The 72,089-nt window shown below is 40.9% G+C and overlaps 1 protein-coding gene across 1 annotated transcript; it reads right to left on the reverse strand.

Moving 5' to 3' along the window:
* Positions 1-743: 743 nt before the first annotated feature.
* Positions 744-52,779, reverse strand: SLC30A8 (solute carrier family 30 member 8). Its single transcript, XM_062189467.1, is given in 9 exon segments — positions 744-889; positions 2,186-2,320; positions 13,708-13,813; positions 15,860-15,888; positions 15,891-16,009; positions 20,492-20,645; positions 24,329-24,475; positions 34,749-34,948; positions 52,709-52,779. Coding segments are annotated over 9 exon segments (1,107 nt in total).
* Between the last annotated feature and the right edge of the window lie 19,310 nt (positions 52,780-72,089).

The raw sequence follows: 72,089 nt of genomic DNA on the forward strand, positions 1-72,089 counted from the left end.
CTTTTGTCCACAACTTTTTTTCCAGAGAAGTAAAATTCAACAATTTCAAACATTACAACATAATTTGCATGCAAGGCTGAGAGAAGGAATCCCCCCCCCCCCCATTTTGTGAATAGCGATGTTGATAGGAATCCAATAGATATTGCCCCAGGTCACACAATACAAGTGATGAGAGAGTCAAGTTCTATGGGGAGTTAGACCCCGAGTTCTTTTTTTCCTATCTTGGCTGCTGTTCCAATTTTTGCTTCACATGTTTCAGAGGAATCTTGTGACTATGCAGGGATCTCTAAGTCCATGGATACATGGAATTAAAAAATAATGCACATTTTCCGTAAACTTTCTGTGGCCCCTTTCTTTTTGTCCCTGACATTGATTCCTGATAAGACTTTTCTGAGTTCAACTTTAACCACACCTTCCCAGGATGCATTATTCATGGCACATGAACCATTTATTGCCTGTGGTTACAAACAGCTGCTCTTTCAGCCCCAGTTAACAAATAATCTATTCGCACATTCCTCTAATTAAACACAGCCACTGATGAGTATATAATCCAATTGATTGATGGATCTGAATGCATCTTCATTCAAAGTGGATGGAGCTAAATAAAGAGTAAAGGGGTACACTGCACAGTGTCATGTTTCTCTCAAATTTCTTTCTTTGAATTCTTATTTCGTATGTTACAGAAATTGCAAAGCAGCAAGTACAAAGCGTATCTAATGAGGGAAGCTGACAGAGTGCCTGAGCTAGTCCTGGGGGGCTTCACAGAAAATGCAGTCAGGGTCCTGGTCGGTGGGAGATTCCATCTGAATGGTGAGGGAGTGCACAGCAAAGCTTTTGCTGAGAGCTTTAGCAATCTCTCTCCGAACAACCTGGCCGTCCAAGCTGGCTGCTGTTGATAAAGAACCACAGTAAGATTAGCACTGATTGCACAAACAGGAATGACTACTGAGCCTCCAGCTTCAAGTGCTCTGCCTCTGACATGGAGGGGTGGGGCCCAGGCACAGCAATCGCCACATTGACTGTGACCAACAACTATGTTCTCACACGAAAGGCAGGCGCAAATTCTCGTGCAGCAAAGGAGCCCATCACCACCAGAATTCTCCTGCCCAGTTACCTCTGGCGTCTGGCACTCCAAGGAGATGAATATGGAAGGGAAGAAAATCCCTGGAAAGGGCCAAGAGAGACCTATTGTTTCTTACAGTCTTGTTCACCACTGCCCAGGGGTCTCTGGGTGGCTGTCTTTTATTCAATTAGAATTTATATCCAGGCCAGTCGCAGGAACCAGAGCATTTAGAGCTCTCTACAGACCTTTCCTAGAGCAGCAGTCCTCACAGCCATTCTTTTCTTCCCACCACAAGTGGTAACAGGAAGCTGTAAATCTCCCCCCCCCCCCATAGTAACCTCATTGTTTATATGTTCTTCCATTTGTTGTGAAATATTTGTGCCATGAAAGCTATGAATTCACTGAAGCCAGATTGGAGCCCTTGGAGAAGATGAGGATGTCTGAGAAAGCACAGTCCTGAAACGACTGCTGGTGTCCCTATCCCCTGCCTCTACAAACTGCCTCCAGTCATTTTTTAGCAGCCTAACCAGTCCTCCTTGACCTGAGCACTTTCCTGAGGCAGGGAAAGACTGCCCACTTCCTGTGTTCCCAGCCCCAGAATTTGTCTTGAACAAATTACCTTCTACTTGGAAAAGTAGTTTCCAGTATAAAACCAATATCTAAAGCCTTGTCTCACATGGCTACAGAATTTCTAACCACCCTCTAAGGAACCCAGCTTGCTGGAACTTTGATCATGAGGCCTGTCAGGCAAAGCATCCTATACACAGGAGATACTCGGTTACAATTTTATGCTGAGTTTCTTTCTACTATTTGATAGGTCATCAAGCTGAATAGAGAAAGGCAAATTTGCAGAGTCCAAGGTGTTGACCATGGGGAGGCATTGTAGTCCTTTGTTCTGAATCTTCTTTGCCTTCTGCAGTCAGCTACAGGGTTGTCATTGGTATTGTTATGACAATATCAACAAGTGAGTTGTTTTTTTAAAGCCACTTGGCAGCACAAAACATTTTACAGTTGTTTGTCAGGCAGTAGACATTGAGGGCAGCTCTACAAAAAGGAGGAAGTTGCTGACTTTACAGGACAACAACTATATTTTGTCCAGGATAACTTACAAAACTCACTCACCTGTAGCAACGTGAGCCGAGAGAATCACTTGGTTCATTGTTAGAGACCAGATGTGCAGGCTGTGCACAGATACAACCCCATCAACGGCCATGATGAGCTCTTTTACACCATTGTAATTCAGGCCCTTCGGTACACCTGACACAAAGAAAGAGTGGGAGGCTATTGTTATTCAACTAAATACAGCTCTTTGAAATGGCTAGAGAGGCTGCAAAGACCTAAGATAGCCACTTGCCCTCTGCTGGTTTCTTCCTTCAAATGTTTACAAACCAGAATCGCCCATTTCAAAGGATTTACCATCAATCAAATTTCATAGACAGAATGTTTGCAGAATTTAATATGCAATAGCCAACAAGTAATCAACTTCAGCTTTCAGGGTGTATTAAATTTTTCCTAATTCTCTTTGCATACACTCTGGAAAGCAAAATGAAATAACATGAGGTTTGATATCAAATAATCCTGAATTAGTATTCCAACCTCAACTATACTAAATTTAGTCATATAGCGGAAGGTCCCTGATCCCGGATGCGTTTGTAGTAAAACAAGTATGATAAGAATGATGTAGATCAGAGCTCTTTGTGGAGCAAATTGGAGAATATCTGCTTTATGAATTGCAGAGTTTTACAAATGTTGGTTATCCAACAGGTCACTTAATGAACTGTGTTAATAGAGGATCCTAACATTATAATACCATCTTATTACTCGGCTTATAAATTTCCCATTATTTTAGCTACATTAGTCAGTATTCAATGTCTGGGTCACAGAATGTAATACTTTAACTGCCATTCTTGTTTCTAGAGAAACTACAGGGCCCACAGGAAGAGGGGGAAGCCTGACAGGCAATCGGCTATTTTTTTGTGCCAAAGAAATTGGGTGTCTATAGCCCTGAGAAGAGAAGGCTAAGGGAGGTGTTGTCATTCTTCTCAAATATTGCAAAGTTTGCCATCTAGATGATGAGAGACCATTTGCTCTGGCTAGTTCCAGAAAGACAAACAGAGCTAATGTTTAGCTGGAATAGTAAAACACCCATCAGTTCAAAACAAGAATTTAAAAAAATAATTCAACCAATGCAACAGTGGTAAAGCTTTTTGTTCAAATAAGATATAGATAATAAATATAGATCCTCTTTCAACAAAAGAGGATCTATAAGATGTTTCTAAGTCCAACTCCTTCTTAGCCTCTACTAAACACACAAACACCTGGGGCATCTAGTCATAATAAATATACTTTAGCCTCATTTCAGACTTCCCAACAGATTGCAGGCTTTCAGGATTGTATTCAACAGTGAATGCACATCAGTATTAGCAGACATTTATAGAAGTTCTGAGGACCAGGTATACCCAAGATTAATTGGATCAGAAGTTCTGGGGATAAGACCCAGCATGGGTAATTCTAACATGCAGCCAATATTGAGAGTCATTGCTCTAACATTTATGAGCCATCAAGAAGCTCTCTGTTACTGTGGCTCTCAAGGCTGACTCCATGGTGTAAAAAAAAAAAAAAAATCAAAGCCAACCCCAACAGCAGACAATGAACTCAAAATCCCTGGGTATGGGGCTGGGAGGAGGGCTAAGAACAAATTTGTATACTTAACAAATTTTCTGAAATTGGCACATAATTGTATGATTGTACATTTATGTGGCACAGTGTGATGGTGTATAGAATTGTCATTTCTTTGGACTTTGAACTCCTCTCTTCTAGTTATGTTGAGCTATGTAGTCAATCATGTTAAACTACAGTCAGCCTACTGTGCTATGGAACACTAGAACTTATTCCTCCTCTTGGCTGTATTTTGGTGCCTGTTTTCCAGCCCCTCACTAGCCTCCCTCTCTCCTCTCTCCAGCCCCCAGTCACCATGACGTTATTCTCTACTATGAGATCAGCTGTTTTTAGCTTCCACATGAGTAGAAACATGCAGAATCTGTCTGTGCCTAGTTCATTTTACTTAATGTTCTTCAGTTCCCTCCATGTTGCTACTGGATGCCATTCTTTTTTATGGCTGAATAATATTCCATTGTGTATATCTGAACTATTTATAAATACTTCCCAGATGATTGTAATGAGAAGCTGACGCTGGGAACCAGTTACTTTAAGAAATAGGGAGGTTTAAGCTTCATTTTCAGGATTTAAGAAATTTGCCTGTAGAGGATTTCACCTCTGGGGCTAATTCTACAGATTCTATGTAGTTTCAGGTTAGTTTAATCCCATTTCCTGTTTCATGAAAATAACAAAGTTGGTAGATATTTTATTTTATTCTATGATAAGTGAAAACTCCAGGGTACTAGAAGCAGATTCAAAGAATTTTTGTCTCAGATTAATCTTAGAATGTGTGTTACATTATTTGAAATTATATTCTAATAATAAACCATTGAGAACCTACTATGGCTAAGATCTATGCTTGGCACATCATTTTTTAGATTTATTTATTTCAAAGGCAGAGTTGCAGAGAGAGATCCTTGAACTGTTTGTTCACTCTCCATATGACCACAACAGGAGGGGCTGAGCCAGCCCAAGTCAGGAGCCAGGAACTCCATCCAGGTTTCCCACATGGGTGGCAGGGGCCTGAGAACTGGCACATATTCTGCTTTGCCAGGCAGGGAGCTGGATCAGAAATGGAGCAGCTGGGACTTGAATCAGTGCTGATATGGAATGCTGGTGTTACAGGTGGCATCTTTAACCCGCTGTGGCAGAACACCAGCGCCATAAGCATTTTATTTATAGAAAGTGTCTCATTAGCAGACCTAAGAACTTTACTAGATATCAAAGTTACAGTTCCTATTTAACTGAAGGAAGAGAAAATTGGGGCAAGAGAGGAGTTAAGAAATACTGCTAAGGTGGAAAATACAAGCATCAGAGTATTGTAAAGTATTATGTAAATGATATTCCAGGTATAGTGGTAAAAAATTTGACTATTGGAACCAGCGTTTAACCTGTGGTTTATATACCTGTGACCCACATCACAGTGTCTAGGCTCAATTACTCACTTCAGTTCATGAAGGCCCTGGGAGGCGGTGATGATGGCTCAAGTAATTGGGTTCCTGCCATTCCTGTAGGAGATTTGGATTGTGCTCCCAGCTCTCAGCTTCTTGGCCCAGCCTCAACAATTTTGACATTTGGGGAGTGAACCTGTGGATGGGAGATTGTTTGTTTGTTCTCGTGTGCACTCTATCTGGTTATCAACTTTTTAAAAAGTTGCAATTACTCCACCATATGGATATATTCACATTCAGTGGACATTACAAAAGATATAATTACCACTCTTGAATGTATGTATGTATGTATTTTTTTTTTTTTTATTTTTTGACAGGCAGAGTGAACAGTGAGAGAAACAGAGAAAGGTCTTCCTTTGCCGTTGGTTCACCCTCCAATGGCCGCCGCAGCTGGCGCGCTGCGGCCTGCGCACCACGCTGATCCGATGGCAGGAGCCAGATGCTTCTCCTGGTCTCCCATGGGGTGCAGGGCCCAAGCACTTGGGCCATCCTCCACTGCACTCCCTGGCCATAGCAGAGAGCTGGCCTGGAAGAGGGGCAACCGGGACAGAATCCGGCGCCCCGATCGGGTCTAGAACCTGGTGTGCCGGTGCCGCAAGGCGGAGGATTAGCCTGTTAATCCACGGCGCCGGCCTATATATGTATTTTTAACACTTGTATGTCCATGCAATCTCCACAAGTCACATTGCTGCTTCAAAAGCTACGTGCATTTTAAAATTTGATGTATTGCCATTTCCAAAGATCACACCCATTTCTTTCCCACCAACAGTATACAAGAATGCCCATTGTCTGATATCCTGATCAGCATTGCATATTATCAAACTGATTTTTTTCTAATCTGTTAAAACTTTATATATTACTGATTTCAAATGTAATTCTTTAATTGTGAGCAACATTGAGTGTTTTTTCATGTTATTAGTCTGAGAAGTTATTTTTTTCTTAAACACTAATTTGGCTATTTTACTGGATGTTTTACTACTCCTGCAGACTTCTCGGCAGGAGAGATTCCTGAGATGTGATACAGTGTTGAAATCAGTGGAGGCATGCCTCTTGGTCATGCTATTTCCTACAGGAGATTAGTTAAGATGGGCTTGTGTTCTGCATGTGGGCAAAGAGATGAATGAGATGAGAGGAAAGGGGTGGTGGGTCATGACTTCAAGGATCCTGGGTAAGTAATAGTAGGCACTCAAGGGGTCAGCTGAAATACCCCCAAGATGACACACATTAGACATAATAGAAAAAGAATGAGGAGTATCTATGGATGTGCTAATGCAAAAGATCTTCAGAGGAAAAAAGTTCAAGATACAGAATAATATCTCTCTTTTTGTTTTTAATAAAAGGAGACATACCAACACACAAACATTGGTACATGTATCATTGTGGCTATTTGGGAATTGTATTGCTCTGCCTTTGGATAGATAAATCTTTTTTTTTTTTTTAACTTTTTTTTGACAGGCAGAGTGGATAGTGAGAGAGAGAGAGAGACAGAGAGAAAGGTCTTCCTTTTTGCCGTTGGTTCACCCTCCAATGGCTGCTGCGGCCGGCGCATCTTGCTGATCTGAAGCCAGAAGCCAGGTGCTTATCCTAGTCTCCCATGCGGGTGCAGGGCCCAAGCACTTGGGCCATCCTCCACTGCCTTCCCGGGCCATAGCAGAGAGCTGGCCTGGAAGAGGGGCAACTGGGATAGAATCCGGCGCCCCAACCGGGACTAGAACCCAGTGTGCCGGCGCCGCAAGGCAGAGGATTAGCTTGTTAAGCCACGGCGCCGGCCGGATAGATAAATCTTAAAAGAAATCTCTCCCTGTGGCAGGTATTTGGCACAACAGTTCAGATGCCACTTGTGCTAAGTCCCTGGGTTTGAGTCCTGGCTCAGCTTCTAATTCTAGCTTCTGGCTAATGTGCACCTGGGGAGGCAGCAGGTGATGATTCAAATACTTGGATCCTTGCTACCTATGTAGGGAGAACTAGATTGAGTTCCCAGTTCCTGACTTCTGTTTGGCCTGGCACTGGCTGTTGTGGGCTGTGAGGAGTGAACCAGCAGATAGATCTTTCTCAGTCTGTTTATCTCTCTCTTTGCCTTTCAAACAATAAGAAATATTTTTGGAAATATATTAAGTTATTCTGAAAAATAGTATGGAGAATTCAAAGAAAAGTAAGTAGAAACTTATTTTATACTTCTCTGCATTTAAAAATTCTGAGTACAAGTATTATTTCTTAATAACCTCATTTAAAAAGCTAATTTGAAAATTAAATGTCTCCCAGAAAGGAGTTACCTGTCTGTTTCAATAATTAGCTGAGATAGCTCAGTATCTGCACTTTTCCTTAAATAAATTAAAAAAGATAATCACCAGGGAAGAGCTGTATTAAGTCAGAAGAAGTGGAATAGAGACATTTCACACTGTATACCAGTGTCTTTTATCTGCCTTTGAGTCAACAATTTCCATATTAACAGTAACAGCTGCATCCCCAGCACTCTGCCCTCAGGACAGACTTGACAAACTACAGATTCTCACATTCAGAGCCCAGTAGTTGCTGGTTAGTGATATCTAACTCTGTTGTCCATTTCACTATCATCTGCAACAATTAGGGCACTGGCCAATAGCGAAAGCCTTGAAGGTATCAGCAGTGAACGCTGATGAACTGTGAGCTGTCACCGAGGGTGACCAGGGTGACCGACTGCACTTGGAGAATGCCCATCTTCTGTCAAAGTGCTTAAAGCCAAAAGAAAAATCGAAGCAATATCTGGAGATTCTCAATTATCCGTATGCTCACTATGCAAACCCCTAGTGTATCTTGTAGGAATCCCTTAATTGGTGTGAATAGTGGTGTAAATGGACCACAGAACAATACATCACGGAGGAAATAGAATCCAGTGCTTTATGTCTAACATACCTTAACACAGGCTGAGCATTCCTAATCCTAAATTCTTAAAGCTCAAACTAAAGTGTCAACATGAGTGTTGCAGTGGAAAATTCCACATCTCACATCGAGTGACAGGTTACAGCCCAAATGCAGATAGGTATAAAATTACCTTCAGGCTATGTGTATGAGGTGACAATGCAACATAAATATATTTTGTGTTTAGACTTGTATCCCATCCCCAACATACTTTATGTATGTATACACAAATATTCCAAAATTCAAAAACTTCTGAAGTCCAAAACACTTGTAGTCTCAAGCATCTAAGATAACCTGGACACCAAGAAAATTTTAAAGCAAGTCAGTAGTTCTCCAACTTGGAGTACCATTTTCCTGGCAATGATGACAATGGATTTGTTCCAGTTAAGACTATCTTATCTGATCCCTCTGAGGCCATCAGTATTCCAGCCTCGCCAGGGCTATGCCCTCAGCCTGTGGTTAAGAATCTGGACTTTGGGGCAGGCATTGTGGCTTAGCAGGTAAACATGCCAGCTGCGATGCCAGCACTCTGTATGGGCACCAGTTCATGACCCAGCTGCTTCACTTCTAATCCAGCTCCTTGCTAATGGCCTAAGAAAAGCAGCAGAACATGGCCCAACTGTTGGGCCCCTATACCACCTGACTGAAGCTCCTGGCTTCAGCCTGGCCCAGCCCTGGTCTTTGCTGCCATCTGGGGCAGGGAAGAGTGGGTGGAAGACCCCGTGTCTGTGTTTCATTCTCTCTGTAACTTCAACTTTAAAATCTTTGGAAAAAAAATTGGGACGTGCACGGTGTGGAGATAACTTTGCAGTAGAGGGTCATCTCCATGAGGGAGTTTCATGTACACAGTATCCTAGTGAACCCAATGAGCTAGAGGAGAGCTCATACTTACTGAGGTGCTACTCTGATCCAGACACTTTCATATCTGTCTCACTAATACTCCCAACAACACTGCGGTGTAGATTGTGGACTCCTACTTTTGAGCTGAGAAAACAAATTCTGAGGAGTGAGTATATTATCTAAAGTCCCACAGCCCGAAACTTGCATGACTAGAATTTGAATTGAGGTTGGCCTGATACATGGGCCTTTGATAAGGCCTGATACAAGTGGCTGTTTCAACTACACAATATGTGCTGCTTTTGTCAATGCGAGTGTAGCCTGAAAAGGGCAGAAACCAGCGGTTTCTCCTTGAAAATGGAGAATGGGGAGAGGCCAGGTGGGCCGTGAACTTGAGGCATAAGAAAGAACATCTTGATGTTGACAGTTTGTCATCTGTTCCTGAGTAACTGGAAGATTGGAACCCCTGCATGGTCCCTTCATAAACCCCAGAGGATCACCCAGGCTAGACCCCAACTGTGGTAATGAGGTTAGTTAGCCTGGGATCCTCCCCCATCTCGGTTAAGGGAGAGCCAGCTGATATCACTTGCTCGGCAAAGTCTGTCCACCAGTCCTTACCCTGGCCAGGTTCAAATCCCCAATAGAGGGTCCACATTTCTTTATAACACTCCCCAGCACTCTGTTTCTGTGTCTCATTTAAATAATCTCCCCTCACTCACATTAGCCCCATGAGGACAGAGCTAATCTTTATTTTGCTCAACTGTGGGGAACCGCAGGCTGGCCACTTGTGAGAACCTCCTTATCTGCATAGTTTGCAGCAATCGGTCGACCACAAGGCCTACGAAAACAGCCAGGTGAAACAGATGAAACAGAATGGACTCTGCATAAACAACTAGGAAGAACCAGGTGAAACAAATGACCTGAGGCTATACGCGCCCTTTCATCTGATTGGACGATATCAGCATAAAGGGACACTGGGAGCTGGGCGGGGCGCGGCCGCCATTGCCAGCGGCCGCTTTTGCAGCCCCTCTTTTCTCCTCTCCCCACTTTCCTTTTACTCCCACAAGTAAAAGTTCCTTGAGAACCGATGAACAGTGACCGTGTCGTGACTATGTTGGACCTTCGCTGTCGAGGGTCCCACAAATGGTGCCGTGACTCAGATAGTCGGGCCGGTCACTGGAAACAGGAAAGAAAAAATTAGAATGCGTGGAAAACACGGGAGTCTAGGCAGTAAAGTCTAGGGTTGGTACGCGGAAAAAAAGGAATTCCTCGACAACCAAGTTTTTCTAAAAAAAAAAAAAAAAAAGCGGGGACGCCCGTGAAAGCGGCCGCTGTAAAAGGGTGAGGTAGAACAGGAACCATGGCCTGGGGTCGGGAGACAACTGAGGGCAGCAGAGAAATCGCCTGAAGTCCTTAGGTTATGGCAACTGATCGACCAAGCTCTCCATAAAGACTCGGAGGAAATAGCAGCCCTCTTAGATGAAGGGGCTGACTTACTAGAGGAAACAATCTCAATCTGGGAGCCTAGACGGAGACAAAGAGGACGGAGACAGAGGACCAACTTGGGTCGGGACAGAGAGATAGGGAGGATGAGAGACCCCTTCCTTCTGCACCCCCTTATTTGGCACATTTGCCCATAAGGGGAGTTCCCCCCGTGTTGCTGCAAACTGGCTCCAAGGCCGTGCTTGGTGGGGGAGACTTCCTCCTCTAGTCCGCGGCTTAGAGAGCTCGCGAGGGCGCAGGCCCATGCTAACGCTAGGAACGGTCAGCCAGCCTGGAACAAGGATTAGGAGCTTTTAACGACAAACAGGCTCAGGCTAGTTGCCCTAATGAGGTTCTGAAGCAAGTGAGTAAGCTAGCCCGGAGGGCATGGAAGGTCATTCCAAGGAACGGGCTAGGACGAAAATGTTTTAAGTGTGGAGAAGGTCACATGAAAAGGGAATGTACTAGAACAGACAATCGGGACGCCAACCAGGACTGTGTCCTGATGCGGTAAAGGCAACCATTGGGCAAATGAGTGCTATTCCAAGCAAGATAAGGCAGGCAATTCGCTCCTATTGCCCACCAGATTAAGTGGCCAGAATAGTTAAGAGTGGTGGGTCCCCACACCCAGGGGCCCGAAAACTCAATGGGTGAGAGGACAAACTATGGGAGGAGTAGAAACAGTCTCAAAAGGACTGGCAAGTGTTTACTGCAGAGCTTCGAGCCACCAACTACTCAGTACTAACACCTCAAATGGGAATCCAGGCAATAGATGTGGAACCTCGGGAGCCCATGGATGATATCCACGGTCTAGGCCTTACTATAGGAAGGGCTACAAACTCATTAAAGGGGTTAGTGGTTATAACGGGGCTCATTCAGGTGCCTAGCTCACAGCTCGAAGTAATGTTCCAATCTACTAAGGGGGTAGTGCAGCTGTTGCCATTGCAGCCCATTGCTCAGCTGCTAATAAGCCCTATAAAGGATACTAGAGGTAATCAAGGAAAGCATTTTGCAGCCCTCACTATGACTCTTGGCGAGCGCCCACTATGGACTCTTATTATCAAAAAGAAAGGCAATCAAGGAGCTGTTAGATAGAGGCACAGATGTTCGTATTATCTCCAAGACTGGCCTCCTTCATGGCCCCTCCAGGAAGGAGATAACACCTTGGTAGGATTAGGCACCGCTGTTGCCCAATCCCAAAGCGCGCCAAGTGCTAGATTGCCTGTGGTGCCCTCTTGAACTTTCCAAAGTACAACCTTACATGTGTGCTATCCTTGTAACTTTATGGGGGAAGGATGTCTTAGAGCAACTTCATTTGCAGACCTGTTGTTGGCAGCTGCGAGAGAAGACACCCTAGAAAGAGCGTTTACCATGCTAACCTCATGCTTGCAGACGGTGGGGTTACAGTTTGCACCAGAAAAGATTCAAAAGGGCACCGTGGTCCAGTACCTAGGACTAAGGTTAACACCAACTACTGTGGCCCCTTTAGATTTTGTTATATCCACTGCAGGACTTAGGACGTTAAATGACTTCCAAAAACTATGTGGTAACTTAAACTGGATACGGCCTTATTGTAAACTAACCACTGATGAAATGCGCCCATTGTTTAACATTTTGGAAGGCGATTCACAGCTCGCCTCACCTCGTACGCTGACCCCAGAGGCAGCTGCAATCTTACAGAAGGTTGAATGCCTTAAAATCGCACAGATGCAAGACGCCAGAGCTGTTTGCATGTGTTGGTGGACACATTCTCTGGAATTGTGTCAGCCATAGCTCTAAACAAAGAAGGAACTCAACAGGTTATTCAACATGGTCTACAGTCCTTTGCCGCTTGGGGGTGCCCAAAATTATCAAGACAAATATTCTTAAGAGAACTGGGCATAAAGCACGTTACAGGTGTGCCCTACAATCCCCAAGGGCAGGCAACAATTGAACAGACTCACCTGTACTTAAAGACCTTAATAAAGGGGGAATAGAATGTGGTAGCTAATTGCGATGTATTGGCTATAGCTCTATATACTATAAGTTTTGAATAGGAAAAAGTGTGGCAAAACTGAGTTCATGGTGTCTAGTGATGTACTTGCAGTATTGTTTGATGAATTGTTTTGTCTTAAGGAAAGACATTGCATGCGATTTGTACTGCAGCAAAGCAGCAAAGTGACCTGAGGTGGATATATTTGAAGGTATTTTAAAAGTTAAGCTCAAGGCTAAAACCTAAGCTTTGTGTAATGTAAATAAGAATGTTTTTCCTTTGTAAATGGCATTAACACTGTTACTTGAGGTCTTGCTTAATCACTTTTGTTGTCCTGAGGACTTGAACTTGAAATTTCCTTACACTTCTCATACAAAAATCATATCTGTAGTGGTCCGACAGGCTATGCTTGCTATGTATCGCTCTGACCCTCGGCAACAGATATGGCTTGGCATGATGAAGCGGTAGCCAAAGACGGGTAATCACTGGCGAGTGCCCCTAGCAACCTAAGAAGCAGGTGGCGCGTCGCTGGGAACCTAAGAGGGGCACAACTCTGTGCCATAAATAACAAAGGGAGCTGTGGGGAACTGCAGGCTGGCCACCTGTGAGAACTTCCTCATCTGCATAGCTTGCAGCAATCGGTCGACCACAAGGCCTACGAAAACAGCCAGGTGAAACAGATGAAACAGAATGGACTCTGCATAAACAACTAGGAAGAACCAGGTGAAACAAATGACCTGAGGCTATACGCGCCCTTTCATCTGATTGGACGATATCAGCCTAAAGGGACACTGGGATCTGGGCGGGGCGCGGCCTCTCCTCTCCTCACTTTCATTTTACCCCCACAAATAAAAGCTCCTTGAGAACCGATGAACAGTGACTGTCGTGACTGTCGGACCTTCGCTGGTGAGGGTCCGACACTCAGCTCTATCTCTGGCTTCCAGAACACTACCCAGCCCAGAGATGGAGCTCAATAAGCACGTGCGGAAAAAGTAAAGGGTCACCCTGGTGGTCTTGGGCTGTGAGACCCTACTGAAGTAAAATATTCAGTTATGCTGCCTGCAGGGTAGTCCTCCGGATATATTTTGAATCAATATTTTTACAACTTATCCTCCCATGTCTCTTCGTGTTTGTACTTAATGTTTACATGCTCTGGAGTATTATTGACCAGTTGCTAGGGGTAGAAATGGAAGCTAGTTCATTTTTATTCCCAAATGAATAAAATCAAATACTTCAAAGTTCTGCATGAGTTTTCCCTATAACACAAACGGCATGTCTTGCAGCCACCCCTTCTTGTGACCACATGGGAAAGAAAATGTTGATCCTGGAGATAACGTATCTCCTACCTTCCATGAGTAAGATGGAGAAGTCCTTTAGGATCGTGATGGTGCTAGCCAAAACCAGGATGGAAAAGATAAATGTGCAGATTGGGTCAGCTATTTTGTAGTCTGGCTGGAAAATACAGGGACTTTGGTTAACTGAATTCATATTGCCCATCTAGAAAGTCTGCTTAAAACACACACAAAAAGCACAAAAACCTCCCATTTCCTTCTGTCGCCCATCCACCCTGCTGCCATCTGACTCAAGAGGCAAGATTTTAAGATTCACTCCCTTTCACCTCTAAATTACCAGCAACTGGAGAAAGGAAGAAGGGATGCTATAGGATACATTGTCCTCCTAATTTCACAACGCAGGGGAAAATGTAATTCTTAAGTGTGCCCTCAAGGGGCTTGACTTCTCTGAAACGAATAAATAAATGGTATGTGATGAAAACATGCACAAATAGACCCATTGTGTCCCAAGACTTTTGGACATAATTGAGGAGAAGCGGTGTACAAGGTTAAATGCGGCCAATGATCAGCTGGACCATGGTCTTGACTGCCTGGGGTTAGATCATTTCTTTCCCTCTCAAGTGTGGCACATACTCAGGCAGGTATCTTTGATCTATCCACGATGTCGTTCTTGCTCTTTCCCAACCCCAGCTCCTGTCCTCACCTGGTATTCTGCCTGTGAAGTTCTATGCTGGATTATCTCTAAGAATCTCAGCATCAACTTCACCTTCGTAAGGGGACTCTCAAATTCCACTAATGATTTTTAACTGTTAGACTTGAAGCATTCAGTAACCACTTTCCTCACCTGTACTCGGGTCTCTTATTCATATATTTTCATTTTCTAGAAAAAACAGTGGGGGGAGCAAGGCCAGTGCTATGGCATAGCGGGTAGGGCCACTGCCTGCAGTGCCAGAATCTCATATGGGTGCCGGTTCAAGTCCCAGTTTCTCTTCCTATCCAGCTCTCTGCTTTGGCCCGGAAAAGCCATAGAAGATAGCCCAAGTCCTCGGGCCCCTGTATCCATGTGAGACCTGGAAGAAGCTCCTGGCTTCGGATCGAGGAAGCTCTGGCTGTTGTGGCATTTGGAGTAAATCAGCGGATAAAAGACTTCTCTGCCTCTGCCTCTCTGTAACTGACTTTCAAATAAAGTAAGATCTTTAAAAACAAAACGGGAGCCCCTGAAAATTGGACAATTAAGATGCAAAGGCAGCCTAATGTCTCTTCATTATCCCTCACCACCACCCTCACCCAACACTGTCATTTCTTGGTATTGCCAGATGAGAGCCATGGTGAATCTTTGTTTGGGGTCAGAGCCCACATGGGACCCGGTTGCACTTTGCATTACAGCCTGGCTTTTTGAGGGAGAAGTTAGCTTTCCTGCATTGTGAGCAATATCAGAGGGACAGTGAATCAAGGTCTCTACCCTATCCTAGACTATCAACCAGTACAAGGCCCCAGCAAGATAAATTAGACTCACCTTCCCAGGTATTTGAATATTCAGCAAGTACAAGAACAGGGAAAAATACTTCAACATAGCACCTGGGACAGAAGTTGGATAGTTTCTGACACCTAGATAACTTGCCTCTTTCTGCCTTGATTTCTGTCTTTTGGGAGAACACCCCATATCATTTAAATTGGTTCCAGACTCTTGTGTAGACAAGGTCAAGTCCAGCACTACCTGTGAACAATGCTACCTGTTCAGTGATGGACAGGATACATCAAGGAAGAACTACTTATTCATCTCAAGCTTTTGAAGAATGCACACTCATCATTTGCTAGCCTTTCTGAAATACTGACAGACTACTTGGTCAGAAAAAGATTTAAAGAGCGTCGGTGAGCTTTTGGATAAAGAATGTACCCCAGATCTCTATCTAATAAGTCTACTTTTTTACTTGTGTAAGTCAGATCTTTTCTGTTCCTAACAATCCAAGAACACTAAGGCCTTTAGCTTCATTGCTGTCCATCTTAATACCATGACAAAATTTGAATTTCTTTCTTGAAAGACTGGCAGCCCAATTCTTAGGAAACTAGCAAAGTCTAAAGTTTTAGGCTTTGGGTGTTTATTGGTTTTAATCTTGTAAAGTGGTTTGTATAGGCAAACATAACTTGTTAATACAGATAAGCTTCTGAACTTACGAAGACAATGGGTAATCTTAAACATGCTCACCTTAAAGTAGATAATAAGTGCACTGATAGCACACTGATGCTCTGAAATAGATCTCCAAGGGCATGCACAAAAGCTGCTCTGACGCTGGCATTGGTTTGCACTTCCTTGTGATTGTGGCCAAGGCGCCTCTGATGCAAAACCATAGTTAAACTGAAAGAGAACAATGTTCTTGGGACATGAGATTAACCCTTAAAAACCTATGCAGCATGACCGAGTGGCAGGAGCAAGCATTATCCAAAACAATGAAGAGTTGAGCTGTGTTTCCTTTAAAAATGTACTGGCTTGGACATGAGCACAAGTATAAAATAGAATTTTAAAATTGTCACACGACAGACTAAAGACTTACCCCAGGTTTCTTCTTCATCCGCCTAACGCTACTGTTTCATATTAAACTGAAAAGCATCGCTCCTCAAATGAAAGTCGAGCATTTTTACAAGACAGAGTCAGTCTCCTTTATTGAGAGTCTTCAGCTAGGCCTGAAGTTGAGCTTGAGTGGAAACTTAATTACCTACTGGTTTCAAATGCAAAAAGCAGCAGAAATGGCTCCAGAAAAATAAGAGGCACGGATTTCATCAAGGTTGACTTTTTTTATCCATTTTACTTTTAAACTTTGTTCACTTCCTTGAAAACCTGAAATTTGAATAGCTTCCTAATGGGCAGTGACAGTATTGAACCTATGTAAATTCTTTTCAGAGACAAAAATACGTTAAAGTGTTATAAATAGACCAGTATATATACATATACAACTACTGCAAAGTTTAGCATCTGTTCAAGCCAAAGTGATAAGTAGTAGGTATTATAAATTAAGTGCCTGATTTTATCTATCTACAAATGTAAGACCTATTAGACCAAAGATAATGTAAAAACATTTTCACTGACTACCAACAAGGAACATTTCTCCTATGATACTTCCTGAACATTTTGGAGGAAAAGGTGAAAAAAATAAACTTCACTGTTCAATGCTATGTATCCAAATCTATTTGCAGGTAAAGTGTGTATCAAATCTCAGACTATCATAAAGTGGAAGCAGTACTATCCACCAAATTTTATCATTGCATAATAATTCTCAGATGATCAGTACTTGGGTAGAAATTCACCCTCAAGTAGGAGTTACCATTTAAGGTTCTTTAGATAGCCCAATATGGCTCGCATTTAGCAGACTCTTCTGTATCTGCTACATGTGCTCATCATATTCTCATTTCTTTTTAAAAAAAATGTACTTAGGGATTCATGCCACACACTGTTAAAAGCTCTGCTGTAAAGGTGGGTGAAAACAGATGTGGTCCCTCCACAACGTAGCTTTAAGTGTAATGAAGACAACAGACTAAACACAGACAACATAAGTGGAAAATTATTATAAAAAGTTTGCATAGAACTGGTACTAAGGGAGAAAAACAGAAGATTGTGATTGCAACAGACACAGTAGCTGAGTTGAATTCAAATGATTATGCTGGAGTCAAATAGGCTAATAGTGGAGGGAATGTTTCAAGTACAGAAAATTTTACATGCAATAGTCACAAGGCTCTGACTATAACATGCATGGCAGAATCCATTTATAGCTTCTATTGGAACTTTCCTGATTTTGGTCCCCAAGGAATGGCTTTATTTCCAGATTACAGTTCTTACATGTCTATATTAAACATAGACTCTAGCAGTGCTTGAAATCGGTAATCCAGTTCTTGGAGAAAATATTAGTCATTTGGCATCTTCATAAATACTTGCACAGAGAAAGATTTTCAACTCCCTTGTCTGAGCATGAAAAGAACCTGTGATGTTAAGGTCAATGTTCAAAAGCAGTTGAGTAAACAGTTTGGAAGGTATCTATTTTGAAAGTCAAACTCCATCACTAAGATCCCAGATTGTTGCAGAACTTGACTAGCTGTATTCTTTGTGTAGCATCAACACAATCTCTGTGATATGACTCTTTGGAAATTATTAATACTCTAATTTTTCCTCCTCCTTGAGGACATATTCTCCTTGGGCAAAGATACTGTTATTGAGCCACAGTGGGCAGGACATGCAATCTGAAGTATTTGTTTCCTGGAGTTGATAGATTTGCATTGATCTGCCCACATTTTTTCTTCCAGTGCCAATGTGAAACACATTTTCCAAGTTAACTGGTTGAAGATGGGGATCTAGTCGGTGCCAGAAGTTCAAACACCATTCTTCCAATAGATCAGCTCAGATTGTGAGCAATGATTCACAAACTGAGAGATGGGGAACTGAAACATCAAAAGGAAAGACTATTATAATGACCTGAGATCATCTTTTCCAAGTGTTTATGGTCGGCTTTTACTGCAAATCCAGAGCCTCCCTAATGTCCTCTTACCAACTACTGTTTAAAACACCATGCTCCAATAGTCTTTATTTTCATATAAAAATCTACCTTCTAGTACGGATCAAGTTACATTGCAAAACACGTATATAGGGGCCAGATATGTTAAGACACCACCTGCATCCCATGTGAGCACTGTTTCAAGTGCTGGCTGCTCCATTTCTAATCCAGCTCCCTGCTAATGTGCCTAGGAGAACAGCAAAAGATGGCCCAAGTTCAGATGGCGTTCTAGGCTCCTGGCTTCAGGCAGTCCCTGCCCCGACCATTGCAGCCATTTGGGGAATGAACCAGCAAATAGAGCGCGAGCGAGAGTGCTCTTCTAACTCTGCCTTTTGAATAAATACATAAACTACATTTAAATGACACAGAATATAGATGAGACTGGTCCCTCATCTGAAATGCCAGGACCAGAAGCATTTCAGGTTTGAGCATTTTTCAGATTTTGGAATATTTGCAGGTTATTATGTTGGTAGTCAAAAATTTTGGAGTCTGAGATGCTTGGGATTTTCCAAGTAGGGATGCTCAACCCACATGTGAGATGGTTGCTCTAACATTCTCAAAGCCTTAGTGGCTTAAAAGAACACACATTAAACTTCTGACCTATAGAACTAAGATAAAAGTGGGTTTACAGGACTAAGTTCTTCCTGAAAATTCTACGGGATTAATTTTCTTGCCTTTTCCAGCTTTGAGAGAACACTTATACTCCTTGGTTCCAGGCCCCATCTTCCATCTTTAGTACCTGCAGTACAGGACCTTCTCTCTGACACCCTGCCTTCCTCTTTTCTGGATCCTTTCCATTACATGAAACCACTTCAATAGTCGAGGAAAATCTCCCCATCTTAACATTACATCCTCTTACCATGTAAGTTAGCATATTTAAACACTCCAGTAATAAGAATGAGGGAATTTTTATAGGATAATTCTGATTGCCAACAATAATAGGTAGTTGAGTGGTTGGATGGATAGTTTGCCTGGAATCAATATCAAATGAGAAAGAAAATTAACCCAAAAGTATCAAAGTCCTGGCTTAAAAAGAAAATACTGTCATGAGCAGTTAAATTTTGGGAAGGGCAGAGCTAATATGGCAAATGACATGCAATCTCCTCCTATAAAAACAACTTAAGAATAGTTGGAAAAGAGAACTGGACCATCAGGAGGCAACTAAAGGGGAATTCAGCTAACATAGCTTAAGGAAGAATATTCATGCAATCACAACTATTCAAACAGAAAATAGACCCTTTAAGAAAATTCCCTACCACTAGTTCTGCTAAAATATACAAAGGTTAGAGAACACATAAAATTTTAAGTCAATGGATATGCTAGTTTTCCTGATATGGTCATTACCCCATGTTTACATGAATCAAAACATCACACTGAATCTCATAAAATATACAAATGCTATGTGTTAGTAAAAAACATGAAATAAAATATCAAATTGACCACTTCATGGGAATGCTGCAAAAAACAACCCTGAAGTAGAAGGCAGACTGAAGTAAACTTTAAGATTCTTTCTAAACCAGCTCTCCAGGAGCTTATCATACTCTGCCCACCCAACAGAAATTGAGCAGGTATAAGTCACAACTCGCAGAAGAGAGCAGGATGGCTAGGAGTTCAATTCTGTTTCTGTGGACCTGGATTCAAATTCTGATTCTACACTACCTGATTGACCAAGTATTTAACCTTTGCAAGCTTCAGTTCCCTTGTCTGTAAACTAGGGGCATTGCAAGCATTAAACTGGATCATGTATAGCAAAAGATTCTAGTCCAGTTCCTAGTATTCTTGGAATCTTTCAAAAATGGTATCTAATAGAACCTATTTTTTAAAATCTTATTAACTTGAAAGTCAGAGTTACAGAGAGGAGAGGCAGAGACAGGGAGAGAGGTCTTCCATCTGATGGTTCACTCTCAATTGGCTGCAACAGCCAGAGCTGTGCCGATCTGAAGCCAGGAGCTTCTTCCAGGTCTCCCACGTGGGTACAGGGGACCAAGGTCTTGGGCCATCCTCCACTGCTTTCCCCAGGCCAGAGAAGAGAGCTGGATCAGAAGTGGAGCAGCCAGGTCTCGAACTGGAGCCCATATGGGATGGTAGCGCTTCAGGCCAGGGAATTAACCTGCTGAGCCACAGGGCCAGCCCCTAGAATCTAATACTAAAACACCCTTTAACTTAAACCAGAGTGATCAGCTTTTAAGTTGCAGAGACATTTATACATTATCAAATCTCTACCATGTAAAGAAAGGTGTCTTCGTCCAGATACAGTTAAGGATAAGCCTCACGGACACTGTGTGGGGGCGACTTACACAACATTGGCCACCACTGCACAGCCAGAAACGATGATCATCACAGTCCCCTGAATCTGGTAATCGGGGTGGAGCAGGCGTCCACACGCCAGGTACACCAGCACGCCAGTCACCAGCCAGATGCACAGGATGGACAGCAGGGCACCAAGGATCTCTGGGGATTCAAACACACAGACACACCACACAGTAACTGACAGGCTGCCTACTCCTCCCACAAGAGTCATAAGATCTATGCCTTACTCCCCTAAAAGAAAGACTTCAAGCAAATTCACTCAGTGAATCATGAAGCAAAAGTGTGGCTGGATATAAAAACTGATACTCTAATGCTGCATTCATAAAATGCCAGCATCTGCACTCATTATGATCCATATTAAGTAATTCCAGCAAATCTTCAGAAATATTAACTGCTGCCTGCCCTCACTGTTTTCTATGGGGATTTTAATTTAAATAGGTGCTAAAATGATTGAAACGTATTAGGAAGTGAAATAATGAGGTGCAACAAGGAGAATGTGCTCAGAAACTCTTCATTTTGCCATAAACTGTTTGACTTGCCAGTACCAGCACCTTTGGAATGAAACAGTGGAAAGGGCAGGCTTCAGAGGGTACTTGATAAATCATTTTCATTTGCCAACCCAGCATATTATAAACATGGTCATGACCTCAGAAGCTTATCAATGCTGCATTGTAAGCGCAAGAGTAAGGAAGAGTGGAGACATTTACATTCTTTAAAGACAAGATAGTGCTTAATGTGCCCACTACGGGAAGTACAGCTTGCTCACTTGGAAGTTCTTTAGCACCCATCCTAATCTTTCATGCAACCTTGCAAGTAGGTTCTATGGACCCACCAGAGTCTAGAAACCTGCTGTGAGTAAGTTGTCAGGCACAGCCTGTAATTTTGTCCTCCCCTGCTTTAAACATATCTCAGATGTCAATTCCTTTTAAAGCAGAGAAATACATTGCTAACTACTGTGGTAACTACTGTTTCCCATTGTTTGGTTGTTTGCATATACATTCCTGATTTCTGTTATAACTTCCTGCCAACTCTTTTCACTGGCCACTTAATGTTTCCTTCAAATAAATTTGTGTCTTACACTTAGCTTCTAGCTAAACAAATTATCCGTGAGATTACATATTAAATCTGTATATATTTTCTAATACTTATGAGTATGTATAATTATTGTCTATGTGCCTCTTAACATCATCGGAGTAACCATCTGTGGAACATTTCTCACACCATGCCAAATGCTGTTGCAAATGTTTAGGACATGAGTTCGTGTGACGGAGCATGAATGATCTGCCGTGACCAGTGAGATGTCTTGAGACAAGTAACAATCTATTGGAGCCTAGGTTTCCTTACCTATACTGTATCTATAACAAGGACGTAATTTAAATAGGTGCTAAAATGATTGAAATGTATTAGGACATTGGCATGTGTCATGGATTAAATTTTCTTCCCCAAATTCATGTTCGAGTACTAAGTATCAGTGCCTCAGATTATGATTTATTTGGAATAGGTCATTACAGCTGTAATTAAGATGAGACACTGGACTAGGACAAATCTATAATATAACATGGCTGGTATATTTAAAGGGCAATCTAGAGAATAGGCATGCTCACAAGGGGCATGCCATGTGGAGACTAAAGCAGAGATCTGTAAGCCAATGGCAAACAAAGGTTTCTGGCAAACAACCAGAAGTGAGGAGGAAGGCAGGAGACAGACTTTCCACTCTCAGACCTCAGAAGGAAGTGACTTTGCTACTTTGATCACTCCTATTTTCCAGAATGGTGAGATAATATACTTCTGCTGTTTCAGCCTCCCAGGTTGAAGTACTTTGCTGAGGCAGGTCTAGGAAACTAATACAACAAATAGAAAATACTCAATAAATTGTTATTAGAATATTTAAAACATCCCTTTTACAAGAACTTAAGGGGGCCAGGCCCAAGAATTTCTAGCTAGCCAAAAACAGATTGGACTTATAGGTGGCAAGTAGCGGGCATCCCACCTACAAGACTCCAAATCAGGATACATGAGTATATCTAACATATAAACCTGTGGTTAGAGATATGGTGATATGAGACCAGTATGGCGAGTATAAAGCTCAGACACCAAGAGTAGATCTAAATCTAGAATAACACAGAATCAGTAATCCAAAAGTAGTTAGCAAAGGAAACGTGAGGAACCACCGAAAAGTGTTGCCATGATTTCTAGGAAAACACTGAAGCTATCAAGGCCATCAGGTTGGCTAGACAAATCTGTGATGCATTGGGTTACTCTTTGTCTAGAGAGGTGCTGTTTAATATGGTAGTGACCTATTTAAATGAAATTAAAAATCTGGTTCTTCAGTAGCAATAGCCACGTTTAGAATATTCAATGGCCACATTATAAAACATCTCCCCTGTGGCACAGAGTTCTATTACACAGACCTGGTCTTCTGGAATATCCATGCACAGGAACTTCCATTGCCGAAATGACCAAGGACGAGCCATGTCTAAATTCTCAATCCACCCTGCACTTACGAACAGCCTTGCCCACTGGCATCAGAAAGGGTAATGTTATACAGATAAACGATGTGTGGTCAGTCAAAGGAACTTGTTTTGCGAGCATAGCTCTATTCAGGAACTTGTAACAGCATTCTCGGATCATGTTGTCACAAGCTCTTCATTGCTGTTTATTGCCTCACCTCTGTGGTTAAGCCACTGCCTGCAACTCTGAATAGTAAAGGAAAGGCAATTCAAAACACTCATGATAAATTGGCCAGTGTGAAATTAGAGCACCCTATCATTCTAAACTTGAGAGCCCACGGTCTATGGTTGTCAGTCTTATGAGCTGTGGTCATGACTAGCAACCCTATTCCAGTGAAGGCTGGCCACATGGGCTGCCCTCATCCTGCCCTCAGATCTCTTGTACATTGATTTTCTCAGCCAGTGGGAAAACACGGAATATTCACACGATTCCCACAGGAAATGTTTCATTTAATTAGATGACTTCCAACTTCCCTTTGTAACAGTTCAAGAGTGAGATCCTGAATGCTCCAAATATTTCTGGTTATCCAGAGACAGATTGAGTTTATAGATGTCAGGTAGGTGGGCTTCCTACCTACGAGACTCCAAAGTATACAAGTAGAGCAGGTCCAACTGTACAGCTGTGGTTAGAGAGGTATGGTGAGACAAGAGCTGATAAGAGAAATGGAAGTGCAGAAGAAATGAAGCTACAGAACATGGAGATAGGATGAATTGTAAACAAACTTTTTAAATGAGCCAAAGTTAGGATTTCCCAAGGACTAAATACTTAAGTTACTTCCCAGACAAGGGCAAGCAATTACTCAGTGAAAAAATCAGCTCCAAGAAAAGAGAAAGCAAAATTTCTTTCTCCTCCCTCTCTGCTCTTCCTCATGACTGAACAGACTATTAAACTGATCCATTCCATGAATGGCTAAATGCTGCTTGTGAACAGGAAAGCCCAGATTCTACTCCTGACACCCCTGAGAAGTTAATCTCTGCAACTTAGCCCTCTGTGCCTTATGTTGCAATATGGCAAAAGCTTTACTCCATCTCTTCAAAGGATACAGAGTGATTTAACAAATAATGCCATGGCTCTGGCACACACTGGGACTGTGCAGCTGCTAGAGTGATACACACGTTCCTACTGTCCCATGGGAGATGAGGGAGCAACATTAATCTGGTTGTATGCTGAAACAATATTGAACACACATTCCCACATTTTATCCTGTGCATTGGAAATGTGCCTCTAAGGGGGTTTTAGGCAAAGCTTGGTTTGCACTCTCCATTTCCCTATGATTCTGTAGCACTACTTCTGGCTCCATCAGTGAACTATACCTGCTCGATGCCATCCAAATGTCAGCCGCTTGGAGGGGGGCTTTGTTGACAACCACAAGGAGAAGAGACTGAGCAGGAAACTGGTTAGGTCAATTAAGAGATGGGCAGCATCTGTGATGACGGCAAGACTTCCAGCAATGTGCCCACCTAGGAGTTGCACAATATTGCACTGAGTTAATATTCAAGAATACATCTAGGCTCATATGCATACTAACCAAAAGTAGTGAAAAAGCTACAGATTCACAAAACTTCAGAAGAGATTCAGAAGAAAGTATCTTTTAAAAGACTTATTTATTTTGTTTGAAAGGCAGAGTAACAGAGCGTGGTGGGTGGGGGGAGAGGAGATCTTCCATCCACTAGCTCACTCCCCAAATGGCCACAATGGCTAGGGCTGGGCCAGAACAAAGCCAGGAGCCAGAAGCTTCATCTGGGTTTCCCATATGGATATAGGGGATCAAGCACTTTAGCCATTCTCTGCTGCCTTCCCAGGCACATTAGCAGGGAGCTGGATCAGAAGTGGAGCAGCCAGGGATCAAACCAGTGCCCATATGGGATGCCTGAGTTGCAGGCTGTGGCTTAACCTGCTATGTCATAGCACTGGCCTCAAGGAAAGGATCTTAGAATCAATTTCACCCACCCCTTCCTTCCAACTTGCCAGAAAAGAGACCTAGAGGGTGAATAGAATTTGAATATGTAAAAATTTCCAGGTTCAAGGTAGAGGCCATTCCTGGGGAAACGAAGGAAACAAGATTGGAAAGTGTGGGGCACATGTGGAGAGTATTCCTGATAGACTGGAGCACAAACATTCAGAAGGTAAGGCTGGAGAGATGTATGTCTATGTCCTATTCAGAGGATCTCATAATCCAATCTGATGACCCGGATTCTTGTGTGTAGATCAGGTGCTACAACATGGTACACCAGATGTGTGTTTGACATGTAGGTTTAGCATCACTCTTACCATATCCTGATGCTCTAATTTATATTATCCATCTCAGTTTGAGATCCTCTTAAATAGTGAGAAAGGAGGGAGAAGGCACCTTTTCAGTGAGTGTCCTGAATGCAACAACAATCCAATAAAGTATTAGAATACAACCCAAGCCATGGATGTCCTGTCCTGCTTTTTCCTCCATCTAATGTATTTCCTCTATACCTATCTAATTCTCCTTTGCAAATATGTCCACTCCACATGAAGTTAAAGGACAATCTTGTCCTTTCTTCCACGAACAGATGTAGTTGGTTGAGAGAAATAACCTTTTTTGCTCTTACTACATCTTCCCAGCAAAGAGCTCTTGCTAACTGATTGGTCCTCCTTGCAGCTGTTTATTGCCTTGTACTGCAAAGCAAAAGCCCGTCAAGTCATCAGCTCCTCCATCAGGCTCACCTTGTCTCGCCTAATGATTTTAAAAAAATTACATAGATGGCTCATAATTGCAACAATCCCCACAGACTGTTGGCTCTAGCTGTAGTTAATAACTAGTTTGTCAAAGTTTAATGGTCTGAAGCAAAGTAGTCTTCAAGCTTGTTACTGAATTGTCACTGCAAAAATCAGAATGATTCATTAGCCGAAAAGCAACATTTTGCTAACAAATCAGCTGTCCTTCCAATTATCCTCTAATGTTGCCCTATCTGCCAAAGTTGGTTCTGACACCAAAGCTGTGTTATAATGCATTTTTTTCTTGCCTGGAGAATGACTACATGCAGATAAGCAGCATGAGGCAATCTCGGCAGTAAGTGATGGTGATTCTGTGTGCTGGGCTGAAAATGTAGACCGAGTCAAAGAAATAGTCTTATAGGATTTCCTCAATAGGCTTGGCCAAGTCAGGATCAACAGAAAGATAAAGGGCTTGCTTTGGAAGAAGCATATTAATATGGAGGCCTGGGAACTGAGAATCATTTTTGCAATCATCAGAGCTACTTATGAGAGCCATCATAAACACTGGGAAACCACTGTCAAATCCTATAGAGTAAATTGTTTGCAAGAGGCAGTTTGTGACTGAACTTGCACTTGGCTCTGAAAGCATGGAGTACTATTGACAATTAATTCGATCATCCCATCAGTATTTGAGCCCTTACTGTGCATGATACCAGGGATAGGATATACAAAGATAAACCAGTGTCTCAGTAAACATTCACTGTACTGCAGACATTTTAATAGATCAGGGGATCAGAGTCACTCTCGCTGGGAGCAGTGAACTTTTCACAGAAGAGAGGGATACAAATTAGCAAGAAAATATGAGGGTTTTTCAGGAAGAGATAAGAACAAACACAGAAACGAAAACATGGAACCTGGAAAAGCAGAGGGTAGAGAATTGGAAAAACAATGGGAAATGAGACTGGGAAGGTGGGTTGGGAACCCTTGTATGAGATATTAAATATCAAGCCAAGAAATTTGAATGTTAACCTATGGTAAAAGGGAAGCTAGCCATGATTTAGAGTCAAGGCCGTGACTTATTCAGGCTGTATTTGAGATCTTTGTCAGCAACACAGAGGACAAATTGGAGGGAGAAGAAGCTGGAGATTAAGATGTAACAAATAGCCAAAAGAAATTCTGAAACTCATGAACTGACAGTAGCTGCTGTCTTTCTGGAATACTTGGTATGTAGACCAGTGCATGGAACGAGAGGAGAGGCACAGACAGCACTCAGTCCTGGAAACAGACCCTACTTAGGGTCTATGGAGTGGTGACAGTAGGGCAGCCATTAGGTGGGCCTGGGTCTCGTATTCATACACGCTTCATACTTAGATAGTTGATCTTAAGTCTCTAGGATCCTTTTCCTGCAGACAGACATACTGATAGGACTGAAAAAGGAAACGTCCAGGGTGGCGTCTTGGTGCAGCAGGTTAAGCGCCTCCTGTGACAGTGGCATACCATATCAGACTGGCTCAAGTCCTTGCAGCTCCACTTCTGACTCGGCTCCTGGCTAATGGAACTGGGAAGGCACTGGAAAACGGCCAAGCATCTGGACCCTTGCCACCCAAGTAGGAGACCAGAATGAAATTCTAGGCGCCTGGCTTTCGCCTGGTCCAGCCCTGCTCCCAACCCCCAACCCCTAACCCCTGCGCCCACCAACTGTCACTCTGCCTTTCAAATAGAAAAAGTAAATGTTCATCTGACATCAGCCTTGTTTCGTATTACTAGGTTATACCATTAAATGCTATTCATATCTTTTAAAATTCCTGAACTCTTATAAATAGCATCACTATGTAATATGTTGTATCAAACTCGTTAAGTTTTTACTTAAGTATTTATACTATAGCTTTCATAGCCATATTTTGATATTTCTTAAACTTTTATTACTGAGAACCATAAAAAATAAAAATGACCGAGTCAGTTGGACACCAAGGAGTGGGCCTTTAGCCCAACAGTTAAAATTTCTTCGTCCCACTTTGGGGTTCTAGGGTTCAGTTCCTAGCTCTGGTTCTGGCTCAAGCTTCGTGTTGATTCAGACCACAGAGGGTAGCAATAATAGCTCAAGTAGTTGGATCTTTGCCATGTACATGAGACCTCAAGGGAGTTCTGAACTCCCAACTTCAGCCAGGCCTAGCCTTGGCTGTTGCAGGCACCTGGGGAGTAAATCAGCTGGTGAGAGCTCCCTCTGTCTTTCAAATAAACATTGGCAGATTTTGATGAAGCAGTTTAGGCACCACTTGGGATGCCTGCATCCTATATCGGGGTGCTTAGGTTCAAGTCCGGGCTCGGCTCCTGATTTCAGCTTCTTGCTAATGTGCAACCTGGAAAGCAGCAGGTGATGGCTGAATCCAAGTACTTGGATCCTTGCCACCCATGTAGGAGAACCAAGACTGAGTTCCTTATTCCTGGTTGCAGCCTGGCCCAGCCCTTGCCATTGCATGCATTTGGAGAACTGAACCAGCAGGTGGAAGTTATCTCTTTTCTACTCTCAACTGCCTTTCAAATAAAAACATTATTTAAAAGTAGGTACTCTTATAAATTGGGACTATCATATCACTCAGCTATATCTTTCTCTTAGGAAGAAGTAATTTCCTCACTGAGACATTTACCCAGCCTGTACCCAGCACTGTGTTCCTGTCTAGTGATAGTGTTTTCCACATCTGTGTTTAACACTGACTGGTCCAGCTTCAGATACCTCCCCCTCGCCACTTATTTTCATTCAGTAATACCCAGAGTTGGGCTTGAGTTCTCAGTGTCTGTATGTTTATCTTTTTCAGATGGAGACACATGTGTACATCTGCAACGTAATTCCCTTATGGCCTTCCAAGAGTTAGTAGCTTTCATGAGCCATCAGAGTCCCAATTCAACAAGTTCAAAAGACCATTAAGAGTGGACACAAGAAGTTTAATGCCCTTCCTTAGTTCTCCAATCTTCACTGTAGCAAGTGGTCAGTTCTCTATCCTCCCTCTCCACTAGCAAGAAAGGTGGGACTCTAGAAGCCAGGCCAAATCATTTCAGCTTGGTATTTGTAAAGGAGAGTTCTTGGGGCCAGTGCTGTGGTGTAGTGGGTAAAGCTGCTGTCTGCGATGCCAACATCCCACATGGGCGCTAGTTTGAGTCCCAGTTGTTCCACTTCTAAACCAGCTCTCTGCTATGGCCCAAGTCCATGGGCCTCTGTGCCCACATGAGAAACCCAGAGGATGTACCTGGTTCCTGGCTTCTGATTGGTACAGCTCCAGCCGTTGCCACCATTTGGAAAGTGAATGAGTGGATGAAAGATTCTCTCTGCCTCTGACTCTCAAATTAATAAAAGAACCTTAAAAAAATTACCACACAGAAAATAACTCTTTTGTAGGGGGGCTGAAAAAGAAATTTAAAAGTCAGACACTCTTACTGGTCCAACTTGCATCTCAAATGCAAGCCTGCCTTTGAGCTTGAGGTATTCAGGCCAAGAGGACCAAAATTCCAACCAGAGCACATTGTATGAGAATGTTTGAACAAGAAATACCAGCCAACTTAAATAGTGGCAGCTGAATTTGATTCACTCTTTAAGTGTACAAATGCCCTGTCCTGTTCCCGGACATACCCACTGGCAATCCTTCAATGCTACTCATTCAGGCCCTTCCATGTGTAAGACCCTTATCTTCCTTTTGGCCACCCTTAACTCCCATCCATTCTTCAAAGCTTTGGTCAGATCCCATATCCTGCAGGAGGATCTCCCACATTCCGAAAGTGATCTGAGAATAACTTCTTGCTCTGTAGTTAAGAAGAGCATTGGGAAGGAGGTGAGCTGTGAACTGGGTTCCTGATTAGAGGCCCAGGATTTTGAAAAGCATGGGGAAAAAAGGAGGCTTCTGTGTTCAAACAAAAGCATAAGCAAATGCTACAGGGACTCTAACACAAGGGTTACTTTGCAGAGAATGATTATATACATTTGGCTAAAATATAGATCAAGAATGGCAATAGCAAGAGTAAATATTAATAATTACTTTGGCAGTCAGATTGTAGAATGTCTTGATTGCCAAAATAAGAACTTATTTTGACCAAGATGCCAGAGGATTCCAATATATTGATCTCATTTCACTTGGAAGGCAAAGGGGGCCTAGCACAGGCTTTTCCAGCTACAAGTCTCTGAACCAGTCACTTCCAGCTACAGCACACATGTCAGTTTAGCCCAGTGCACGGTTAAGGCTTGTTATGTCTACTGTGATGGGCGGAAAGATGGTGAACTACTGAACTAGGCAGAAGGGAGCCACTGGGCAATTCTGAAGACAGAAGTAGATAAGAACAAGACTTGGTAAAATTGGCTCTATCAATACAGTTAAATACAAATGATTATCACTCAGTGTCCATTCTGCTCCTTCGACAACATCTGACTCTATAGTCAGATTACAACTCTGATTATAAATTATAGGAATTAAAAGAAAAAGAGGTTCAATTGACTTCAAATGAATAACTGCCCTTTCTACCACCTAAAAATTGCATTTTAAAAACCAAGTGGCTGGCTGGTGTCGCAGCTCACTAGGCTAATCCTCCGCCTGCGGCGCCGGCACCCCAGGTTCTAGTCCCAGTTGGGGCGCCAGTTCTGTCCCAGTTGCTCCTCTTCCAGTCCAGTTCTCTGCTGTGGCCCGGGAAGGCAGTGGAGGATGGCCCAAGTGCTTGGGCCCTGCACCCACATGGGAGACCAGGAGGAAGCACCTGGCTCTTAGCTTCGGATCGGCGCAGCGCGCCAGCCATAGCAGCCATTTGGGGGGTGAACCAACGGAAGGAAGACCTTTCTCTTTCTCTCAATCTAAAACAAACCAGGCTGCAAATACTTAAAAAGCAAAGTGGCAAACACTCAACAAGTTGGGTGTAGAAGGAAAGTACCTTCATGTAGTGCAGGGGCATGCATGATGAATCCACAGCTACAGGACACTCAGTGGTAAAAACGTTGAAAGCTTTTCCTCTGAGATCAGGAACAAAACATGCTCGCTCACATTTCTGTGATAGTACTGGAAGTCCTAGCCAGAGCAACTCCGCAATACAAAGAAAGAAAGGCATCCAGATTGGACAGAATGAAGTCAAACTGTACAGATAACATGATCTTATATGGTGAGAACCCTTAAGAGCCCACTAAAAAATCCTAGCAAATTCAGTAAAGTTGCAGGATACAGAATCAATCTGCAATAGTAAGCTCAATTTGGCTATTCCACAAAGTCCACATATCTAAACATCATTGTGATGAAGAATTCAATTTGATTAATTTAAAGTTAAGTTTCCTAAAGCAGAATTACAGAGCATAAGAAAGGGTGTCAAAAGAAAGGTGGGTTTTGCGAATGGGGGAATACCTCGTTTCAGACTGTGAGCAAACATTCTCTTGGAAGAGACACCAGCCATCCTTAGCATTCACACAGGTTGAGGGAAAAGCAGAGGAAGAAAGCAGTGGAGCAAACAAGTGAGTTTCTACATCTTCCTGAGATGTGTTTGAGGTGGTGCCAGTACATCATTAAGAGTGCCAAGAACATTGCTTTTCAAATCCTATCTTGAAGGAATTCTTTTATTGGGTTTCCCATTCGGTCAAACTCTTGACATGAGCAATTCATATCCATAATCTTGAATTTCAATAATAAAAAGAATACTCCTTTGGAATAGATGGCTGTGGATTTCCCAAGAGAATTTTCCATCCTGGAGCTGCCTAAAGTCTTTGCCACTCTACCAAGTTGTTATGTCAGTTTCTTCAAAGGAACTAACCTTGGCTCTAGGAATTGTATGGTATTAGTTAGACTAGATGGCTATTTGCCAACCCTAGAGTTGTTTTGAACTGGGTCCTAGGTTCTTTCCTACATTTCAAAAGCTATGAAAACCTAAAAGGTCATAAGCCATATACTCTGTAGCTAGAAGAAACTAGCAAATTTTGATTGCTAGATATTGTAAAAAGTGCTTAAGTCTATTCCCATTTTTATTTCAACAATCTTTTTTGATAATAGGAAAGCCACAAAAATATTGATAACAGGGGACCTGCGCTTGGCATAGTGGGCTAAGACTCTGCCTACACCATTAGCATATGGTTACTGGTTTGTGTCCCAGCTGGTCCTCTTCTGATCCAGCTTTTTGCAATGGCCTGGAAAAGTAGTAGAAGATGGCCTACATGCTTGGGCCCCTGCACCCACATGGGAGACCCAAAAGAAGCTCCTGGCTTCTGGCATCAAATCAGTCCAGCTCTAGTCATTGTGTCCATTTGGAGAGTGAATCGGCAGATGAAAGACTTACTCTGCCTCTCCCTCTCTAACTCTGCCTCTCAAATTTTTAATTAAAAAATTACAGGTAACGTGCTAACAGTGATGGCAGATTATGGCCCTGTATACCATGTAGTAGATACCATGGTGTTCTTTTATTTGATATTTTTCTAAAATATAACATATCAAAACCTGAGAAGTGACTGAAGTCCAATGTAAGGCCATCATGTTCCATAGTAAAACAATACATTTGAACACTTCAAGAAGATGAATGACACTGGGAAAATGGTCAAATACACTCGAGGTAGACATTTCGAATATATTAATAGTGAAAATGCTCAAATATATCCAAAACTTATTTTCAAAAATATCTCAAGCCAGAGAGGTACCCAGTGTTTTTAAAAAGGAAGAAATGACTGCAATGTTTACTAAATTATTTCTTTATAAAGATGAATGTACTAAAACTACAAGTTCTATTTTAGCATGTATAATTGATTCAAAAACCTAGAAAACTGACACAACAAAATTTTAGTAAAATTTCAATTAATAAACTAATTTGGAAACACAAATCTTTTATCATGGTTATATCTGAAGGAGAATTGAACAAAATTATTTCCATGTTTAATTAGGACAACAAACATAAATTAATAACCTTTACTTTTCTTTCTGGTAAATGAAGAATCATGAGAAGGAACCAACAAATGTAACACAAACATTTATTAAGTATGTTACTGACAAAGAACTGGAAAAATCTTAGAATTGAAACCTTGTTTGTAAAAAATAAATAAAAATAAAATAAAAAAATAAACAGGGGTCACTGCTGTGGTATAGTAGGCTAAGCCTCTACCTGCAGCACTGGCAGCCCAAATGGGCACCAGTTCATGTCCTGGCTGCTCTTTTTCTGATCCAACTCTGAGCTGATGGCCTGGGAAAATAGAGGAAGGCCCAAGTGCTTGGGTCCCTGTACCTGCGTGGGAGACCCGGAAGAAGTGCCTGGCTCCTGGCTTTGAATTGGCCCAGCACTGGCCACTATAGCCATTTGGGGAGGGAACTAGTGGATGGAAGACCTTTCTCTCTGTCCCTCTCTGTGACTCTACCTTTCAAATAAATTTTTTTTAAATATTAATATCAAATCAACGAGGGGCTGGTGCTGTGGCTCAGTGGATTAATGCCCTCGCCTGAAGCGTTGGCATCCCATATGGGTGCCAGTGCTACTCCTGGCTACTCCTCTTCCAATCCAGCTCTCTGCTATGGCCTGGGATAGCAGTAGAAGATGGCCCAAGTCCTTGGGCCCCTGCACCCGTGTGGGAGACCCGGAAGAAGCACCTGGCTCCTGGCTTCGGATTGGCACAGCTCTGGCCATTACAACCATCTGGGGAGTGAACCATCAGATGGAAGACCTCTCTCTCTGTCTCTACCTCTTTCAAATGAAATAAATCTTAAAAAAAAATCAATGAGAGAAATAAGTAGTTATTCTGTAAATGATGCTAAAAACTACGTTAACTATTTCAAAAAATTTTCAATCCTTAGAGCATACAATATGCCATATTTCAAGCCAATATAAAAATTAAGTGAAAAATTTAAGTACAAAAAAGGATATATCTTAATATATGGGGAAGGATTATTAAGTACTAAAATATTAAATGAGTAAAAGATCTCCACGAAAATTAGGTACAGTTAAAGCCAAAACAAAATGTAATAGTGAATAAACTAGAAACATACTCCTAGTAAATACAACAAAGATTAAACATCCCAACTATGAGTTCCCACAGACCAATATAGAGAACTAGAAAATTCTCAAAGACGAAGAAAAAATTCAAATGAGCAATAGACTTTAAGAGGTAAGGAAGAAATCCATAACAGCGGTTAATACATATCACTGACAAACTTGCAAAAATATTCTAAAAGTAACAAAGCAATAAATTAAAATATTCATTTATACACTAAAGATTTTTAATTAAAATGTCAAATGCCCACAATAGCCAGAACTAAGCCATGTCAAAGCTAGGAGCCCAGAACTCTGCTTGGGGGTCTCAGGTGTGTGACAGGAACCCAAACACTTGATCCATCACCTGATGCCTTTCAAGGTATGCATTAGCAGGAAGCTGGGTAGAAAGTAGATCTGGGACTCAAACCAGGCACTCTGATAGGGACTTCGGGTATCCCAAGTGACATCTCAATCACCACCCCAATAAATCCTATTAAATATTTAATGGGAGAATCACTCTATAGCTGGCAGACTTATGAATTTTTTTAAACTTTCTGATAGCAGTTTGGCAATAGGAATCGAGAAATAAAAGAAATAATTGGTTCATACGAATATTTTTAGGTATCTCTTTGAAAGTATTAACCAGAAAAGCAGGGTTTTGTTCAGGATTTTTCATTGTAGTATTGTCCACAAGCAGGAAAAGTTCCCTAAATTCCTACCAGTAGAGAAAGGTTATATAAATTATAATAGAGCATATAGAATATTGTTCAGCCATGAAAAAATTTTGAACAATGTTTGGTATTATCAAAAGCATTCAATGTCTTCAATTACGTAAAAATAAGGCAAACTCTGAGCTATACACAGAAAACCTACTATACAAACTACTCCATAATGTTATGGGAAGTTATCACTTGAATGTGGGATAGTAAAGAATTTTATTCTATTTTCCAACTTCTCTGCAATGAGTATGTTACTTACAACAAATATTAAATCTTACTTTAAAAGGAAACATAACCCTCGCACCATGATGTGAGGTTTTGTTTGTTGGCTTGTTTAACCAGAAAAATCTTCAGAAGTACTCACCCACGACCTCTGCAACCATGAAAACAAAGCATATCGCCGAAGCAGCACGGAGTTTCCACTTGGCTTGCACTTCCTCATTTGCCCTGTTCTCTGTGGCCTTGGAGTTGCTATGGCAGTGATAGATGCCTCCTGCCTCCAGCTCCCCTGGCTTCTCTCCAGGACATTGATCTTTATTCACGGGTTTCTGCTGGAGTTCCACGCTATGGGTGGGTTAAACAGAGGCAAGAAGTGAACATGCTTACAGACACACCTCAGAGATCCCTGCCCTTACTCAGAACCACTGCTAGCACATTTGCTAGGAAGATAAAATTGACCATGCCTTCTCCAAGAAATATCAAGTGTAAGGAACGAACAATAAAATTCCTTAACTCACAGCTACTGTTAGGAACGTAGCTGAGAAAATAAAATTTACTTAATCAATATCAGCTGATGATTGAGAGATATCAAAGAAATAGGAGAAATTGCAGATATACTTAAATGCAAGACCTTCCCATTCTCTTGGGAAAGGCTTTGGACCCTGTGCTACAAAGTAACAATAATATAAGCCAGGAGATGTTGTAAAATGTAAGCTTTTGAACCGGATGAAGAATAAATTACACATCAGCCTCAGTAATAATCGTAGCACTTTTTCCTGCTAAATCCACAAGGATGCCATAAAGCTGCTTACCATTGCTTATGTAGACAATGTCTACTCATCACTTAATGCTACGAGATTTGAAATCTAATATTTCCCAAATCAGGCAGTAGCTGTCAGTTCTACCCCTAAATAAAGCTTTAGATTTAGAGTCATTAATAGGATCACAGAATTTCACAGACAGATCGTAGATATTTAGTTCAGCTTCATAGTTTCTGGGCTGAGAAAAGGTCAAGTAATTGTGAGATCAAATAGCCAGGAAATGGAGGGAGGGAGCTTCCATGTTTCTTCCTATTACACCACACACTATCTCTTTAACTCAGCAACAACACTAAAATCAAACTTTATTGGTACAGATATAAATGTTCACACATCTTTAATGTGATTTTTGAAAATTTTTAATTTGAATGTGTTGAGATTCTTAAGAATCTTGCATTTCTGGCCCTGAAACATTTTTTAAAAATGCAATAAATTACCTTCCATCTGAAGATTCATGTCATTCATCCAGAATTAATCTGATTTTTTTTTTACTTAAATGGTGATGATTATTAGGATTCTAATTCTGTTTTTCTGAATTACATTAACATTAGCTATAGAAAGTATGAAATTATATAAAAGTGCAAAGCAGAGAAATCAGATACCTCTAAGAAACACTTTTGATATTTTGTTGTACAGACTTATGTACGCATTTGCATGCATGCCTTTAAACACAATTAGGGTCCATATTTGTTGGGATTCTTTGGACTTCAAGTACAGAAAGCAAAGCTCTTTTTATAACAATCAATGAGAATTATTGGTTGCACAACTGAATGTCCAGAGGTTTCTAGGCTTCAGACACTGTTTGATCAGGGCTCCAGGTTTACTTATAGCTCCCAATTATATTTCAACCTCAGGGTAGTCTTCCTGATAGTTGCCAAAGATAATCAGGTTGTGGACTTGATTTTTCAGAGAATGTGTGTCTCTCTTCACTACTGCTAAACAAGAGTCTTAAGGAACATGCTGACTGGTCAAATGAGAACCAGCCACTACAGCAAGAGGACATGAATGACAGGCTAAGGCCTTCTTACACTCAGGATATTGGCTAAACTCAATTATGTTGATTCCTAGAGCTCAGAATAAACTAAATCCTACCCAAGTTACATGGCTGCAATTCTGTGCTATAATGGCTGTGATTAAAGTGACACTGTCAAATCAGATACTCCAAAGATACAGCCCAGAATCAGATTATCAGCTACCTATAGCTAATATTTTATTAAACTATTAAGTCTCATATATTGTTTAAAAGTATTTGAGAGGCAAACAGCCAGAGAGGAAGAAAGTCAGGTAGACGGTACCATCTTCTGGGGGCAGCCTCTAAATACCCACAATGGCTGGGAGGTGGGAACTCAATTCCAATCTCAACATGGGTGATAAAAACCCATGCAGAGCCATCACTGCTCTATCTCCCAGGGTCTGCATTAGCAGGAAGCTGGAATCAAGATGGAGCCAAAGATTCAACCCAGGAGCTCAAATATGAAACATGAGCATCTAACCCTGCATCTATCTTTAAGATTTATTTGGCCGACGCCATGGCTCACTAGGCTAATCCTCCACCTGCGGCGCCGGCACCCCAGGTTCTAGTCCCTGTTGGGGCACCAGTTATGTCCCAGTCGCTCCTCTTCCAGTCCAGCTCTCTGCTTGGCCTGGGAAGGCAGTGGAGGATGGCTCAAGTGCTTGGGCCCTGCACCTGCATGGGAGACCAGGAGGAAGCACCTGGCTCCTGGCTTTGGATTGGAGCAGTGCACTGGCCATAGCGGCCATTTGGGGGCTGAACCAACAGAAGGAAGACCTTTGTCTCTAACTCTGCCTGTCAAAAATGATTTACTTATTTGAAAGGTGGAAGTCCTCTCTGCCTCTGCCTCTCTATAACGCTATCTGCTGGTTTACTCCCCAAATGGCCAAAACGGCTGGAGCTGTGTCAATCTGGGGCCAGGAGCCAAGAGCTTCTTCTGGATCTCACATGAATGCAGGGGCCCAAGAACTTGGCCCATTTTCCACTGCTTTCCTAGGCCATATTGGAGATCTGGATTGGAAGTGGAGCAGTCAGAACTCGAACTGGTGCCCATATTGGATGCCATCACTGCAGACAGGGCTTTACCCAGTATGCCTAACCCTGTGTCTTAACTACCATGTCAAGCACTTGCTCGTTTTTTTAACTTTGGAAACTTATATTAAATAAAAGTACCACTTTTGGATTATAGCGGCTTTTTTTCCCCCCATAACCACCCTCCCATCCGCAACAATCCCATCTCCTACTCCCTCTCCCACCCCATTCCACAAGATTCATTTTCCATTTTTATATGCAGAAGATCAATATAGTATATACTAAGTAAAGACTTCAACAGTTTGCACCCATACAGAAACACAAAGTATAAAGTACTGTTTGAATAATATATTATCTCTGTCCTTAATGTGTTGTACTAGGTGAGTTCTTACATGGGGAGTAAGTGCACAATGACTCCTGTTGTAGACTTAACAATTGACACTCTTGTTTATGATGTCAGTAATCACCCGAGGCTCTTGTCATGAGCTGCCAAGGCTATGGAAGCCCCTTGAGTTCACCAATTCCAATCTTATTTAGACAAGGCCATAATCAAAGTAGAAGTTCTCTCCTCCCTTCAGAGAAAGGCACCTGCTTCTTTGGCCCATTCTTTCCACTGGGATCTCACTCACAGATCTTTCATTTAGGTGGTTGGTTGGTGGTGGTTTGTGTTTTTTTTTTTTTTTTTTTTTTTTTTTTTTTTTTTTGGCCATAGTGTCTTGGCTTTCCATGCCTAAAATACTCTCATAGGTTCTTCAGCCAGATCCAAATGCCTGAAGGGCTGATTCTGAGGCCAGAGTGCAGTTTAGGACATCTGCCATTCTAGGAGTCTGCTGTGTATCCTGCTTCCCATGTTGGATTGTTCTCTCCTTTTTAATTCTATCAGTATTAGCAGACACTAGTCTTGTTTGTGTGATCCCTTTGACTCTTAATCCATCATTATGATCAATTATGAATAGAAACTGATCACTTTGACTAGTGAGATGGCATTGGTACATGTCACCTTGATGAGATTGTATTGGAATCCCCTGGCATGTTTCCAACTCTACCATTTGGGGTAAGTCCGATTGAGCATGAAGCACTTGCTCTTACATTTTTTTCATATATGGAGGGTATATTTGATATGTCATAGCATGATCACTTGATCTGTTATCAGATAATTCATTCTTTTCCAGTTGATTTCACATAAGCACACTAGGATTCATATCCCTTTGACTAATCTTTGTTAATACACTAATACTTATTGTTAATCTTTATCTATTTCAAATATAAATATAAAAGGTTAGTTGTTCAAAAGGAACCTGCAATTGTAAGGATTTTATATTTGCCAAATTGGCTCTGTAATACTTAGACCAAGGATCTTAATAGCACGCAGCATTTTGACAAGCTCCAAATCTTCTTTGTTAAACAATTTAACAAGTGATACATCAAGAGTTTATGGTTATTAATAAGTACAGTTTTGCTATATAACAAATTCCCTGATACTAAACTATAGAATGTAGCAGTGGGGGTCACCAAAGGACATCAACACAGAGGAACCTGAAGACTAATAGGAAAGCATGGTCAAGTTTTCCTCTTTCCTTGCATTGAAAAGTCGGCATGAGCAAGACAGGACCCTGGTTTTTCTAGCACTTTCTAGCTTAGTGTTGTCATATAAAGCTTTGCTTCTTCTAGTGAATCTTGTAGCTAGAGAAACCCAAGTGATAAATTGGCAGGAGAGCACCTATCCTAGAACAGCTTAGAAACCAAAACAGGAATGCTGCTATGGGAAGATCCACTGGGCAATGACAGAAGACACGTGTGGAAAATCTGGGCATATTTATTAATGTCGCTTCATTCCTAGCCTCTAAGATTAACATAAGCTTTAATCTGAGGGGCTCCTTGAAGTACTAAGCCTGAAGTTCAAAAATGGCCTTCAGAGGGTCCACTGAAATTGAATACAATGCGTTCACATGTGGGTTTGTTTTGTGGGAAAAGCAAAAGCACAATTTTTGCCTGGACTTTCAAGATTCTGTAACCAAGTTAAAATACATTTCTCATCAATTCACTAGAGTAAAGTGATCTAAGTATCTCTAGATGTAGAACAGGCTCTTTATCTGAAAAAATGATATGAATTCTAAGAAGCATTATTAAGAAGGCTATGAAAATGCTATGCATCTAAAAATGAAATGTGAATTTGATAATAAATATCAGTAGATTCACGTGCATTCAATTATAGCCAAAGCTTCGAAAAATAGGAATAACAGGCCAATGAAATTGGTTGTAGCATCAAAGAAGAGAAAGAATAAATAGAGGGGGAAAAATAGGCAAATAATTTTGATACATTCAGAACTTTGGATCCATCTCAGAATAGGAATTTTAAAAATAGAGCTTCATGTGTATTTTATAATCTTAGAGAAACTATTTTGTTCTTGTTTGGTATAACTTTTTCAAAGATTTTGAGAGGTAGTTACAGACAGAAAGAGCGAAAGATCTTCCTTCTGTTGGTTCACTCTCCAAATGGCTGCAACTGCCAGAACTGCGCTAATCTGAAGCCAGGAGCCAGACGCTTCTTCCTGGTCTCCCACGTGGATGCAGGAGCCCATGGACTTGGGCCATCTTCTATTGCTCTCCCAGGCTGTAGCAGAGAGCTGGACTGGAAGAGGAGCAACTGACTAGAACTGGCACCCATATGGGATGCCAGTGCCACAGTCAGGATTAACCTATGCCACGGCACTGGCCCCTGGTGGTATAACTTAAATCCCTTTGTTTCTATCTTTCAGAAATGAAACTGGTAAATTTTTTTACCATGTTGAATACACAAAATTGCATTGTTTTTGCACATTCTCATCACACCTACCAGGAATCTCAAGGCACTATTCCTGTTAAAAAAGATGAAAACTTAAATTCCACCATGCATTTCCAACACTTCATGCGTTTTTCATTCAACAAATATTTATTGCCTGTCTACAGTGTGCCTGTATTAGCAGAGGTGCTAATGATAACCATGTTCTATGAGACAAAGTTCCTATCTTTAGCAGTTTATATCCTACTAGAGGGAGATAAACAATAAATGAGTCAATAATAGCAGATGCTATGAAGGACAGTCTCAGAAGTTGAGGCTACTTTAAATATAGTAATAAGAGAAGGCACCCCTATAGAGATAGTATCTCAGGAACAAGTTAAGGATTGCCAGGGGAAGATCCATTTTAATGAAGTATATCACAAAGGGCATTGCTGGTGCAAAAGTCCAAAGTCAAGAGATTCCCTGTTGAAACTTCTGTCTTGAATAGAAAAGAAGCCCCATGGGTGGCCCCTGTGGCATAAAGAATGAATGGGATTAGGTCAAAATGTAAGCAGGAGTAGATCAGGAAGAATCTTGCAGATCTCTGCAAAGAGTTTAATGCCAGCTCTAAAGGGGGAAACTTGGAAGATTTTCACCAGGGAAGTAACACTATGTGGTTCATATTTCTAAAATGATTACAATTACTTTGGATGCTGTTTACAAGGCTGAATTGTAGAAAGGAAAAAGAGACCCTTAAGGAGACAGATACTTATAACTTGGAACAGAGTGACAATGAAAATAAAGACATATTTGAAGGGTATTTTCTGGTTATGTGGCAGGTTTTCTTTTAAGAACTTCATGCTAAGAGCTCTAAGGAATATGATCCATTTTCCTTACAGTTCTTAAAACTTTATTTGAAAGGCAGAGCTACAAAGAAAGGAAGAAGCAGAGATCTTCCAACAACTGGGTCACTACTCAAACAGCCACAATGGCAGAGGGCTGAGCCAGGCCGAAGCCAGGAGCTTCTTCTGGGTTTCTCATGTGGGTAGCATGGGCCCAAGAACTTAGGCCATTTTCTGTTGCTTTTCCCAAGCCATTAGTAGGCAGCTAGGAAGTGGAGCAGCCAGGACACCAACCAGCACCCATATAGGATACCAGAGTCCCCGGCAGCAGCTTAACCTATATGCTGCAACACTGGTCCCTTCAGTATATTTTTTATTGTGTCAGAAAGATCTACAGATTAACTCTTCTGCATAAGGATATCAGTTACCCCAGCAACATTATTGAAAAGACTTTTTTACTTTTGAATTGTTTTGGAAGCTTGTTGAAAAACAATTGATAATACATAGAGCTTATTTTTGGACTCTCAACTCTGTCCTGTTGTCTATATTGATGCCAGTATCACATTGCCATGACCACTTTAGCTTTGTATTAACCTTTGAGATCAGAAGTGTCAGTCTTCAAACATATTTTACAAGAGTGGTTTGCTTAGATCGCTTTCATTTCCGTATGAATTATACAGTCAGCTTGTCAACTTCTTTAAAAGGAAAGCTGGACTTGTAATAGTTATTATATCAAATTTATATCAATTTTAGGAATATTGCCATCTTAATACTAGATCTTCCAATATACAAAATGGGATATCTTTTTACCTTTTAGATCTTTGATAATTATTTCATTAATTTCTTCAATCCCTTCAATGTTTTGTGATTTTAGTATGTTTTATATTTTACATATCAAATTTATTCCCAAATATCTTACTCTTTGTCATGCTATTGAGTTTTCTTAATATCATTTTCAGATTTTTCCATTTCAACTATCGAAAATGCAATTATCTGTATATTCATATACTGTACCCTGACTGAACCTATTCATTAGTCCTAAAATTTAGTGCATTCCTTAGGATTTTCTGCATACAAAATGATATTTGCAAATAATAAGTGTTCTAATTTGTTTTCAATTTGTGGACTTTCTCAACGGCTAGGGCTAGAACACAGTGATATATTAAGTAGAAGTAGTAGGAGCGGACATCCTTATCTTAAACCTGATCTTAAGGGAAGGCTTTCAGGTTTTCACGGTCGTTTATGATGTTAGCTTCAGATTTCCCAGAGACACTTCTCATCAGGTTGAAGTAGCCTCTTATTTCCTACTTACAATTTTTATTCATATAAAAGGAACATTTCATGGGTTCATAGAACTCTAAGAATAAGATACTCTCTTCCTCTCTCCCTCCCTTTTATTAATTTTTTAATTTTTTAATTTACCTTATGAAAGGTTTAATGCTCCACCAAATAGTTCAACAAGTAAAAAGTAGAAAGTGAGGGCCAGCATTGTGGCATAGCAGGTTAAGCCGCCTCCTGCAATGCTAGCATCCCATATGGGTGCCGGTTCGTGTCTCAGCTTCTTTCTGATCCAGCTCCCTGTTAATGGCCTGGGAAAGCAGTGGAAGATGGTCCAAGTGCCTGGGCCCCTGCATCCATGTGAGAGACCTGGAAGTGGACCATGGCTTCAGCCTGGCACAGCCCCGATCATTGAGGTATCTGGGGAGTAAACCAGCAGATAGAATATCTTTGTGTCTCTTCTCTCAGTGACTGATTTTTCAAATAAGTAAATCTTTTTTAAAACTTTTAAAATTTTTTTTGAAAAATTGAAAGTCCACTGTGTGGGGAACCGCAGGCTGGCCACCTGTGGGAACCTCCTCTACATTGTTTGCAGCAATCCGTCGACCACAAGGCCTACGGAAACAACCAGGTGAAACAGATGAAACAATGGACTCTGCATAAACTAGGAAGAACCAGGTGAAACAGATGAACTTCCGACCTGAGGCGCCCTTCCATCTGATTGGACGATATCAGCATAAAGGGACATTGGGATCTGGGCGGGGGCACGGCTGCCACTGCCGGCGGCCGCCGCTGCCCCTCTCTTCTCTCCCCACTTTCCTTTTACCCCCACAAGTAAAAGTTCCTTGAACCAATGAACAGTGACCGTGTCGTGACTGCGCTGGACCTTGCTGGCGAGGGTCCCACAAATGGTGCCGTGACTTGGATAGTCAGACCGGTCACTGGAAGCAGGAAAGAAAAAATCAGAACGTGTGGAAAACATGGGAGTCTAGGCGGTAAAGTCTAGGGTTGGTACGCGGAAAAGAATTCTTGACAACCGAGTTGTCCTTTAAAAAGCAGGGACGCCCGTGAAAGCAGCCGCTGTAAAGCCGTGAGTTAGAACAGGAACAATGGTGTAGGGTCGGAAGACAATTGAGGGCAGCAGAGAAATCGCCTGAAGTCCTTAGGTTATGGCAACTGATCGACCAAGCTCTCCGTAATGACTTGGAGGAAATAGCAGCCCTCTTAGATGAAGGGGCTGATTTACTAGAGGAAACGCAGAGAGAATGTCAATCTGGGAGCCTAGACAAAGAGGACGGAGACAGAGGACCAACTTGGGTCGGGACAGAGAAGGAAGATGAGAGACCCCTTCCTTCTGCACCCCCCTAGTCAAACCAAGACTCCCCCCTCCAGGAGGACTCCTCCACAAGAGACAAAAGGCGGGGGCTTCTCCCTAGAACCTTGAGAAAAACGGGCAGGAGGACGAGGCACTCCCCCTAAGTGGGAAGAATATCACCACATAAATCAGGCTTTCCCTGTGATAGTGGACGCGCAGGGCAACTGGGGATGGACCCCCCTGGACCATAAATTGTTGACAATTATATGGACCACATGTTAACTTTACTAAAGCGGTCCTAGATAACATAGGCACCAATGGACTAGTCCCAGAGGACTGGAGGAACCTAGCTAAGGCAGTGCTTGGTGGGGGAGACTTCCTCCTCTAGTCCGCGGCTTACAGAGAGCTCGTGAGTGCTCAGGCCCATGCTAACGCTAGGAACGGTCAGCCAGCCTGGAATGAGCATAATGACGAACAGGCTCAGGCTAGTTGCCCTAATGAGGTTTTGATGCAAGTGAGAACTAGCCCAGAGGGCATGGAAGGTCATTCCAAGGAACGGGCTAGGACAAAAATGTTTTAAGTGTGGAGAAGGTCACATGAAAAGGGAATGTACTAGAACAGACAATCGGGACGCCAACCAGGACTGTGTCCTCGATGTGGTAAAGGCAACCATTGGGCAAATGAGTGCTATTCCAAGCAAGATAAGGCAGGCAATCCGCTCCTATCGCCTACCAGATTAAGTGGCCAGAATAAACGAGTGACGGGCCCTCACACCCAGGGGCCCGAAAACTCAATGTGGGAAAAGGACAAAACCATGGAAGGAGTAGGACCATCTCAAAAGAACCGGCAAGCATTTACTGCACAGAGCTGCAAGCCACCAACTATCTAGTACTAACACCTCAAATGGGAATCCAGGCAATAGATGTGGAACCTCGGGAGCCCATGGATGATATCCACAGTTTAGGCCTTACTATAGGAAGGGCTACAAACTCATTAAAGGGGTTAGTGGTTATAACGGGGCTCATTCAGTTGCCTAGCTCACAGCTCGAAGTAATGTTCCAATCTACTAAGGGGATGGTGCAGCTGTTGCCATTGCAGCCCATTGCTCAGCTGCTAATAATAAGCCCTATAAAGGATACTAGAGGTAATCGAGGAAAGCATTTTGCAGCCCTCATGACTCCTGGTGAGCGCCCACTATGGACTCTTATCAAAGAAAAGGCAGTCAAGGGGCTGTTAGATACGGGCACAGATGTTAGTATTATCTCCAAACAAGACTGGCCTCCTTCATGGCCCCTCCAGGAAGGGGATAACACCTTGATAGGATTAGGCACCGCTGTTGCCCAATCCCAAAGCGCGCAAGTGCTAGATTGGAAAGATCAAGAAGGCACCACAGGCAAAGTACAACCTTAGGTGTGTGCTATCCCTGTAACTTTGTGGGAGAGGGATGTCTTAGAGCAACTTCATTTGCAGACCTGTTGTTGGCAGCTGTGAGAAGACACCCTAGAAAGAGCGTTTACCATGCTAACCTCATGCTTGCAGACGGTGGGGTTACAGATTGCACCAGAAAAGATTCAAAAGGGCACCGTGGTCCAGTACCTAGGACTAAGGTTAACACCAACTACTGTGGCCCCTTTAGATTTTGTTATATCCACCGCAGGACTTAGGACGTTAAATGACTTCCAAAAACTATGTGGTAACTTAAACTGGATACGGCCTTATTGTAAGCTAACCACTGATGAAATGCGCCCATTCCTTAACATTTTGGAAGGCGATTCACAGCTCGCCTCACCTCATACACTGACCCCAGAGGCAGCTGCAATCTTACAGAAGGTTGAATGCCTTAAAATCACACAGATGCAAGACGCCAGAGCTGTTTGCATGTGTCGGTGGACACATTCTCTGGAATTGTGTCAGCCATAGCTCTAAACAAAGAAGGAACTCAACAGGTTATTCAACACGGTCTACAGTCCTCTGCCGCTTGGGGGTGCCCAAAATTATCAAAACAAATATTCTTAAAAGAATTGGGCATAAAGCACACTACAGGTGTGCCCTACAATCCCCAAGGGCAGGCAATAATTGAACACTCGCCTGTACTTAAAGACCTTAATAAACAAAGGGGGAACAGGAGAATATGTGGTAGCTAATTGCGATGCATTGGCTATAGCTCTATATACTATAAGTTTTTTGAATAGGAAAAAGTGTGGCAAAACTGAGTTCATGGTGTCTAGTGATGTACTTGCAGTATTGTTTGAAGAATTGTTTTGTCTTAAGAAATACATCGCATGTGATCTGTACTGCAGCAAATCAGCAAAGTGACCTAAGTTGGATATATTTGAAGGTATTTTGAAAGTTATGTTCAAGGCTAACACCTAAGCTTTGTAATGTAAATAAGAATGTTTTTGTATCAGTTTCTTCCTTTGTAAATGGCATTAACATTGTTACTTGAGGTCTTGCTTAATCATTCTTGTCCTGAGGACTTGAATTTCAAATTTCCTTACACCTTTCATACAAAAATTATAAATATCTGTAGTGGTCCGACAGGCTATGCTTGCTATGTATCGCTCTGACCCTCAGCAACGGATACGGCTTGGCATGATGAAGCGGTAGCCAAAAACGGGTAATCACTGGCGAGTCCCCCTAGCAACCTAAGAAGCAGGTGGCACGTCGCTGGGAACCTAAGAGGGGCACAACTCTGTGCCATAAATAACAAAAAAGTGGGAGCTGTGGGAACTGCAGGCTGGCCACCTGTGGGAACCTCCTCTACATTGTTTGCAGTAATCAGTCGACCACAAGGCCTACGGAAACAACCAGGTGAAACAGATGAAACAATGGACTCTTCATAAACTAGGAAGAACCAGGTGAAACAGATGAACTTCCGACCTGAGGCGCCCTTTCATCTGATTGGACGATATCAGCATAAAGGGACATTGGGATCTGGGTGGGGGCACTGCTGCCACTGCCGGCGGCCGCCGCTGCCCCTCTTCTCTCCTCTTCCCCACTTTCCTTTTACCCCCACAAGTAAAAGTTCCTTGAACCAATGAACCGTGTCGTGGCTGTGTTGGACCCTTGCTGGCGAGGGTCTGACACACTGTTCAGCAGGAATAGACAAGGGCTATAAACAATCAAATCCCAAGATGTTAATTTTACTCAAAATATTTTTCTATACTGTTAGTAACTAGCCTCCTATTCTTAGTTTGAGTGCCCAGATAATGAAAGGGAGTGAGTTCTGGTGCTATTTGTGTTTGTATGTGTATATTGACTGAAATGTTTTGATGTAATCTGTCATCTAATAAGTTTATCTCATCCTTGACTATTTTAACAAACTCGGCTGGTCATTATTTCATCTTTGTTTTAGATAGATAACTGCACTGGATATAAGATTATTGGTTGACTGGATGCATAACTTTCAGCACTCTGAATATATAATTTCTCTGCCTCTCATCCTCTTTGTAAGAGATGAGCTTACTGAAATTCTCGTACAGGATGTATCATTTTGACTCCTACTGCTTTTGAGATTTCCTTGTTTTGCCTTTAATGTTCTGTACCAGGGTGTAGATTTGTTTTCTTGATTCTTTTTAAAGTTCATTGAGCATTGAGCATTATAGATGTTTAATATTCACCCAGCTTTGGAAGTTCCCAGCCATTATTTCTTTGACCATTTTTGTGCTTTTTCTTTTTTTCAGGTACTGATTATGCATATGTTATCACATTTAATCATGTACCACATTGCTCTTGGGCTCTCCATTTTTCTCTTTATTCTTTGTTGCATGACCTCTATCTTCAAGTTCACGGAGTCTTTTGCCAGCTTTTGCCTGTTCTCTTTATCATACATAGGTTATCCTAGCCGACATCTTTGCATCTCATTAAATTTTGTAGAAAATGAGAAGTTGTAGAGAATACATCGTAGCACTTCTGGATACTGATGCTCCCATTGGCTTTTTGTTGAATTATTGGCTTTCTTCGTCTGTTTAGTGACTTATCTAATTCAGTAGAATGTATTTCCTCTGACTTTTCCTGCTTGTCCAGCCTCTCTTGTCAGTCCTCAGAGGGAGCATCAATGGGCATGTGCAAAAGCATCCTTGCCTCTCCCACACACTCTAGGGATGGTAATCACTTCAGTTGTGCTCACTGTAACTGTCTCTTTCCATGGCCTCACTGTTAAGTTTCTGTGCTTTTCTGCCTACATTGGTCTCACACTCAGTTTTTGTCTCCTTGACTTTTTTTCATGATTGCCCTACTGTTTTCAACAATGCCCTGAAGCATACATTGCTCCACATTCTGATAAACATGGGCCATGTGAAATTCTGCTTGAACTACAATAACAAAATACTATGAACTGGATGAGTTAAACAAAAACTTGCTTTATCACAGTTTTGGAAGACAGGTTGCTGGTGAGGGTTTTCTTCCTGGCTGATCGATATCATCCTTCTCATTACATCCTTATGTGGTCTTTTTTTCCATGCTCAGTGTATGCACAGAGAGGGTAAAGATAGGGAGAATTAGCTCTCTGCTGCCTCTTCCTAGAACACTACTAGCCCACTTTCTATTTAAAATACTAATTTGATCTCCTTTAGAAACTATTTCAGTTTATAGTTGGGGTTGCCCGATTCAATAACCTCATTTTCCAGTACCTGCTGGAACCTAGTTATGGAAGATACACAAGCATGTTCACTTCATATGCCAAGAAAGAACCTACACTGAACTGGAACTGAACTAATAATCCTCTTATAAACCGCCCTCCAAGGGCATGCCTCCAGTGACCCAGAGACTTCCCACTGGCCCCATCTCTCAGAGGCAATCCTTAGATCAAATCTTTACTGGTGATCTACCAACATTAAGACATCAGAGTTCAAACAGCTGCTTATCTAGGGAGACAAATCATACTGTACCCATAAAAAATGCTAATACTGATCCCAACAACTTCATTTAACCATAATCACTTTAGAGGCCCTCCCTTTAAGGATAGCCATGATGGACATTTGGATATCAACATGTGAATTTTGGGGGCACATATTCAACCCATAAAAGGCCTCTTTATAGGGGTAGTACCACAGGCCAACATTTGTGGCTAGTGCTAACTCCAAGAGGGTTCTTGCCCATTTTCTTCCCTGATTCTGTTAAATTTCTAGCCGGCTAAACACTAGCTTGTTGCTCAGCAGAAAATGTCAATATTGTCTTCAGCAGTGACCTGAAGTATGAACTACCTCAAGATCTAAACTGAACACTGCTTTAGCTTGTGTATCATCTGTTCAATAAGGGAAAAACATATAATTTTCTATTCTTACATCCTTCTCCCATGAGTAATACTTTTTACCACTGAAACAAGCTGAGAGGGTTGATGACCTCTGACCTCTCCTGGGATGACACTCTTGCTTTATAAGTGGAGTACAAAATGGGGATGATAGTCCCTAGTGTTTTGTGTCTGCTAGAATGGAACAGCTAATCTATGAGTGAGCCAGGGAGAGAGATTCAGGACCTTGCTGCTCCTGGGCCACATATCTTGCCCTATGAGTAGAGGCTGAATAGTGTGTCACCTTGGCTGCCTCTACATTGAATAGAGCTTCTGCAACATGGATCTGGGGCAATAAGAGATTCCTTCAGCCTTGCACTCTAGGGTGCATGATAGCCCTTAACTAGAAACTGGGAGCAGAGGAAGCCCTGTCTTTTGGCTATACCCACTCAGAGCTTCCAGCACACTGAACTTGGGGAAGAGGAGAATTCTATAGAGCAGGTCCTGGCTCAAATGCCAGACTCTCTTCTTGCTGAGATTCAGTAGATTTTTCTTGAATAAGTCTCTTAATTTTCTGCATGCCCTTAAGGCAACTTCCAAAGACCTGAATTTAAAACTTTTTCTCCAAATAAGTGTTGAGATTCCAGCAGTTCATCCCTACCATTTTTTCCTACCCTTGCTTCCCCTGCACTTATTTAATAAATGACAGAAAAAGAAATGCAACTCCCCCCCCCCCCAGTGCCAAGAAAACCATTGAAATGGTTAAGTCAATTTTTCACAAGTATCTTTTCTACCAGGAAGCTGAAGCACTGGGAATCCTATCATTGAAACAGGAATTGGGTGGAGGAAGGGTAAAGGTAGTGTCTATGGCTGCTACAGGATTTAATGCCATTTCTGTAAAGTGTTTGGAACGATGACCTCCAGTAAATGCTGTCATCTTATATGCTCATGTCAGCAGGCAAGAGAATGTTTTGCCACACTCTTGGAATCTGAGCCTTGGGTCTTGCTTTAACTCAGCCATGCCACTTCTGGGCTTAGGCATCTGAGACCTATCAACTTCTGTTGCTCCCTTGCTACCCTGAAGGATTACATAAAGAATTCTGAGCTGGGGCAGGCATTTGGCATGGCACTTAAGCCACTGCATGTGACACCCACATCCCATATTAGAGTGCATGGGTTAAGTCTCATCTAGGCTAATTGCAGCTTCCTGCAAGTGTGCACCCTGGGAGAGAGGTGATGGTCAAGTACCTGGGTTCCTATCAGCCACACGGAAAATCGCAATTGTTTTCCCACCTCCTGGGTTCAGCATCTCCCAGCCCCAGCCATTGTGGGCATTTGGGAAGAGAACTAGCTGATGAAAGACCTCTCCCCCACCCCTTCAAGATAAAATGAAAATAAATTAAAACTTTTTCTGAAAGAATTCTGAGCTAGTCTGAGAAAATCCATGTCCCCTGAGAAGGAGAATGAAGACCTCAGACCATCAAAGAATCCAGTCTTGTGTATGAAGTCATTGTGGCTCTCCTAGCCTCACCCAGACACCAGCCTAATGCAGCCTTCCAAACCCAACAGACCCGACACAGAGTCCTCCCCAAATCTTGACCCACAGAATTGTGAGCAGTAAAATAATGGTTAAGACACTAGGTTTTGGGTAGTTTGCTGCACAGCAACATCTAAATGAAACACTCTGATGAAATTAAATCATAAGGTTTTCTTCAAATTAAGTTCTTTTGTTGTAATGTCTCATTTTTGCCTACTTCAAAGGCAAAGTGACAGCGGGGGATTGTGGTGGAGAGCAAGAGAAATCATCCATCTACTGGTCAAATCCTTCGATGCCCAGAAAAGCCAGGGATACGTCTGGCTGAAGCCAGGAGCCTGAGTGGCAGGGACCCAAGAACTTGAGTCCTAACCTGCTGCCTCTTAGGACATTTCTGCATTAGCAGAAACCTCAATCAGAAGCAGAGTAGCAAGGATTTGAACCTGCACACTAAGGGATGCAGGCAATCAAATAGCAGCTTAACCCACTGCGATACGATATCCACCCCACAAGATACGTTTTTACAATTACAGGTAACGATTTAAGCAGAAAACTAGTAGATGGAAGAAAATAAGGGGAAGAGGAAAAGAGAAAGAATATCAAGGGAGAGAACTCTTTGTGAAATAGAATAAAATCCAAAAGAAAGGAGGTTGAAGGTAGAAAAAGTGAATCAAAGCACATGTGACCTTGAAAATTGGGAAAGATTCAGAGGCCACTCAGTGGACATGGTGCTGGGGAGGTGCAGGGGGGCACATTGCATTAACAAAGTGCATGGCTTCAGATCCCAATTCTTCCATTGGACATTCAGCTTCCTACCTGGTGAAATGAGAGGTCAGGATTAATAATCTCTCAAAGTTAATCTTTCCAACTCACTTTCTTGCTGAATACAGAGTTTTTATAAACACTCTAACCTGAAAACCATAGCCACCAAGGAGGTGAATGAGACCCTGTAACTCTGAATGATGGGCTTGTTGGTGTAAGAACCCTAACTGCCAACTGTAATTAGAGGGATACTTTATTTATAGTGTAGAGATGCTTTAATAGTGTCCATAGCACTAACAATTTTTTCAATTTTTGCCTGAAGTAACATGTGTCTTTGTAACCTCAATAAGTTACATCTAATATTTTAAGAAATAATCCATCTAATGTGAGAATACATACATTAGACTCTTGTACATTTTTAAGTGAAGTTCAAAATATCCTTTCAAAAGTCCCTTTGCAGTTGCTAGAATATTTGATGCTGTTAGACATATCATCACTATTTTCTAGAAAACTGTTAATTTGATTCCATGAAACAAGTGTTAATGTATGTCTTCTAAATTCTAACATGAACAGATTTTCAATTCTCATTCATATTTTAAATATACCCCATGTGTTTCTCTTTGCTACTTAGATTGAACTACCTAAGCACACTAGACTCGCCTTACATGTCTGTCTTTACTGGGCAATTATTTCAGCCTGGAAAACTTTCCCTAACCCTATTTCCTGTGTAGGGTTTCCCTAATCCCACTGTCACTCCTTTTTATTTCGAGATGGTTAGCCTACCACTTCTGAAAAAAGCTTTTTCTGACCCCAGAGTCCAGGAATCTAGGTTCCCCTAGGACATTCCCAATGAACACCACTAGTACAGTGCTTGCATGTTTTTATAATCGCCTACATTTAACTGTGTTCCACATCAGACTCCAAACTTCAAGAAGATAGAGCTGGGACCAGGGATGTTCCCTTTTCTATTATGTGTCCAGCACTTAGTACAGGTGTATTTACCTGTAACTATTAAAGAAGTGAGTGATGAATGAGGTTGTTATATTTGGCATATTGGGTGGGACTGAACTAGGTAAAACATTAAATTCAGCTGTATTTGTGTATATTTGAGTATATTTTATGATTAAGAAATAAGGATCAGCATAACAATTTTACCCCACTGTTGAAAGATTTTGAATTTTTTTCTAAGTAGAATTTTTTAAATGTACCATCTAGCATAAAAGTGAGAATCATTGAGGAGAGCAAAATAAACACATTAGATTGTATGTTTGTTTTCTGGGAGAAAAATACATTAATATAAATGTTTCCTTTAGGCACTTTGGATGTTTAAGGAATCAAATCAACTACATAGAGTATTGCATTTTTTAGTATATGAATTATACAAGTCAGTCAGCAACTTATAAAATGTTGCAAAATGCCCCAGGAGTGGCAAAGCAAAAGTTCACAATTCAGAAGCAATAGGATCCAGGGACTATTGAACACCAAAACACAGATAGTGAAGGAGACACAAACATCTATTACCTGTCTAGGGTGCAGGCATACATCTTGGTGGCTTTGTCATTCACAAGGTAAGTTCTTTCAAGAAACTCCATGGTGGCCAGGATGAGAGCGGCTGCTGTTTAAATCACTGCCCAGTTTTGGAAGCAAAGCAGCACCACAATTATTCACACACTTTCTAAAGTAAAAAATAAAAGGCTTCCTGCTTAGACTTAAATTAACAAACCTCCTACGTCAATGTTCTTGGTAAGTCTGCTAAAATGATGGCCTCCTTGGAATATCACCTGGCCTCATTCTTTCACCCACAGAAACCGCTCTCCTGGGAAGACTTGCGGGTGGGGTCAAATGAAGTGTGTGTGTGTGTGTGTGTATTGTGCTAAGAGGTTGAGGAGCTCCAGGGTTTGCTGCTCATTGCTGATGTAGAGGTTTGCCTTCACAGTACACCTGGATGAACTGCAAATCACTTCCCCTCTGTGCACTAATTTCATTTTCCCTTTTTTCTTTTTTGTTGCTGGTCTCCTCTCTCAACCTAAAAGCATTTCTTACGGGATTTAGTTCTAAGATGACCTCTAAGCAGCTGTCAGGATTTGCTTCTCCCCTAGGACCATTTTGGGATTGCACTACCGAAGGGGAGGACAAGGGTCATTAGTTTACTGAAGTCTGTGATCTGAGCCAGTTCCTGGTGCGGCAGCTTTGAAACCCATTGACGGGCAAGAGAAGGGCAGATTCAGCTTCCAAGTAAATAACAGCCTTCAATCACCCAAGAACCAAAGTGAACTGTGTTCCCCTTGACCAGGAAGCTCTCTGCTGAGAATAAAGGCGCCTCCCCAAAAAACTCTAGAGCAGCCCTCACAACTCAAGAATAGAGCCCTGAGTTGCTCCCCAGAGATCTTCAACTTGTAAACAGCTAAGAAATGGTATCTTCATTATAAAGCACTTTCCTTTCCAAATAACAGAAGTGACTTTATGACCCAATGGCAAGAGCCTGGTTGAACAGCAGGCACTTGCATGGGGCATTCCCAGGCAGGAGCAGGTGGATACAGAGTGAGGAAGAGTAAACCACACTCGGTCCTCCTTTCCTGCCCACCCCACCCTGCTGTTCACATCAACTTCTGGTGAGAAAACTGTTTAATCTGAGATTAATCCAGTGGCCCAGAGTCATGGGAATTTGCTCATCTTGCTCATCAGCGATCTCTCATAACGGCCTGATAAAATAGTTTCTTAGAAGGATAATGGGGTTCAGTGGCAACTAGAGTAGGCAGTGAGGAGGAATGTTAATTTTGGCTAAAAGTAAAAAATATAAGTCGCCTATTACATATGTAGTTGGATCTGTACTAAAGATTTGCAACACTCTCACTGATAACATAAATTCTAGGGCCTTCTCACATAATCACTTTTCCTGTTAACTTTGCTTGCAGGAAAAGTGAATTTCTGGGTTTTAGAATAAAATCAAAAGCATTTCATTTTCATGTCCTTACTCTTTGCGAAATAATTGGAAATTCTGTGGAGGCAAAACTAGGAGACCAGAAAAGAATTAATGATCCACCCATACAACATGGTGCCACGCTTTAGAGCTTGAATCATTTGTGAGAAATTCTAGTACAGTGAAAGAATTGGTACAAGTGAATGTGTATTGAAAAGCAAGAAACTACTTAAAATAGAACTGAAATCCATTTAGGATAAGTAGAATAGAAGATCAGCATAATTCAAATCCAGAAAATAGGGCATTTGACTACCAATATCCATAGGAAAAAGACAATCTGGGGATTTGCGATTCTGTACTATAAGCTTGGACATGAGCATGGCCATGCATGTACAAATGTATTTCTACCTCTATGACCCTGTAAATATTAAGCCTACACACAAGTTTGTAGTGTGGGCTGCCTGTACAGCAAGGATAGTGAGGTAAGATAGGGTAGATATAGGACATGGTAATGTGGAAATAGGAAAAGAGGGAATTGGAGGGTTTCCATCAAGAGCAGGAAAAAATACTCCAAAAGAGGTCTTCTCTAATCTTTATTTGTAAGTTGAACAACATAAAACCATCATTATCATACATTCTATGTGATTTACTAGTAAGTCCATATAGTTTGACTTAAGCATAAGGGTACTCCAAAAATCTTGTAGAAAATAGAATTAACAGGTGTTGATTTTAGAGCATTTTTGAAATCCATGTATAGTTCTTTCATAATATGCATTTTCCATGGGTTTTTTTGTTTTTTAAAAATGTATTTTTGAAAGTCAGAATTAGGAGGGGGAAGGGAGAGGGAGAAGGATTGATTCTATCCACTGATCCACTCCCCAGATCCTTACAATGGCCACTGCTGGGCCAGACCAAAGCCAGGAGCAGAAGCTTTATCAGGTCTCCATGTGGGTGGTAGGGGTCCAAACGCTTGAGCCATCTTCTGCTTTTCCAGGCCATTAGCAGGGAGCTAGATTGGAAATAGAGTAGACAGACCACAAACTGCAACCACATGGGGTGCCTCCATCACAGGCAGCAGCTTAACCCATTATGCCATAACTCCAGCCCCAATTTATTTATTTGAAAAGTAGGGGTAGGGGGAAAGGGAGAAGAGACTGCTCCCATTTACTAGTTTGCTCTCCAAAGGGCAACAGCGGAGTCTGAGCCAGGTTGAAGCCAGGAGCTGGAGTTCAATCTGGGTCTCCCGTGGCAGGGGTCTAACTACTTAAGTCAGTAACTCCTGCCTCCCAGGGTCTGCTAGTCAGGAGCAGAGCCAGGCATTGACTTCGTGTACTCCAATATGGGTTGTGGACATTTCAACCAGCATCTGAACCACTAGGCTCAATGCCACCTCTCCATGAACTTAAAAACCATTCCTATATGTATATGCACACATGTATAAATATTTATAAAGTATGTATGGCCATGCATAATGCATTTTAAAAATTAGTCTACATCTTTGAAATATTGGGAAATTAGATACCATTTTCATCAAAAGTTTATGAATTTCTAAGGGCTACTCTTGAAAATGAAGACTATAAACCTAAGCTTCTAGTGTGGATAAAGTATAAGAGCAAAGAACAGTGAATTACAGAAAATAAGACTTTTATACTAAAAAAGTATGCTTTGCTGCTATAAATTCAAATGCAAATTATGATCAAGAATTGACTGCAAGTTTCATTATATAAATTATTCATCTGTTGCTTACCTTATCCTCTTACACATTTGGAGTACATCATCACCCCCTCCCAAATACTCATATCTTGTCAGCACAATATTTATGAACAAATTCCCATCTCCCTGGCTAACCTTTAGCCTTCTTTGGCATGAACTGACCACCAAAGGCCAACAGCCTTGTTGGAGCTCCACAAGAGGTGCAAGATATGCATTTGGAAAGCAATCTGGATCAAAGAAATAAATCCTCCCTTGTTGACAGTTGGTTTTGGTTGGCATTATGCTGTGCCTCTGTTTCCTAGGCAACCAGCTTCCAAACCATCCTGAATTACAGGTTGTCCTCTCCACCCACTCAGCATCACAAGCTTATAGCATCCGAAGGGGCAAAATGCAATTCACTACAGTTACCTCTGGGAATAAATATTCTGTCAGCCACAAGAACCTCACTGACATAGTGAAGTGGGGGTTTGGCTCCTCATGCTGACTGTTGTCAACAATAACTTCTTCATAGTATTTTAAACAGTAGCTCATGTTTGCAAAAACAATCTATACAAGTGTTGTAGGTGTTTGGTATTTTACTTGCACAAAGGGTTTGTGCATTTTCGCAAACACATGATCATTCCTAGACACTAAAGTACCAAGTTCTCACAAGTTTTGCTGCTAACATTTAAACATTTCAGAAATACTATATATTGCCACTGTTTACCTGTAACTACCCTTTAAAAAATGCAAAACTGCTTCTTATTTAAATAATGTAGACTGTCATCATCCTTGGCTATTTCCTGCTTGTGTGGATCAAAAGTGTGAAGTGGTTTAATACATGGAGTTTTAAATTAGACTTTGTTTCAATTTCTGGTTGATATCTCCTTTAGATGTGTGACCTTGACCAAGTTGCCTGACCTCTGTACTTCAATTTCTCCTCCATGAAATGGGATCCAATGGAATCCGTCTTTACAGAGTTCTTGTGATGAGGAAAAGAAATGAGTGTAAAAGTTCTTAGCATAGTTTCTGCCATATAACCAGTTGCTACCTATTTGGCCATATTTAGGTAGGATGTAGGATGTTGCTCTGAGGAATTGGCCCTGGCTTTAGCAGAAAGCTAAGACATCCATGATTGGGGGGAAAAAATCCACCAAGGAACTAATAGGTTATTGGCAAGAGCAGCTTGGAATTTGAACCTCCTATCAGCTAATGGCTTTTCAGCAGATCTTGCGAACTTTCTGGGCTCAACTTTAATTTTATTTAAGGTAGACAAAGTTCATGTATTTCACATACATATTTAGGAACATAGTGATACTTCACACCCTACCCTCCCTCTCATTCATGCTCCTATCCTTCCTCAACCTCTCTCCTATTCCTTAATTTGTATAATCTACTTTGTTTTATACTCATAAAATTAATCCTACACTAAATAAGTTCAACAAATAGTACGAAGAAAAAAAGTTCCTCAAGTCAATACCAGTGCTGTACACAATCATCAAAGCTCAATGTCAGTTTCACTCCTTTACATTTTTGGTGTTCTGTTAATTTCCACAGATCAGGGAAAGCATGTGTCATTTGTCATTTTGGGACTGGCTTATTTCGCTAAGTATAATGGTTTCCAGCTGCATCCATTTTGTTGCAAAAGACAAGTTGTAGATTCATGCCTGCCTCATTCTACCCTCTTCCCAGTGCAGCACCATTCAGAATGGGTCCTTAGCACAGAGCTCTGTTTGACAACAGGGAGGAAATTCAAAGTGAACCAGTATAATCGCCTACTAAAGATTGTAGACTTACAGTATTCTCACACAAACAATGAAAATATTTCTATACTGGGCAACATTTCCTTATCACAATATGAGTTTTTCAAGAGTTCCATCCAGACACATAAAATCAAAGACATTGAAAATTTAACTGAATCTTATTTTAGGAAACATTATAAAAATCTCATTTTAATCTAAAGTGAGCTTGTATAAAATACAATCCATTTAATTCATGCATTCTTCAAAAATGAACTAAGAGCCATCTTATTTTTACACCCATCTTGATAAATTAGGGCATGTAACTTATTTCTAAAGAGATTGAGCTGTAGAAATCTCCCAAGGAAAAATGCTATTTGTCTGTTAAAAGCTTGATAAAACATTGATATGAAGAAAATAGAAACACCATTTTATTAAATCTCATAGATAAACACTGCTAGTTTATGTTATTTGTTTTTTGGAGGAGGCAAATGTTGGGGCTAGATGGTTGAAATGTTTGCATACATTTTATCAATTAGTCACTCTATACCACACTTTCTTTCCTAAGCTCTCTGCAGATCTGAACTAATTAACTCTGAGAGACCCCCTCTAAGCTAGATACGATGATTATGGCTTGCAAACATCAAAACATTGATCCAACGGCATCACAATCTCGCCACTATATCTGACTGTCTTCTTTGGGTGAGTAAGAGGATTATAAGGACCTAAGTCATAATGTTAAGGCATTAGAATGCAAAAGTATACTTTCTGCCACTCTAATTCTGGGTCTGTAAGTGCATAGAGCATCACTGAAAACTAAAGTACCCAAATCCTGGATTAAAAATAATAGTAATAGAGCCCTCTTGTCATTTTCTGGAAAGCCACCATTTCATTTTCACAAGCATTGTTTACTTTCCTTTAGTGAAAGGCCTTGGGGGCCTGTAATTCGTCTCGGGGAAAGGGATTTTCAGGTTTTCTCTCGATGAATGCCAGGAGAGCAGAGGCACAGCCTGTCTTCTCTGAATTTTGAAGGCTGGATTTATCTGGGCTCCTGGCTGATATGACTGCCTCTCAGGAGATAGTCCAGGAAACAAGACAAAAGCTGCCTCCAAGCATTCGCCAGAAAGACTCAGCTCTTGCTTTCCACATCGGGGGCCAGAGCTGTCTTTTCTGCTTGGAAGTGCAACCACAAGGCATCTTAACAAATTCATCTCTTCCTTTGGTATTAGTGAGTTTGCCTCCAGTGAGTGTACATTTTAAAATACTGCTAATTCAATTGTAGCATATCTCACCATCACCATCAGGGTCGGAGTTCTTTGAATTTGCTTCCAATGAAAACAAATGGGTCATCCTATTACTGTGTTTGCAGCCCTAAACTCTCTACCCTATCATCTAGATATCGGTCAGTGAGCAGATGACAGGAGCTTCCAACTCCTTTGCAGTCAACTAACTCTGAAAGAACAAAAATGTTTAATTACGAAAGGCAAGCACAAAGCATGGTTGAAAATAAGATATTTAAGAACAGAATTTTTAAGTGTTACATGACTAGAATATTCCCCTTGACCATTCAGAATCTAAAACAGATAGTTTATCACTGAAAGTTCTAATTTTGAATATTATAAATGTTCATATAAAACTGCTAAAAGGAATACTCGAGACAAAATGACATTTTCCTATTATAAAATCAATATGAATCAACAAATGTTTGATAAAGGTTGGTTATAATGGAATTTGTAAACTTACATTTCTGTCAATTTCACTAAAGTCAGTAAATAGAAAACTCAAATTCCCTTAGACTTTTTCTGTTGAAGGAAATAGAAATCAATTCTATGATTAATGCCCCAATGAACAGTAATTTTATACCATTTCTTAGAATCATCACTGTTATAGCTCTTATATAGCTATTTCTCATCTTTTTGATAGACTCCTAACTAAAGTGAGGTATCCTAATTAGTTTCATAGTTTGGACACAACAGCTTCATTGTCTGCTCCAACACATCATTTGCACTGCCAAATTAAAAGGCTTGGAACATTCTGCTCTATGCACATGGCCACTAGCTACTAATTCAAACTCTTTACTGGGCAGATAAGATTATCAAATCTCTACCCAGTAGTATACTAATCTCTGCTCTAAGGATAGTTCTTAGGACTAGAATACGTGACACCTGAGTCCAGCCCAAGCACCCATTTTACTTCATTCTACTGATGAACACAATTTCATGCTAATTCCCAGTGTTCAGTGAATAAAAGTTTTCTTGCTGTCCTGATTTTCTAAACAAAAATGTGTGACCATCTCAGAAGACACTGATACAATAAAGTTCTCTTCATCCTTAAACTAACATAGCACTTTCCAAGGTTTCTAAAACTCGTTTATTGATAAATTTACCAATAGATAAACTAACTAAACATCTTTATTAATGAAGTAACACATACACTTACCCAAATATGTATAAAATTCAAAAGAGAAGGTAATAGGCAATAAGTCCTCCTGCCTGAGATCCTAGGTTAAGATTCAAGAGAAACTAGTTTTTAAAGAACGTTTTGAACCTATTCATAGAATTATTTGTGCATCTATGGACACAGACACGTTTTCAAGGTAAATTCATTGTATTTTTTGTGGCTGTGGTCTGATGGCTGCTAAGGTAGTGTGAATAATGAAGCCATTTTCTCATTGCCTGCTGTTGCTGGGAGACTCCCCAGCCTGTCCTCTACCTCCTAGACCAGGGAGGTTTGATGCTTGTGGCTGCTGTTCCATAACTCCCTCATGAGTCAGCAGGTGCAATCCCACTTTCCACCTCTTGTCTTGTTTACCAGCAAAAGTGAAAGAAGAAAATGAGGAGTGCTGATAGAGGATCCAGCTCATTGCTGGACCTAATCACAGCCATATTAGGCCCATCCTCCTCTCCCTCTCTAACCCTGAAGAAATTCCTACATCTAACGGGCACACTCGAAGCTCCTGCTAAGTCTAGCCATTTAGACCAACATAACTCTGCTCTCTTACAATTTCTAACATAAAAAATTGCCTCTGTAAAACAATACACTTACAATGGGTAATACATGATAGCGATCAGAAACCAGCAAACGTTTCACAGCACTGCCATCATCTTAACCTTAAAGAACATAACACTCATGTACAAAACCGGAACAAAGCGAGGAAGGAGAAAAGTGCATATTGACACATGTACTTTCAGTGTCAACACTAAAAATTAGAAACTCCTCACTCAGGCCTGTGGATTATTAGATCTGGCCTTATCCATCACAAACAATGTCACACATCACACTTTATCTTCTAGTTTCTCATGGCAGAAAGAAACCCACTCCCTGGAGCCTGAAATAACAGCCACTGAAACTTCTAACATTGTTCTGCAGTTAGATGACTTAAAATGAAACATTTACTTTGTCACATGAACGCAAATATTTTGCCGTCTTACAGAGAAATGTCACAGGAAGGTGAATCTTTTCTGGCTCAGTCTAATTGTAGGAGTAATGACAGTGCACAAGAAATAATCTCTTCCAGTACCCTAAGGGCAAAATTATCCTGTCACTCTGCATTGCAAGTCTTTTCACGGAGAGTTCCAGTTATTACTCTTCCACATAGTGTTTACAAACACTCGGCAACTTATTATTCAGTGGATGAGAGGAAGTGGGAACGCTACCAAAAAGTCATTTAACCAAGACACTAAGTAATATGAAAAGACTCATTAGAAGTGCAAGATGCCCATCATTTTCCCCTAAGAACTTCCACGTGAGACTCCTTTCTCTGTTTCTGAAATAAATGTGGTGTATATGATCATTAGACTTTCCAGTTGCTCAACCAGAATGAACACCTATGGAGATAACAGTGGCCTTAATGCAGTCGATAAAACCCAAGGACAGGCCCATTGGTCTTGTTTCTAGAGGACAGTGTGGTACATAATTGAAGGATAGTTTTCACTGCATTGGTGCCTTTGTTTTTGAAATTGACACCTGGAGGTGGGCTTTTAGCTCAGTGTTAAGATATGAAGTTTCTTGCTCACATCCCAAATTGAAGTCCCTGGGTTGGAGTACCGGCTCCATTCACAATTTCAGCTTCCTCTTAATGTGTACCTGAAAGGCAGCAGATGATGGCTCAGGTACCCAAGTCCCTGCCACTCATCTGGGAGACAAAACTGAGCTTCTAGCTCCCAGCTTTGGCATTGCCCTACTCTGGCTGTTGCAAATATTTGGGGAGTAACCCAGCAGATGGGAGAATTCTAACTATTCTCCCCCACTGCCTTTCAAGTTTGTAAAATAAGCAAGATAAAATTGTCATGAGTTGTCAAGGCTATGGAAGCCTTTTGAGTTCACAGACTCTGATCATATTTGGACAAGGTCATAGTCAAAGTGGAAGTTCTCTCCTCCCTTGAGAGAAAGGTACCTCCTTCTTTGACCTGTTCTTTCCACTGGGATCTCACTCGCAGAGATCTTTCATTTAGGTGTTTTTTGTGTTTTTTTTTTTTCTTGCCACAGTGACTTGACTTTCCATGCCTGAAATACTCTCATGGGCTCTTCAGCCAGATTTGAATGCCTTAAGAGCTGATTCTGAGGCCAGAGTGCTGTTTAGGACATCTGCCATTCTGAGTCTGCTGTGTATCCCACTTCCCATGATGGATCGTTCTCTCCCTTTGTTGATACTAACCAATAAAAAAGACACTAGTCTTGTTTATGTGATCCCTTTGACTTAGTCCTATCATTATGATCAATTGTGAACAGAAATTGATCACTTGGACTAGTGAGATGACAAGAGCCTAGGGTGATTACTGATGCCATAAACGAGAGTGTCAATTTGTTAAGTCAACAACAGGACTCGCTGTGCACTTAATCCTCATGTAGGATCTCTGTCCTTAATGTGCTGTACATCGTGATTTAATGCTATAACTAGTACTCAAACAGTATTTTTCACTTTGTGTTTCTGTGTGGGTGCAAACTGTTAATCTTTATATACAGAAGATCACTTTAGTATATATTAAAGAGAATTGAAAATAAAGCTTGATGTGAATGGCAGGGGAGAGGGAGCAGGAGAGGGGAGGGTTGCAGGTGGGAGGGAAGTTACGGGGGGAGGGGAAGCCATTGTAATCCATAAGTTGTACTTTTATTTAATGAATATAAATTTCCAAAATTTAAAAAATAATTTACGCCTTCAGGTATCAATTTTATTTCCCTGCAAATGATTCTATGAGTCACTTCTCCCCAACACCTGAACACTCCCTCTCAATGCTAGCTGTGCCCATGGTGGCTGCCTGCTCGCCTCACCAGATAGCACCTCCTATGAGACCCTTCTCGGATCTCCCTTTGAGTAGCGGAGTAATTTCAGCTCTTTCCAGTTTTCCTTTTTCACACGGCACTCGTGCTACTATCAGTGCCCCTGTGACACTTCTGCTACCTTTTGTCTTTCATCTCCTCTAATCCTATGAGAATATCAGCTCTTGATGGTCATGAATTTTGGCTGTTTTTACAGTTGCATACCAAGTTCCTGGTGAACAGTGTCTGGTATATCATGGGTGACTACGTATTTTAGAAATCAATGGGTGGATGCAAAAGAAAAGAACTCAAAGGATGGATGATGGAAGTATGGAATATACTAGTTAGAAAGTGTCTGACAATTCAGAGGAAAGGCTTTGAAGTCAGACTTGGCTATCATTCATGTAGTAGGTAATCATCTTTCAGAACCTACTTTCTTATCTGTAAAATGTAAATAATCGGGCTTTCCTCTAGTCCTAATTCCTCTAGGACAGTTATAAAAATTAAATGCAATAATTTAGGTAAATTGTATTTCACACATAAAGCTTATAGTAAGTGCTCAATAAATAAAGTATATTTAATACCTCATACATAAAACCAGCCTGTTTCATATAGGCAATTCTATCTAATACAATAAAATTCACTTCGTGCATCCAGGTCTAGTTATCATCAACTAACATAGGAAAACAGCTATAATAGACTGGACTTTTCTGCATTTAAAAAAATTTTGAACTTAGCAGTATAATTTCAAGCTTACTACCCTTACTAACAGACGAATCTTAGTTACCTCTGTTTCATTAAGGGGTGGAAGAATTAGTGAGATGATCATTGAAACTTATGTTTTAGAAATAAAGCAAGACAACTGACATTTATTAGATAAGTTAACTAAGATAGGACCTTAGTACATAACTTTCTTAAAACATAGAAATGTTACTAAATATAATTTATTCTAGTGCTACTTAAACTTCTAAGTACATTTGAGTAGTAAATATGCACTTTAAAATACATGTGGATCAGGTCAATTTATCAATGCACATGAGAAATCCTGCATTATTTTTGCACTGGTGCAAAACTAATTAGCTTTGCTCACTCAGTACACAATATTTATTTTTCCACTTTATCATCCTTATAATTGCAGTTGAAATTAGTTAAGGGGACAGGTTATCCACCTGGCAAAAATGTGGAACACGATGTTTATTTCCAAACATCAGCTGTTGCTATAGAAGGCCCTCTCCACAGTACCATCCCTGCTGATGGCTACACATTTCCCATACACTGCTCTATTCACAACATTTGAATTTTTTTCTTAAGCTGAAAAAAAATTCCTAAAGTGTATGTCTCTGAAGCTCCAGAAGTAGGAACACAAATTGGCAGCATAGGGGCAAGGCCCTGTGGCTCAGAGGGTTAGGATTCTGCTTGGGATGCCCCCATCCCATGATTCCTGGTAATTTGTACATTGGAAAACAGCAGATAATGGTTTAAGTACTTGGGTTCCTGATATCTGCTTGGGAGAACCAGAATGAGTTCCTGGCTCCTGGGGAGTTGCAGACTGCTGGGGAGTAAACCAGTGGATGGAAGATCTTTTTCTCCCTCTTTTCACTGTGTGTGTGTGTGTGTGTGTGTCTCTCTGCCTTTTTCATAAATAAACCTAAAAATAAAAGTGCTGGGGAACCAGTGTTGTAGCTCAGTGGGTTAAGCCATTGCCTGCCACTCTGGCATCCCATAATGAGTGTCAGTTCAAATCCTGGCTGCCTCACTGCAGATCTAGCTCTCTGCTAATGCACCTAGGAGGGCAGCAGAAGATGCCTCTTGTACGTGGGCCCCTGTCACCCACATGGGAGACCCAAAAGGAGCTCCAGGCTCCTGGTTTCAGCCTGGCCCAGCCCCAGGGGGTGAATAAGTGGATGGAAGGTAGCTCTGTTTGTCTCACCCCTTCTCTCTGTAAGTCTCTTTCAAATACATATTTAACAATTGTGGCATAAACTACTGGTTCCTCCACAGGCCACATTAGAGCCATGTGAATTTTTGTTTGGGACTGCTTCATTCAAAATAGAGGAAATAATTTTAAAACTATAAAGGAATGAAACCATTTAAAGGAATGAACCAGTACCCATAAGACAAAGCTGCATTTCCAAATTTGAAGACTAGTTTTAATCAACATAAATGCAACAACAAAACTTTCTTAAATCCAAAAATCCTTATCTTGATAAAAATTCTGGATACATTTTCATTTAACCATCTAGGGATCTTTCCTAGAGTGAGATACTTGGCTCTAACTCTAAATTCCGTCTATAAAAATCCAAAATCTTCCCTATATGTTAGCAACTTGCTTGGAACCACAAGGGTACAAGGGGCAAGAAAGTATCTGCTTCCTGGGTGTGTTTCTGTGGAAGCTATCTCCATTTAGCCATATATTAAATCAGGAAAACTCTCCATTTCATTACAGAAGAAACCTATGAACTTGGTGCATTGATGAATGTACTACATTTTTACTAAAGACTGGAAGTAAAGATGAAAGAAGTTCAGTTGTAGTCATGTGAATGACTACAGCATGAAATGAAACTGTGGGCATCACTATTCAAAAAATGCATTAGATTATTAATGTATGAGGTGTTCACTGGTATTTTGGCCTCGTCTGTTTTTCCGTGTTGCTGACCTCTGTTCCTTAATTTTTTGTTTTTCTCTTCTTCCTCTTAGAATCATAGCAAATTCTTAAACAGATCACATTCAAGGTATTCGGTGACACTTTCCTGATGTCTGCTTTATTTCCAAATGCTCACACCAAGATGTCTACCTGGATATTCTCCCAAATGAAAAGAATTCTTCCATGAAAATTCTGGTAGAATTGTGATAGCTTTTTCTTATGTTTACTTTTAGCTTTTCCTCATTCCATCAAATAGCACTACCTATGTGGCAATCTTAATTCTCTTTTTGCTTGTCTAGACACAGTGGAGGACTTCCCTGGCACCTCAAGTTGGGATATTAGATGTGATCTTATTACTCATCTTGCCTAATGGGCTGAGATTGAAGTAATGGGAATTACTTTCTTGTTGAGTTATTTAAATACCAATATGGGATCTCTCAGCATTGATTTTTGCCCTTCTGTGGCAACCATGAAAGTAGAAATTGAGTCTGCATCCCCAGCCTGTGTTCCTGAATGACTACACAGCCTCCCTACTAACCTATGTTGGGATTGTAATATAAAGGGAAAGGAATTTTTGTTACTGTTTGCATCTCAGATCTGTGACTTATTTTTTACAGCATACACTAGCATCTTCTAAGACAATATTCTTACTGCAAGAACTTGGCACAATGCTTTGATCAGAGTGGACAAAGCAATGACTGCACCCCTTTAGACTAAATTTTATTTTCAGAAGGATGAGCACTTAAAGCAGGTTCTACTCTTTTGCAAAATTCCCTGTGTGCCTCAATGACTGAAAAAAATGACCATTTTTGCAGAAGTTGCTCATGGAAATCAATTTTATACCTATCCATACTCAAGCCTAGCTTTGCCTCTGCCTTGGACATCTATCAAGGGCTGTCAAGTTGAAGTTAACGGAGCACTTGCTTCTCAACACAAAAAGGGAAAGAAGTGAGGTTTCCCTATAGCCAGTTAATATATCAGTTGTACTAAGCAATATCCAGTGCAAATTACTTGATCAATTCCCTCATTAAAAAATTACAGTATCTTCAATGTCCTTCCTGTGCTTTATAAATGAACTGAGAAAATAAGCAACCAGCTTATGTGTCACATATTATGATCTAAAATTATAAACCAGTTATATTACAAACTCAGTCTAGTGAAATCATTGAATTGTACACGTAAAAATCCTGGGCTTTAAGATAAGTGAATTGCACCTCAGGAAAGCTATTAATGACCAAGTTAAACATATGATTGCTTTAAATAAAGTATAATTTTAAAAATCAAATGTTACTTTATGTTCTGAAGTTTTTATCCTACTCTACACAAAAAAGGATCTTTAACAAACTTTCATTTTATTTAAAAAGTATGTTACCACGGTATTAGCAAGTAATCAGGTTTCTAATATTACATTTTAGGTTTCCATCATTATTTTAATGTAGATAGCTTGTTTATATAACTATCACCCATCAGTCACATTCTGATTTCTGTTTATGCATTATATAAAATCAGCTACATCACATTTTTTTGACAGGCAGAGTTAGACAGTGAGACAGAAAGGTCTTCCTTCCATTGGTTCACCCCCCAAAATGGCTGCCACGGCCGGAGCTATGCCAATCCGAAGCCAGGAGCCAGGTGCTTCTTCCTGGTCTCCCACGCGGGTGCAGGGCCCAAGCACTTGGGCCATCCTCCACTGCCCTCCTGGGCCACAGCAGAGAGCTAGACTGGAAGAGGAGCAACTGGGGCTAGAACCTGGCACGCATATGGGATGCTGGCACCGCAGACAGAATTAACCAAGTGAAGCCACAGCACTGGCCCATACATCACATTTTTAAAACAGAAGAACCTAGGGGGCGGTAGACCTGTAGAGTTGGTGTCATTTAGGTCAATGTGAAGTTTTAAATGTTGGCACATTGTTATGTACTAACACTGGGATCCAGAAGAAGATGGCTACTTTCCAGTGGTAGGTAGCAAGCATGTAAGATAGAGGAGATGAAATCTGGTCTGAGCAAGATCATTGACATCATAAACAAGAGTGTCAGTTGTTACATCAACAACAGTAGTCACTGTGCACTTGCTCCCCATGTAGGACTTCTGTCCTTAATGTGTTGTACTATGAGAATTAACGATAAAACTAGTCTTTAAACGGCACTTTATGCTTTGTGTGTCTGGGTGTGAATGGTTGAAATCCTTACTTAGTATGGAATTGGTCTTCTATATATAAAGATAATTAAAAATGAATCTTAAGAATGGGATGGGAGAGGGAGTAGGAGGTGGGATGGTTTGGGGGTAGGAGGGCAGATATGGTGGAAAGAACTGCTATAATGTTAAAGTTGTACTTATAAAGTTTATATTAAGTTTTCTATAAAAACCATGATTTATCTGAAATCAAAATTAAGAAACCTGGTCTGAGATGTCCTCAAAGTCTTAAGGCAGAAAATGGAGAATCTGCCCATCAATTCATCCAATAAGTGTTTGCTTGACACAGACTAGGCATGCACCAATGTACTTATTGCCAAAGTGGTTTCCTCCCCTATGGAATGCATATTCTAATGGTATAGAGGACTTCCCAGTCCAATGTCGGGAGCCATGATGAGATTCATTATGATTGCAACTGATTCAATGACTTCTAAACTGGCAAAGACCCCATGAAGTAAAATGAAATCGGGTCCTTTGCAGAGTAAAGCGGAGCATGGTTATCAAGGATACAAAAGACACCGCAAGGCTCTGTGATCATGGAGATTCAGGCTTCAATGACGGAGGCCCTCAATGGAACAATCATCGCTCCAATGTGGCGTGGGGCTATTACCACGCCTTATGAAATCAAAGTGTTACCATGTTTAAAAATGCCTACCTTAACCATGAGTTCATCTGGGGGCTTCAGTGAATATCAGCTATTGCTGAACAGTGCATGTAAATGGTGAGCTTAGTGGTTGGAAGCTGTGAAGAGTAAAGATAGGGAAAGGCATGATATATATCACTGTGAACCATGAGGGGAAAAGCCTGGACTTGAATCCCAGTTCTGCCTCTTTTAAGCTTGGTAACATGGGGCAAGTAAACTAACTATTCCCTTATATATAATAGGTGAATGATTTTAATAGTGCCTAATATATTGAATTATTATGACAATTAAACAAGACAATTTATTACCAGCACTTAGAATATTGCTTAGCACTCCACAAGCTCTCAAGGCACGTTGCCTATTAAAGTATGTCAGGACCTAACCTCTGCAGCTGCAAGTAGGTCTCTTAATCTCCTTTTCCCACATAGATGCCTACTATAAACCAATTAGAATAAATCTATAGGTCATGCAAAAGTCAGTCTTATTGGTTCTAAGCCTTAGTTACTAATAATTTGCTTGACTATAAGCACTCAATAAAATAGTGTCAAATGTAAGTGATCACTATAATTCCCTGTTTTCCATTTCAATAAGACTTCATACTACAGATGACACTGTAGGAATATCTTACATTTTCTTTGTGTGATAAGGTCACATGAAACCTAAAACTTTAAATTTGAGTATAATATTTTAATTCCAGTTGCAACAGTGCACAGATCTCTGGGATGTACCTTCTCAACTAATGCTTAATAACCATTTGTGTTAGCACAATTTCTTTTATAACAAAACAGCCAAAAGAGCCAGCCTGAATGTCCATAGGTGGATAAATGGATAAGGAAACTATGGTATACACACATAATTGAATATTACTCAATCCCCCAAAAGAAGTAAATTCTGCTCTTTGAGTCCATTTGGGCTGCTATAAAATATAATAAACTGGGTAGCTTATAAACAACAGAAACTTACTACCAGGGGTTTAGAGGCTAGGAAGCCATAGATCAAGCTTCTTTGTTCTTAAGATTATTTTCATTATTTGGTTCACTATTTGAAATTCTTGCCTGGTTCCACATGAACTTTAGGATTTCTATTTCTGCAAAAACTGCCATTAGAATTTTGATAGATTGCATTGAATCTATAGATCACTTTGGATGGTATGGACATTTGAACAATAGTAAATCTTCCAATCTATATAGGATGTTTTGCTATATTTGTGATTTAAAACTTTTAATCATGTTTTATATTTTTCAGTATAAAAGTATTTGCTTCCTTGGTTAAGTTTATTCCCAACTATCTTATTCTTTTCAATGATATTGCAAATAGGATCATTTGCTTAATATTCTCAGTTCATGTCACTTCATAGAAACACAACTGATTTTTACATATTGATTTTTATCTTACAAGTTTACTGAATTTATTAATCATCTTATATTTTATCTTAATTTAGCACTATATAGTATACTGTGTAATATAATACTATAGCTTCTACCATTGCTCAAGATTCTAGGCCCCCAAAGGACATTTTAAGAATGAGGTCTTATATGTCATGCAGGATGGAATGTAATCTTAACCATGTTTTATACCCACATGATGTCATATGGGAGTGAGAGTGGTGATGAGTTGAAGTACAAAGAAATTGTTGAATGTGTAGTCAGAGTAATTTTTAAGAATATATTCTTCCCTCATTCCTCTTAGCTTCCTCTTTGACTAAAGTTGATGTGGCAAATGGAGAAAGATATTTCAGCAGCCAGAATCCTGGCATTGACCAAGAGTCTCCTTTTATTTTCTCCTTTGGAAACTTAGTTTATACTATGAACATGGAAAAGAAATGAAAAGGACTGAATCCAAAGACTTCTAGCTCAAGAAAGGACTCAAATATTCCCCTAACATACAGTGGATGAATTAAGGAAGTTACAGACAACAGTGAAAGCTGGGAGTTGCTTTGTGAATGCAGTATAACTCAGATCATTCTAAGGAAGCACCCTCAAATGCCAGTATCACAACTTATCAGTACCACATTCAAGTTTCTCTTAGCCATTAAGACAAGCTTGCCTGGAACCGTTTCCAGAACACTTTTTGGGATAGATGTAATCAAAATTTGGATTTTTCCTTTTCAAGTTAGTTTCTACATTGTCATGGAAAGCAAACCAAAGGGGCCTGCTATAATCGACTTCTACCAAGTCTGAATCCCCATGGACATTAGGTCTGTCTCAGAGGAACAGGGGCATTTGCCTTCATTCCAATACCAATTTTGAGTAAGGTTTTACTGTTAAATGAATTGTTTCTATAAACTCACCAAAATCTTAGCATCACCTGACAGCAATGCAGAAATGAATAACTCAAATTGTTATTCAGGTAATAAGACAGGGTTGATGAGCAGTTTTACACATCAAAGGAAAGTGATAATATCTTTCAAGTAAGGAGGTGTGCTGAGAGAAGTAGCTAATTCGGACACATTTACACTTGGCATGGTTTATTTCTTAATGTATTTTTGCAAAAAAAAAGTCCTGCCATAAAATATTAAAACCAAATCTATATCGGGCTGCTACAGACTATCGGGTTCTGAGAATATTACTGACCTGGTCTAGTAATACATTAAGAATGCTTCGTGATTTTTAAAGAAGACCTATTTATCCAGGAAGATTTTAATTTAGATTAGTTCACTTAAAAGCATAATACATGGCAGAGCTCACATGCTGAACCACTAGGGCAGCAATTATTCTAAGAGTGTCAGTCATTTATACTTCCAATTTAATCAAATATCTTTATAAAGTTTATAGACAGCATTTTAAGTAATCATTTATCCTGTCTATCAAAAGGTGTTTTGAGGCATATGTCCAAAGTTGAAAATAAATGAAACTGGTGGTTTCAAAAGACTAGTGATGACAGGTAGACGGTAGCTATTTTACCTGTGAACAACTGTTTTGTAAGTTTCTGCTTTGTTTTGAGGCAGAGAAAGACATGGTGTGGCACCTGAACTGGAAAAATGACCCAAGATGTTTGAGTAAAATTTGTACAAGTTTAAAGTCTGAAAAGTTAATACAGGAGCAACTATATAACTTTGGCCTCTACAAAATGAATTCTTGGTCATGTTCATTGGAAAAGATAAATATCATAAGAAGGAAAAAATAGAGACCTTGTAGTTAACATTAACTTGCAGTTTTACCTTGGAAGCCAAATATTTAGTCTGAAAGGAGTTTTACATCCGACCTTCTCAGGTTTTAATGCAGATTTCATCCTACTGGTTCGGGATACTATTGGCTACCTGCTGGGATGAAATGGGATCTTCACCCCTGGGGCTAGGATGGCCAGTCCCCCTGCAGTCAAATAAAACTAATTTTAAGCCTTCTTCCCTGACATCTATACATATAGCAACATAAAACATTATAAAATAAAATGTACCCAGAGGATTCATCTGAAATTCGACTTCACTGATAATTAAAAGTTGAAAGCTTTTCCATAGCTTTATTGCTAAGGCATGTTTCTCTCCAACCATGGAAGCCTTTGGCGCATTCTGCAGAAATGAGCTTAGTGATTCATGAACTGTGTCCTCTGGGATCAGACCCCACAGGTAAAGCTCTTATTGAGGAGATGGCATATTCAGAGCTTCCAGATTATCCACATATTTGCAAGTATATGAATTTAGCATAAGGGCTCCCATTTTTTTGTTAATAAAATGGAAAGGGTAATAGTACCGCTTTCAGAGTTGTCGTAAAGATTAAATGAGCTAATATTAAGTGAAGTGCTCAGAACACAGCCCCGGCACACAGAAAACACTATATGCATCAGCAAGTGTTGTAACTATTAGTTGTAAT

This window comes from Lepus europaeus, chromosome 4 (genome assembly GCF_033115175.1).
Source record: "Lepus europaeus isolate LE1 chromosome 4, mLepTim1.pri, whole genome shotgun sequence".
NCBI lineage: Eukaryota > Metazoa > Chordata > Mammalia > Lagomorpha > Leporidae > Lepus > Lepus europaeus.